Source organism: Cavia porcellus, unplaced genomic scaffold (genome assembly GCF_034190915.1).
Source record: "Cavia porcellus strain 051 isolate PalLab524CR breed Dunkin Hartley unplaced genomic scaffold, mCavPor4.1 scaffold_22, whole genome shotgun sequence".
NCBI classification, from domain to species: Eukaryota; Metazoa; Chordata; class Mammalia; order Rodentia; family Caviidae; genus Cavia; species Cavia porcellus.
The window spans coordinates 50643903-50715991 of record NW_026947505.1 but is presented as its reverse complement, the minus strand read 5'-3'; positions in this window follow the sequence as shown (position 1 = coordinate 50715991).

Sequence of the window (72089 nt, the reverse complement as noted above, 5' to 3'; positions counted from 1 at the left end):
AATTCTGGCCAACAAAGGAAAGGCAGGAGGCATCACAATCCCTGATTTGAAATTATACTACAAAGCTATTGTGATAAAATCAGTATGGTACTGGCAACAAGAAAGACCTGAGGATCAGTAGAATAGATTAGAAGATGCAGACACAGTTCCAAATACATTCAGCTACTTCATCTTTGACAAAGGGGCCAAACATGTTCATTGGAAGAAAGATAGCTTCTTTAATAAATGGTGCTGCAAAAACTGACCTTCTACATGCCAAAAACTAAAACTAGATACATGTATATCATCATATGCTAAACTCAAAATAGATTGAAGATCTAAATATTGAAACAGAAACATTAAATCTATTGGAAGCAAGGTAGGCAGACTCAAAGTGCTGCTTAAACTCTATTTCCTTAAACATTTAAGAATTTTTTGTTTGATAGAATCAGTAAAATCATCTGGTATCAGGTTTTAAATTTTAAAAGAAAATATCAATTCCTTTAATAGATACTATTGCACAGTTACCAAATGGTTAAAATATAAAAGACAGACAAAACCAAATGTGAGTGAGGATATTAAATAGCCAAAGCTCACACATTATGATGATAGAACTATAAAATGGTAACAATGCTTTGGATAACTTTCAGAAAGTTTTCTAGAAAATTAAACTTACATTTATCCCATCACCAGCCAACCTCACTCCTAGGCGTTTATGAGGGAAAAATGAAAGTGCATGTCCATGAAGGTTTTGTACAGAGTATTCATGATAACCATATTCATATTTGCAGAAGGTTGTAACAACTAGGATTTCCACCAGAAAAAAAAAAAAAACAGCAAAACTTATTGTATGATGTGTAATAATAAAAGGAATGAGCTGCTAGTGTTCTGGACCACGTGATGAATCTCAAGAAATTGTATTGAGCTACAAATGCTAGATACAAAAGTGTGTGTATTATTTCACTCTTTTTGATTGAAGCTCAAGAACAAACAAAGCTCTTCTGTGGTGATAGAGTCAGATAGTGATCATCTCAGGATAGGAGAGGGCATTGACTGGAGAAGAGGAGGAGGTGACCTTGTGATGGTTAGAGTGGCTTCGGGATCTAGCCTGGAGATTGTTGGAGCACACCTCTAGGTGTGTCTGGGCATGTAGACTTGGCCTTGGATCGTGGCCCTTCTGCCCTTCTGGCATGCTTTCCTCTGTTGTTTTTCCAGCTGTTATGTACTAAGCAGCTTTGCCTCACCAGGCCCTCCACCATGATGTCTCTGCCTTGATGTCAGCTAACCATGGATTCAAACTGTGAGCAAATTAAATCTGTCCTCCTTTAAGTTACAGTTATTGGGTACTGGTCTCGGTAGAGAAAAAGCTGATTAATCCAGGCCCCCTATGACTATAAAAATGTTCTGCATCTTGTTTGAGGTGGTGATTACATAGATATGTACAAATGTTGAAACTGAGCTAGTGGCACACTATGATTGACACATGGTATTGTATGTCAATTATACATTAATAACTGTAAAGAATTTATTAGTAGCAAAACAAAACAGAATATATGTGCCTGTAAATCTGATCTAAAATAATAACAAAGTTCTATATTTTGGTATCTTCCCATGTGCTTCATGTGTACAAATTAATTCAGTCCTTGTGCTACCATAAGAACATAATTTTACCTCAGTGATTTTACAGATAAAGAAACTGAGGCTGTAAAGTGAGAAACTTGCCCAAACCATCAACGAGCCAGAGCTAGAGTTGGTAATTGGACCAGGTAACATCTACAGTTTGTACACTATTTTACTGTGCTATGTGACCTGTCTATAACTAAGAGAGAGAGAGAGAGAGAGAGAGAGAGAGAGAGAGAGAGAGAGAGAGAGAGAACATAGTAGAAAATAAGGTTGATCAAAAAGTGACATCTAAGTAATAAATCTTCTGAAAGTAGGACTCCTTTTACCTCTCCTAGTCAGACCATTCCTCCAAACGGGAAGCTGCCTATGCTCCTGGGTGGTGGTTGCCTCACCCTGGAATTGAGAGAGTGCCATGAAATCTGAATCCTATGTGTTCTGAAATGCGGCATGATATCTTTGTTGCAGAATGTTACTTTTAACACCAGTCACACCTAAATTCTAGTACTCTATGTATAGTCTTATATTTGTACAACCTTCTGAGCCTCAGTTTTCTCATCTGTAACCTCAAGATGTAAGACAGTTCTTGTTGGTTTGAAATGAAGTGGGTATGTTAGCAATACAATTTTAGTGCCTCTCCAACATTTATTCTCTCTTCCCTTTTCACTAACATAAGCACTGTTTTGTTCAGAGTGGCAATGTGCCTGTCTCAGATGTCTCTATCTCAGATGCCTACAGAATTGGTGTGCTCATTTTATGCAGCTCTAACTTAAAAGAAGAAAACATGAGCAGTAGTCTGTCAGTATGTTTGGGAGAGTTAGATTCTCCTGACACACTGACTCTAATCTTCTTACTGACTGAACCGCAGTGTAGGCAGCAGAAGTGAAGCAGCCGTATTACAAGCATGGGGATGAAAGTTCTGTGCTAACGAACAAGAGAGAAAAAATAAGAATTCAGGGTCCCCACCTCAGCCCAGGGTAGTCTGCCTGCAATCTTTTATAATGTGAGAAAAATACCTCCCTCCATCCCCAGCTGGTGGGCAAGGTATTTTATTTTGGGTATCTTGATACATTTATCTGAATGTTATCCTTAACTTACCTCGCATCCACATAGCTGATTATAATCATTAATAGGTGACAAATATTTGCCCCACAGGCTAAGAACTTGTATCCTTCAGGTATAGAATGTGAATCAAAATACATCACTGGGAATATTCTCTTTGAAACCGAAGCTTGACCTTATATTTCTTTTCATACCTGTCACTCTTTTTCCTGAACACAGGCCTTTTAATGTACACCATTCTCCACTCTGCTTTCAAAGGATTTTTCTGTTAATACTTCATTTTTTGGCAGAGTTAGATATATGCTTGATAATTTTCCAGTCTTATGCACTTACCTTAAAGATACATTAAAAATGAGGCTAACATCACCTTCCTTTTCTTCAAAGAAAATTTGTTTAAATAATAAATTATAAAATGAATAAATAGCACTTATTAACCAATGCTCTGACTCATGTAATTCTACTTAATTTTCAATTACTTGAAGAAAAACTGTTATTAGAAACATTAAAAAAATCAATGCCCTATTACATTTCACAAAAATGAGGCACAGCAATTCAGCAAACTGCAAGTTAGGGAGGCAAGATCTGCAGCTGGCAGTCTGACTCCGAGCATTGTTCATGTGACATATTTCAGCTGATGGCTAAAATGACGTGGAGTAGGAATGAGACTTGGACATTCTTGGTTGCCGCACATGAAAGAGGGAGCAAAGAGAAGAAGAAGAAGGAAAAAGAAGGGAAGAGGAGGAGGGAGAGGAAGAGGAGGAGAAGAGAAATAAAGAACGAGGAAGAATGGTAATAATACTTGTTTTGAAAGAGAAGATGGAAAGTTATAAATGCTAAATGTAATGCATTTTAAATGCCTGAAAATGTAATTCATTTTAAATGTTAAAATGCAAAGTGAAAATGTCATTTTTCATGTCACTTGTTCATGGTCTGAGGCTGGAAATTTAAAATTAATGAACAAACATAGCTGTGTATTCAAAACTGAGACATTTGAATAAAGTTATCATCTTATATAATAAATTTCTAAATGCCTGGAAAATATTGTCCCTCATTCAGGAGGACCCACAAAACTTATACAATTAGACTGAGTTTGTTTAGAGAGAATGGTGCAAGGAAAATTGTGCTTCATTTAAAAATAACTAGTTAAGGGCCAGGAAAATAGCTCAGCAGCACAGCACCTGCCTGAAAAAAGCAAAGTTGTAAGTTTGATTCCCAGTACCAATAATAATAGTAATAATAATAATATATAAAAAATAAAAATAACCAATTAAATGGAGAGAAATTATCACAGATAGGTAACAGCAACTTCAAATTGAAACAATTACAGAGAAATAATTTTTTTTTGTCTTTTTTCCTTTTTATCAGTACCGGGGATCGAACTCACGACTGCCTGCTTGCAAGGCAGGCGCTTATGCTGCTGAGGTAAATCCCCAGCCCCCAGAGAAATACTTTTAAAATCTCTGTTTTGATTTCTCTTTGAGTCATTTTGATCCATTGCATCATATTATTTCTGGCTGAAGATTTTCAAAACCATGGCTACACAGGATTAGTCTTGGAAGACAGCAACACTGTTATGAAATTAAGAGGTAGCATTGGGAAAGGACGCACATGGATGCTTATCAGCTAAGGTCAATATTGGGAAGTCACATGGACATGCTAACGGCTAAAGAAGAAGAGCGTACAGTCACTGTTTGGAGTTTCCTCAGCAATATAAGTAAATTTCAATGGGCTAAAAATAAACATAAGTTTTTTTCACGGTATCAGCAGTAGTATTTTATTTGATATACACTTGCTGAAACACTTAGTTCTTTAAGATTTACCAATATCTCCTACATGGGAAAAGTACTTAATAATATTCTGCATGTGTGCCTAATTACAAAAGTAGAAATGGACTAGAAATAACTACGTAATTAGAAATGTGTCTGCATTAAACCTACAGCCAGTGTCGTAGTCGGTGTTAAAGCCTGGGCAGTATGCCCAAGAAATTTATGTAGTAAAAGAATCTCTTAAATACTTTTATTTCTTTATTATTGGTTTTGAGATTCTGAGTAAGACAGTATTTCCCGAGATCCATGCCATGTTGGAACTCAGGGCACTGGGCAACAAAGGAACACGCTGCCTCCCTGGTAAGCAGCCGCAGCAGGCAACCCAGGGAGAGAAACAGCCAGCCAGCGTCTCCCAAGATCTGCTTGATGTTGAAACTTAAGGCGCTGGGCAACAAAGCAGCCCGCTCACCTCCTTGGTAGGTAGCCATGAGCCTACTGGCATGCGGGCTGAGAATCAAAAATCCCCATCCCCCCATTAGCAAATGAGAGCCAGAAGTCTGAGCACCTCTTAGGAGGATGACATATGCAATACAGCAAATATGGGGGGTTTCCTACCATCTCTTTGAAGGCAAATATTGTTATCACTGTTTAACCTTGTTTTGATCAGCTCTATTAATCAGCTCTATTCATTACTCTGTTTTGATAGGTTTTATGATGTTCTGTATTTGGTTTGATTTTGCTATACCTGATTGAAAAGACAACTATTGTGAAGATAATGAGATACACTATGGTACCTATTACTGTTATACTGGTAACTTGCTGTGAAGTTCTCTACCAGTTTCACTGCATTATCTCAATTGGCTTTATTCTGTTGTATTTTACTACCTTTAAAAGAAATTAAAAAATAAAAATAAAAAAAGACTGGGTAATGAAAGGGGTGGCTAAAGAACACAGAAAATTATCACATGGATGTGCAATTATTTAGTTCTAGAACTAAAGAGACACAACTAAAAATTCTTAAGGAAGACAAGTCAGCAAAATGGTGCAGCACGGGATGAATATCCAAAATAACTTTTCTTTGTGCAAAAATAATTAGAAAATCTCATTCAGAACAGTAATATAAAGTATGAAGTACTTTGGAAAATACAAAAAAGTGTGAGTTTTATTAAACCATAAAACTAATTTCAAAAGTGAGAAAGACATGCCCTACTTCTGAACAAGAAGACAAAATATTTAAAAATCAGTTACTTGTTTGCCAATCAAAATTTAAATCCTTTTTTTTTGTTTAACAGTAAAGATTCTAACATTGAGCAAGAAAATAAAAGATGAGAATGGTTTACAAAATGTTGAACAGAGGGAGTATTGAAGTCAGCCTCACACTATGAGTGGAATGTAATATTGAACTCATAATTAAAATCACATGATACTGGTAAAGACTTAATGGATCAATGCAATAAAATGGATAACTTTGAAACAGACTCTAATATGTAGAAGCACATATTATACAATAAAAGATAATTTTTATAAGCCAATGCAGAAAACTTTTCATCCAACAAATAAGATTGAAAACACTAGTAACCTTCAGAGAAAAGTAAGATTTTGAGGGAAAAAGAAACAGAATGGTGAGTAAATATATGCAAATATGTAGAACCTTGCTAGTAATTCAGGTAACCCATATTAAGGCTACATTGACTAATCCTTTAATGCCCATTAGACGATAAAGCATTAGCAAATACTGAATGCAAGAGAAAATGTAGATTAAGGCAGAGCTGATATCTTGACTGTAAACATGTACATTCTTACAGTCACATTGTAAGCTGCATTATCCTTTAAACCTGAAAGTTCACATTCCCTACAACCTAGCACTTTTGATGTTTTAGATGTACACTGCTCTAAAGTTTTTTTCAAGGTTTTGGTGGATTTGTATGATAATGCCTTTATCAACTTTGTCATATTAGTAAAAGAGTAAACAAGTAAAACATTTATTATTCATATTAGTAAAAGAGTAAACAAAAAATTCTTCAACAATAGAATAATAAACAAAATTGGCTTATTTACATTGTGAAACAGTAGGCTAGGGAAAATAAATTGACAAAATCATGAATGAATAGTAGAAATAAACTATTGAGAAAAATATAAATCACTGTCTGGTTAATGTTCTTACAGGATTCCAAATGTGAAATGTTAAAAACATGATTTTTTAGGCCATAGGATTATGTGCGACAAGAGTAACTTTTTGGCTTAGTCATAAAAAACCCAACACTGAAAACAGAATAGAACAGGGTTTTCCAACCTTGGTACTCTTGATATTTTGAAAGAGAGAATTCCTTTTGACTGTCCTGAATATTGTTAGATATTCAGTGGCATCCCCAGATGTTATCAGCATGAGATCCTCTTCTCTCTGAAAAGCTATGGCCGCCAAATTTGTGTCCACACAATACAAAATATACTAAGGGAATCAAATTGCCCCAAATGAGAACTTCTTTGGATAGAGTTTCTCCCTTGTGGTAGTACAATGGCAAACAGACACACTGAAATGACACCCAGGATTTGGAGGCAGATTCACTTACATCAGTGGACACTGATCAGAGTCATTCCCAAAATATCAAGCCCTGATCTCTGGTTGTCTAGGGTTTATATAGGATAAGCAAGTACAGAGACAAAATAGCTTGTCAATTGGGGGTTGGTTTATACAATATGCATCACAGTGACCAGCTACTTCTAAGAGACCAGAAACAAATGGAACCGGAACAGGAACTATTACCTGGGCATTGTAGAAACAGAAGTATACTGGCTTGGGGGTACATTTTCTGTTATATTTCTTCCGGCTTTTGGTTTCCCCAGCAAATCTTTGCTGGACATAATATATGTGATCTTTTGAGACAAAGGCCAAGTAGAAGCAGTAGCATTAGTGTTGTCAGTGATCTTTAGGATGGGCTCTAGCCAAGCTCCCCAAGATTGTCTAATTATAGAGTTTTTTCCTAAATCCTTTTTAGGAAAAGACATAATTTAGGCCTGTCTGTTCTATAACAATACTCAGGCAAAGGAGTGAGGGAGTTAATCTGATCTAGGAGAGTGCCCAGTGTGTCTTGGACATTCATCAAACCTTGGCCAAGTGTTTGATTGATTATTCTATTCTCTTGGGACAGCTATCTGTAGAGTTTAAGGAAAAAAAATAGTTTGCAGGGGGAAGGGAAGAAAGAACTGGAATAAACAGCCTGAAAAACACAAAAATCAAGGGGACTGGGTATGGAGCAATACTGTGAACTGTGTCCTCAAACTTCAGCTGTGCACTGACTGGTCAATGTCGTAAGTGGTAGGAGCAGGGCACTGAGTGCATTTGTCTTTTCAGAATGAGCTGTCTAGTCCAGGTAAATTTTTCAGCAGATCTCAGGCTGGATTTCTGGAACTTGCATTGGTAGTTAATATGTACCAGGGTTATATTATATGATATCAGGGCCAATAACACAGTGAAGCCTGAGCTGACTAGAGGGGTAATAGGTGCCAGGTCTGTGGCCTGAGTGTCCAAAACAAATGGTGGGGGCAGGTCTGGCACTGAATCATTGGTGGCATGTTTCCAAGTAACAGCAGGAAGCAGTAACAGGAGAGCTTTAGCCAAAACAACTTTGTCCAAGGTGAGCTCAGCATATCTTCCCTGTCCTAATAGAGCTACTTCCATCCATACATAAGGTGTCTTGGTTACTTTTCTCTCATTGCTGAGACAAAATGTCCAATACCAAAATTTAAAAAAAAGAAAGAAAGAAAGACAGAATAAAGGTTTAGTTAGCTCACAGTTTGTGGAGGTTTCAGTCAAAGTTCATCTGGCTTCCAAGATAGGGTGGCATGGCACCAGATCAACAGTTCATGGTGGTAGAAGACAGCAAACGCAACAAGAGCATCAGTGGAGAGGAGAGAGCAAGACTCTTTCTCTCCCTTCTATTGTATGCAGGGTACTTGCCCCAGGGCAGTGTGGCACTCATACCCATACTCCCAGCAAAGGACAATGAATGAATTACAAACTCTATAACCCTCATGACTGCATGAAGATTTTGGAGGACAACTATACACAAGTCATACCACAGAATGTACTCAACATCAATGATTCAGTGCCATTTTTAGAGTGGTTCATCTCAGTATAGCATATGGCACCAGGGCAGTTAGGTCTCTGTCTAAAATGACCTTGTCAGCTTCCTTGATGAGAAGGGCAGTGGCTGTTAGAACATAGAGGCAAAGAGAAGAAGCAGCCATTAGTGACTGGGTCTAAGTTTTTGCACAGGTAGGCCACTGGGCACCCCTAGAGGCTGATAGTCTGAGTAAGCATCATTGTTTTTGTGAATTCAGGGATCCAGATTGTATAGAAATCAGCACCTACAAGAAATCTGTGGAGTTTTTTTCCTTGTAACTAGTTTCTGCCAGATAATGCAGCAGAGCTTTTGTGCCAGCAGGCAGCTTGGAAGTGACATTAATCAGAAGTGCTTTTTAATGATGGAAAAAGCTTTTGAATCTCTGAAAAGTTGAGTCCAAGTCAGTTGTGAAGACAGGTTGGCTGACAGATGCCAATTGAGGACAGAGAGAGGGCACCTTTTAGGTCAAGGTAGGCATACCAGCAGGCTATGGGTGGCAGAAGACTGAGACAACATATATGAAAGGCAATTGTGGTGGCATTGACTGCTTGGAGATCTTGAACTGACAAGAAGATATACTTTAGCAGTTTGACGGTCTACACTATTTTCTTAGGGGACTGTGGTGGAGCTGGAAGGGACAGAGAATCCTTGGAGAAAAGATGTTGGGGGGTCTGGCCAAATCTGTTGTTAGAGTTTTTAACCTCTTGTGGCAATTGAATCCAAGTGAGCTGGCCTTTTGTCTCAGGATCTCCCCAGTTTAAGGGCTTATAGGAAGAACTCACAATCAGAAGAAGGCATCTTTTTAATCTAGAACAGTCCAAAAGGGTGCATGGGCTGGGAACCACAGAGAGAAAGGTGATGGCTGGATTGTCAATGGCACAGAGATGTTGCACAAAGTGATTAACAGTCTCTCAGGTTGATGTATGACTCAATGCCTGTTTATGCTTCCTGTGGCATCTAATACCAAAGAAGGAGTTGCGATGAGGTGGCATGGTTGATGGCCAAGCCCAGAGGTGAGTCTTTAGTTCCTACATCCGAGAGGAGAGTTTTTAGAACTTCACAATTTCAGTTTTATATCTCAGGCTAGTGCAGGCATTATCTTCCTCTTAGGGAACAGTCCAAGTTGAAAGTGCAGGATTAAATAAGAGGGAGGCTGACCTGCTTAAATGTAAAGGAGATGATCACTTTAATTTTTAAAGGAGATCTCTTTCCAGAAGCAGTATGGGGCCTGGCTTATACAGGGATTCATGTCCTCTCAGGCTGCAAATTTGTGCCTAGCAAAAGGGGTGAGAGGCAAGAGCCTCAGTTGCCCCCGTGATGCAATCCTAGAAGCCCAGCTGAAGAAGGGTGCCCAATCTGGCCTAGTCTGAGCCTGTCAGACTGATGAAACAGTTGTCATCTGATCCAGGTTGCAATTTTTGAGAGTTCTTATCTTTTTATTTATTTAATGTACATAGTTCGTATACCTTATTGCCAGAAGATATGGTTATCTATCAGACTGGATTTTCTTACAGACATGAGTATTTTTTAAATACAGATAGTATTTTTAAATCAGTTTTCTGGGTAACAGTAGTTAATGGGCTTACTGACCCTCTTTTTATTGTCTCTGTGAAGTGGTTGACTGATTGTTTCTAAGCAATATTACCTTTGAAAGGCTAAGGCAACTCATCCATTAGGGCTGACAGTCCAGATTTCTCATTCAAAATGTGGAAATCAGAAGGAATTACTGACAGTCATCTTGAGTGTGAATTCAATGATCTCAGGTAGGTGTGTAAGTAGAAGATGCTGGAAGAAGGGCTTCTGTGACTATTACTACAGACAAGAGCTATCTAGAATCATTTTATTTGGCTAGAAGGAGACAATTTGGGATCAGGGAGTGAAGCTATAGGTTTTGGCAGCAAATATGGTGAAGATTTGGCTCTTTTTTCTTTTTTTCTTTTCTTTCTTTGTTTCTTCCTTTTCTTTTTTTTTGAAATTCAAGGAGTGGTTTGATTCTATCTTTGACTCCATAAATGCTCTTTCCTGCAGTCAGGGACTGTGGATATTGACTAATTAGTTCCTATCTCTGATTTTCTAATGAGTGTTGGGTACCCTTAAATGATGGCACAACAGAAAAAGGGTGGGTGTCTCTCAGAGAGAGTCCATTCAGATGCCTGCCTGGTCATGTTCCCAAGGAGACTTAGGTGTGACTGACAAGGCAGGTGTGAGGACTCCATTGTGCCACAGGTTGGTTGCTAGGGAACTGTAGGTGAGAGCCCAATCAGACACCACAACCAGCATTTCCCCAGTCTTGATGCAAAGATGGTGAACCTTGCTGCTTATGCTGGCCCTTCCACTTACTCTCCTTCCCTTGAGGGTGGTCTTAACTAAGAAGAGTTGATCAGATTCCTCTTCTGTTCCAGCTGAGCAGGACTTATAGACTAACTGGGGTGCCTTCAAGAGTCCTACTGGAGTCAGGCAGGCAGGCAACATCCAGACACAGATTGCATCTCTTCCCTCTGGTAAGCCACTCAAGTGGGAAGCCAGGAATCTTCCTCAAGATCCCCAGGGATACTTAAGAAATCTCAAGGGCACACTTTCCCATCATGACCTGGAAAGGTCCTTGCTCCATCCTTGAGGGCCATGACCAGTGACCAAGGTCTGCATATTCAGCCTTCCTGGTTAACACACCAGACACAAAGGCAAGCAGAAACAAACACTGAAAGAACACTCAGAATTTTGAGGCAGATTTATTATATCAACTGGCACTGATTGGGATCATTCTCAAAATATCAGGTCCTAATCTCCAGTGGTCTAGGGCTTATACGGGATAAGCAAATAGGAAGTGCAGAGGCAGAATTACTTGTCAATTGGGACTTGGTTCATACGATGTGCATCATAGTGACCAGGTTTGCATGAAGATGACTAACCATTTCTAACAGACCAGAAGTAACAGGAACTAACATAGGATCTATTACCTGGGCAACTAAGAAATTGAAGTAGACTGGCTGGGAATGGGAGGGCATTTTCTGTTACATTAGATCTGGGGAAAAAAATCAGGTAGATAATAGGGAAAGAATATAAATCATGTCTTGGTGTGATTTGTAGGTTCATGGATATCATTTTTTATTGCACTTTATGGCTTACATGTCTTTGTATCTATCAGATATTTATCATTTTAAAGTAAAATATATGTAATATGATCATCAGGCATGGTTGCACACTCTTGTAATCCCAGCTCTTGGGAGGCTGAGGCAGGTGGATTGTTGCAAGTTCAAGACCAGCCTGGGCTACAAAGTGAGCCCAAGGCCAGCCTGAACTGCATAGTGAGACAATATATGCTAAATTAAAATATTTCCAAATTAACAATATAATTTATTAGAGGTGAAAATTATGGATAGTTTATAATTTCTTTTCTATGTAACCTTTTAAAAAGAACATTAATCTTATTAAATCATTATATTTTAAAAATCTCTACAAATGAGATCATAATTCCAAAACTCATAAAAAGTTTATTCCTTATTTTATTGTTTATATTTATTATATTTATTTTAAGAAATAGTATTTGATCTGTAATATATATTCTTCACTGGATTATCCTATTTCTCAGAGATTACTTATTTATTAATCTAGTATCATTCGGCTTCCTTTTATACAAAATTATTTAGTTTTGCTATATTTGCAACTGCTGGGTTTGGTTAGTCCCAAACTTGCGATAAACCCTGTCATTTGTCTAATCTGTTCTATACTGGCAGTTTATGCACAACATGCTCTGATGTTTGTATTTCTAATTTTTGTGAACCCTTTGATCAAAATCTGATGAAGTCAACAATGACACAATAGAATCCAGGGCAGTGGTAGCTAAATGAGTTCAAGAAGTTATTTGAAGCACTGTTTGTATTCATAGTCAAATAAATTATCCTTTTCCTGCAAACTAGATCCAAATTCTGGATGTTGAAGAGGACAAAATTAACTATTATTTTATGCATTCTTAGAACATGAAGCCTTAGCCAAATATTCAATGTGAGCTCCTTGGAACCATAATAACTGATCATCTCATAATAACTGACGTGTGCTGGAAGCTCTTCCTCCACGACTGAGGAGATACCATTCTCTGCTCAGGGAATATATTACTAGATATATTTAAGGCATAAGCTTATACTATCTACCATTATTCTTTCATTCTTAGGGGAATTGGAAGGGCCACAATGCCAGTAGTGGTGACACACTCCTGTTAAACCTAGCAGTCTGGAAGGCCGAGGCAGAAGGACGACAAGCTCCAATCCAGGTTGGGAATCTGGAAAACTTAGGTAGACTTTGTCTCAAAAAAACAATCCTGGAGATTCGGCCCAATGTGAAGGCCTTGGACTCAGGTGTGTGGAGTGGAGGTGTGAATTTGATACAGACTATTTTTATATAATCCAGAAGAAATCACCTAAACTTTTGCAAACTTGGTTTCCTCACGCATCAAATAAGGGTAAATGGAACTCCTGACCATCTTTCCTTCCACAATGATTAAGGAATTGCTTATTGCTGTGTCTGAGACAGTGCTTTGGTACCACTTATATCTGTCTATGTATATCTGCATGTATCTGCTGATACCTCTAGAAAGATGGAAGTGCATTGTGTTGTAATTAGATTGATGGGTTCAGGTTATCATTAGAGTGCTTCTACTCTAGGCAAACCACATATTGTATTTTCATTGGGTTCCCAAAAAGGAAGCAAAAACAGTTTATATATTGTTGCTTATTTATTTTGTGTGTGGTCCCATCCTGCATAACTCCCAGTCTTTCTTACTAAAGCATCCCAGCACTGCACTCATTGTTAAAGTTTTACTTTAATAACAATGTTATTAAAATAACATTGTTATTAAAGTAAAAGGTCAGCGCATAATCACATCTCTAAAATTCCTCATACATATTTTTTATTTCATTTATTCTCAACCAAAGCCTATTTTGCTACCCATTTTCCAGGGACATATGACAACATCTTGAGATGTTTTTGGTTGTTACATCTTGGATAATGGTACAACATTCATCTAGTGGTTAGGAGGCCAGGGATGTTACCAAATGCCCTACAACTATTTATGCACAAAAAGCATTCTTGAAAACTAAGATAACTCAACATTTTGGTTCTTTAGTCACATGTAATCGTGTAGAATTCTTTTTGATCTAACAAATATCATCAGTACTCTCTATGTCAAGTCGCTGTAAATTGTTTCTCAGTTTTTGTTCTGAGACTGGGAAGATCTCCCACTTAGGAGCTGAATCAGTCTATTCCATGTTAGAACTATTGATGTAGGCAGGTACCCCACTACATTTAAAGGAAATCCCAGTCATTCAGAGGGTAGGAAAACAGACAGAAAGAAAGCGATGTCAGATCATTTTTCAGGTAAATGAGAAGGCAATTGCTAAGTTGGATTAGCCAGAAGAAACAGGAGGCAAGAGACACCTGTGTCAATTTAACATGATAAGCAAGAACGCTTGTAAATTACCACTTGCATTATTAGACAAAAATGATTCCCTATAGTCATCAAAATAATAATATAGAGAAATAGGGCAAGTATGTTAAAATTATAGTGCAAAGAACATAGTGACTGTAGTATTTCTCATTTTGCCATTACATAGTAATATTTTTATAAAACTGCTAGTATAGGAGAAATGCTGGAAATATCATTCTATATTTTAAGATGGCTCTTTGAAATTCCACTGGAATGTGGGAAGCAATATTAAAGAAATACACTGGAAGAAAAATATTACTTATTCTTACATGAAGGTAACATGTCTCTTTAAAATGTTTTCTTCTATATCTCCTTGACATTGACAGCATGACTAATGAACTTGGTCATATGAGAAACCTGCAAGGCAATGACATCACAATATGTAATTTTTCCCTGGTGTACTTGGGGAAGTCAAAGTTCTCTTGTACACTTAAAGAATCAAAAGGCTTAACTTGAAATGGGAATATTATCCAAAGTAAACAAGTTGAAATGTTCTTTCCTCTTCAACCTAGCTTTTACCCTGTAGCTTTACAGTTCAGAGTTGTAGTAATAGTCTGACTTTCATTTATAATTAGTCAGGGATTGGAAAAAAGAAGAAAGAATCTCACTGTGCATTAAAATCATCCATTTGCAGAATTCTCTAGGTTCTAATGCTTGATCAATTTCCTTGCACTGACCTTTTTGTTGCCAGCAACTGAAATACCTACTAATGCTTTCTGGCTCTAAAAGAATTGAACAGCATTGGCTACATATGTTTACCATTATCCACAGAACTGTCAGATCCTTTATTCCAGTGGAGGCATGCATGGAAATAGGCCAGCACGCAAGGGAACACGGTTCCGGTAGTGAAATTAGCAACTGGACAACATTCCCAAGGAAGCGGCTGAGTTCAGTTCTGGCACACTTCCATTGTTGATGGTACAAAAAATTAAATAAATAGAAGTCAAAGGCATAAAAAGGATAAGATGTATCCAGGGAAACCAAAAAGAGATGAATTTATGTACATGATTTCCACAGTCTATCAAAAATAATCCCAATCTTTCTATTTGTGCTAACATTTTTGTTTCTAGAGTGACTTTTGACTTTGAAATGGCAAAGTGCCTTGCTTAACCAAGATTATCTGTGAAGAATTACACTTAAGACTAGCAAGCTTTTGAGTTTTGAAGGGAATTTTGAGAGCTTAGCTCATTATTGTGATCACAAAATTTGAAAGCCATCGTTATAGTTGAATTAAATTAGGCAATTGTTTTAGGTTTCTTTAAAATTCCTTGGCTTTTATTACATGTTTGGAATACATGTTTATAGTACATAATAATTACATTCAGGGTAGGAAATTGGTTCATATACATAGTATATTTCATGCCCCCTCTATCTCCCTTTTGTTTTTCTAGCATCAGCTTCCTTTATTTACCTTTTTTCATTTGTTTATCTTATGAGTGTATAAAATTAATTGTCGTATATACAGATTGAAAACAATACTGACCAAAGAATAAATAAAACATATAAGACTATTATTTTTAGCTTCTCCAAATTCTATCAATTTATCAAACCAAATATTGTAAAATAGGAAAAGAAGCCAACTTTTCTCTGTACTATATAGGATTCTGTTAGGGGTGACTTATAGTACAGAGAAGCACTAGGAGATATATTTTGAATTTATGATTTTTTCATTTCTCCTTTAGCTTTATTCAGTTTACAAATAAAAGTACATATATTATAAATAGTTTATAATAAGTTTTAATATATGTATACATTATAAAATGATTATATCAAGCTGATCAGTATAACCATAACTTCATATAACCGTTTTATGGTAGAGAAAACATTTAAAATCCACGTTCTTAACTCTTGTCAAGTATACATTATTATTAACCATAGGTATCCATTACTCTACATTGTATCTCTTGAACTTATTTCTCCTATATAACTAAAATTTTGTGGGCTTTGACCAACATCTCCCCAATTTTCCCTGTGGTTTCTGGTAACCAACATTGTACTCCCTGCTTTTAGAAGTCCAATTTTTAAGATTTCACATATAAGTAAAATCATGCAATATTTCTTTTTGCCCTGAGTTACTCTGCTTGGCACAATATCCTCTAGGTTTGACCATTCAAATTATTAGATACCCTTACTTTTCAAAGCTAAATAGTATTTCATTGTATATATGCATATGACATTTTAAAAATCCATTTATCAGTTGATGGATACTTACCTTTTTTCTGTATGTTGCTTATTGTGAATAGGGAAATACACATACCCTTCAACATCCTGAATTCATTTCCCTTAGATATAGTCCCATAATTGGGATTTCTAGATCACATAGTAGTTCTATTTTTAATAATTTTGAGAAGCATTTATATTATTTTTCATAATGTCTATATTAATGTATTTCTAATAGTGTATAAGGCTTCGTTTTTCCCTACCAAACTCACTAAAACTTGTTAACTTTCACCCTTTTTAAAATAACCACCGTAATAAGTATGAGATTATATCTCACTGTGATTTTGATTGCATTTTCCTGGTGACTTGTGATGCTGAACACTTTTTCATGTACCTGTTGGCCATTTGTATGTCTACGTTAGTGTCTGTTCAGATCTTTTGTCCATCTTTTAAAACTATGTGACTATATAAGAATTAATTACAAAGCTATAATTTAAAATCATATGTCTGAATATGAACCCACATTATAGGATCATTAGACCAATTTCCTCTTCTTCCTGGAATCAAAATTGAACTTTGTTTCCTATCCTCTTTAATTATGGTTTATATGACTGAGTTCCATGTATTGCAGTGTAAACAGACGTAATATTTTCTATTATCAAGATTAGCCCAAAAAGCCCTCCATGTAGAACCTTTTTGTATGCTACTTCTTCTTCTGCTGATTCACAAATTATGAGTGGACACCTTGAATGTGTTAAGCATAATAGAGGAGTAAGAAAGAAAGAGACCAAGTAGCGTATCAGGAATTGAAAAAAAGGCATCTACCAATCATACACATGTATTCTTGAATTTATATAAGAAATAAATTATATTTGAAGCATCACATACTTGAGGGGGTCATTTGTTATTAGCCACTACCATTTCATGACTTATATGTTATCATATTGAAAAGTCCTAGAGAAGTCCACAGAAAAATGAGAGAGATACTGCAAGTGCTCAAATAATTTTAAATAGGGCTGTAGAAATGTTGCAATAAACAAGAAGATAGTTTATCAATTCTTTTAAAGAAGTTCTTTGAAAAGATATATTTCATTTTTCTGAGTTATAAATACACTGCTGAAGAATTTGGTTTAGAGGCCTAAAGATATATAAAAGCCAACGAGGCAGGTGTTATATGATTGTAATCCCAGCACTGTGGAAGGTGGAGGAAAGAGGATCGCAAGTTCAAGCCCAGCCTGAGTAACTAAATGACTTAGCGAAACACTGACTCAAAATGTTTAAAAATGTAAAAAGAACTGAGGATGTAGCTCAGTGAGGTTCTAGGTTCAGTCTTCCATTACTCACACACACACAATCTACCAATGGGTATTTGAAAAATGTATATACATGTATACATGTCAACATCACTACTGTACATGTACATGGAGAGTAGGATTTATTTTTCTTATTGATAAGTTTTATTTGAAATACTCAGAGAGCAGGGTAGAAAAGAAAGCAAGACTCAGTATTCCTCAGTGGGATAGTTCAATTTATAGCAAACAATAGTTGCAATCATATAATATTTTCAAGCTCTTAGGGATATTAAACTCCACTCATTTTAAAGGCAAGTGATCAACTCAAATGAAATCGGACTCTTTTAAAGAATTGCCATTAATGTCACGGGGTTTCAGGGTAGTTATGTGTGTGTGAAAAAACATTCCCATAAACCTGAATTTTTGTATATCTGTCTTTTCTCATCAAGAGAAACACATTTAAAGAAGCCTTTGGGATGATTCTAAAACCTTGCAAGACTGCTATAGAACCATTGTATCATCTAAAAGTAAGTCTTAATGTCTGCAAAAAGTAGGCGTTCCCTGGGTGGAGGTGGGACAGGGAAGCAGGGACACTTCAGCAGTTATCAGCACCAAGTCCAGCCGGTCTTGGTGCTGATAGCTGAAGTTCCTGTGAGGGACAGAGGCAATGCCCAGGCACCTCTGGAAGAGCAGGTCCTTCAGCACGGGATGTGGTGTGGGAAAGCTCCAGAAAGGAGGAAACCAATGAGGAGAGGGCGACAGAGGCTCTGAAATGAGAAATACCTAGGATTGCTTTATGCTTATAGTTACTCAGATTTGGTTAAAACTTTAAATACCTCTGATACTGAGTTGGGATATATCTGTCCAACAAGACAAGGTTTGATCTTGAATATTTTGTGAGAATTACCAATAATGTAAAAGGAGTACTTGGCAGAAACAGAGCTGATTGCTGTCATTACCAGAGCACAGTCCAACAGAGAGCAAGATTCAGGCTTTAGGGAGGGGAAGGAGGTAAGAGTTGGCTGGGGTGTTTAGTCAGTGGGTCAGAGGAGAGTTCTGCTTCAAGTGGGGAAAAAACTGGTACACAAACATAGAAAACAGATGCTTAGTCATAAGGATAGAGAAATTTCAAGGAGCATATGGAATCACTCCAGGATCACTAGGTACCAGACTTATGACAACAAAACTGCCTCCAGATTCCATTACTGGGAGAAAGGAACTCCTAATACCCTGGCACATAGGGTTAAGATTATCTCAAGAACTGGATGGAGGCTGAGTCTTTAGCTGCAGATATTCCATACTTCTATCTGTGTGCTTTTGAGGCTAAGTAGGACTGAAAATTGCTGTGGAAAGTAAGCTATGTCTTTTTAACTTAAATTCTCTTTGTCTAGCTTCATTGAGGTATAATTGACAAACAATCAGTATACAACATGGTGTTTTGATATACATATTCATTTTAAATTATTACCACAGTCAAGTTAACCAAGATCTGTCACCTCACACAACTACATTGCAGCAAAAGCAACTTTAGGTTTACTCTCTCAACAAATTTCAAGTTCTCAATATACCACAGCTAATCATAATATGTTTTAGATTCCCAGGCTGTATTTATTTTATAGTTGACAGTTTCAATCTTTTAACATCTCCCAACTTCTCCAGTCTGCAGTCCTGGAAACCACCATTGTCCATTCTGCCCCCATGAAGTTGATTTCTTTAGATTCCACATACATTATGAAGTACTTGTCTTTTGGTGCCTGGCTTATTTCACTGAGCATAATGTCCTCTAGGTTTATGCTAATTGTCACAAATGACAAGTTTCCTTCATTTATATAGGAGGGTAATATTCGCTGTATACACATTTTCTTTGTTCAATAAGAAAAAAAAAAACTTTGAATTTAACTGCTGATATTTCCAACTAAATCTCTTCATACAAAGCCCATCTTTTATCTTTTTATTCTTCTTTCCCTTCCCCTCTCTCCTTTTTCCCTTCCTCTCTTCCTCCCTTCCTCCCTCCTTTCCTTACAGAAACTCTGTCTCTTACAGGACAGAAATTTAAAATGATTCTATTGAACATGATGATGGCTGCAAAAGGAGGAACAAAGATCTGTCTGTTCAAAAAGTAAAGAAAACAGAGAAGAAAGGCCCGAGCCTTCCCCAGACATCTAGGGAAGTTGATACGGCACTGACTTTTGGGAGATTCTGATAAGCCTGTTTGACTGAGAAGCATTGGAAGGCTGCTAAAATTGTGGGTCAACCATGGAGAATTCCCTGCTGCTTCCCTGACCCCAGCACTCAATCATGGGCTCTGTCAGGAGGACTTGGGGCGGCTGGGGGACAGTGCCTCCAGTGGTCTTCCTGGCTCAGGTTAGGGAGGGAGGGCAGAGCCGGAGCATCTCCAATGGGAAGAGCACTTACTCCTGAAGTCCGCTTACACTGCAGGCCTCCTAAGGTTGGATATGGACATGATTAGGGTCTGCAATAAGTGACATCTGTTTGCTCTGACCTTTGGGTAATGTGACGTTTCTTTCTCTGGGGCAGATGCTAGAAAGGTGTTTATTGTGAGTTGACAGGGGTCTCAGTGGGTGGTGAGGTGTGAGTCAAAATTCAACTATGCATTTTGGCATTGTGTCTACAGATGTTTCTCAGATGTTTGTGGGCGGGCGTGTCTTTAAGTAAAGAAATAACTAAATGTATGTTTCTTTCATGGGAGAAAAGGAAAAAAACTTTGTATTTAAAAACTTAGCCCTTTTATGCCTTCATTGGCACTCTTGTTTCATAGCCAGATTAGAATTAGTTGTTATGCGCATTTTCTGAAGAGAAAATTAGTTGCTCATTTAAGGAAAATTAATCCATCAATTTGAAATTAACAAGCTAATGGATGTGACTATGGCAAAATGATAATTAACTAATTATAAGGAAAGTTGCAAAAAATAGTTCTTTTTGTTACTCATGTTGGAGATGACCTGATAAAAACAAAAATTGTTTCTTTAATTTAGTTACTATCGATGCCTATTTTCTGGGAATTTGCAAAAGTAAAATAGATAAATAAGCAATGAAAAATCTGCCTAATAGGTGACTTACTGACTCAGCTGTCTTATTCCAAATTAGGATAATGTGATCCAGCAAATCTGGAGAACAGGTACACCTTAAAATATTTACAATAAAGAATTTCTTCAGTTCAGTCCCTTGGCACACTAAGGGCTAAACTTGAGTATGTCATTTTCATGTGTCTTCATTATTAGCTGGGAACCCAGAAAAATTAGTCAAGAACCACTTAGTAATTGTTGCTCAGAGATCTCTGGGCAGTTTTTTTTTTTCCTCTTTTTTTTTCCTTGTCTTCTTAATCTTGACTTATTTCTTATTTCCATACCCTGTTCCAGTCCAATGGGAGAGGAAAATGCCTGTATTTTTCCTTATTAAAAGGTACTCAGTAAAAAGTACTGGGAACAGACATGGCTTTCAAACTACTGTGTGGTAGTTCAATCATAGTCAGTGTTTACAATGCTCAGTAAAATGTGTTCACATTACTTTCAAGGAAAGTTAGATATGCCCAAAGCAGATTAGCAAGAAGTTCAGCCCTAGACTCTGGTGACGAGTGCTACCCATGTATGATACTTCTTCCACATTCAGAGCTTTAAGGTTTGATACAACAGGGCATGAGAATATGGAGAATCCAAGCCATGGCCTTGGAATACACACATTATCTCCCCTTCATTAAGTCATGTTTCAAGATGGCAGGGATGATAATTATCTATATTCCACAGGTACATAGAAATATTAATAGTGATTAGTACCGCAAAAAGACTTGGCTGATTTTTTAAAAACTAACCCTCATTAAGTAAAATGATCAGAAGTGAAAATCAGTATCTTACATGTAATAATCATTTAGTAAATATTTTTGAGCATCAGTTTGTTCATTGTCTACTGCCATATAATAAATTAGCACAAACTCATCAGCTAAAGCAATGCTTATTTATTATATCACAGTCAGAAGTTCAGCATGATGTGGCCAAGTTTTCTACTCACGGTATCACAAGCTTAAAATCATGATGTTGGCCACTTTAAATTCCCATGTGGAAGCTTCTGGGAAGAATATACCTCTAAACTCAATTACATTCTTGATACAACCTCATTTTTTGCACGTGGTTTTAAGACAGGGATTTTTGCTGGCTGTTAGGACAAAATGTTCTCAGGTCCTACAGATTTGCCCATATTCCAGAAGATGAAGACTTCTCCACCTTTGAAGTGAACAATAAATAATCTGCCTCATATCAAGTCCTCCTTGTATCTCCAACCCCTTTGAATTCTTTTATCTCTGATTTCCAAACCCAGATTTTTAAGTTTCATCTGATTAGGTCAGGCTTACTTTAGCCATCTCATCTTCAGATTAACTGATTTGATAATTTAATTGTATCTGCAAAATCCTTTTTTGTCATATAAAGTAACATAATCACAGGCCCAGTATTTCAACATATTCAAAAGCACCATGGACAGTCCAGAAGACACAAGTGAGAGTAATCAGGGGTCATTTTAGAGCTCAAACTGGCACTCCTGACCTGGGCGGTCTGGAAAGGATATTACTGAACTGAGCCAATGACTTGAGTTCAAGACCTGGCTCTGCAGCTCTTAGCTCGGTAATCTGAAACAACTCACGAACCCTCCTCTCAGTTTCAGTTTCCATAACTGTAAAATAAGAATATTATTCCTCATCTTGCTAACTCTACAGAATAATTGGGAGAATCAAATAAGATTATGTGAAAACACTTTGCAAACTTTAAAGATCAACACAGCTGCAAGTTAGTATGAATGAGCTTGAATTTAATTTTACTTCTGCAGACCTGTGGGACCAGACTCTCTAAAGCCATGCTGAAAGAGGAGGAAGGCTCATAGTTAAGGAGGGTCTTGAGAGACAAAGGTTTTTTTGGCTTTCTGTCCCCACAGAGCACAAATTTGCTGAACTAATAGCAAATTAAGTGAAAGCACATGATACACATTTTTCGAATGCATTAAATAGGTGTAAAATTTTAGCAGATGATTTTGGCAAGATGTTTTTGGCTTCTGCTTGATATAATAAAATGCATGCTTTACCATATATTTATGTGGTGCTTTCTGAAAGAAATGAACAGTTGTGTTCTTCTGAATATGCCAGTGAGGTAGTATGACTTATAAAGTTATCCATACTTAGACTAGCCCATCCATAAGACCATCAAAAAACACAAAGTCCAAATGCTGCATGCAAATGTTTTCTTTTCACCTATGATTTATGATAACTCTCACAGTTAAAGAATAGTTCAAGGCTTTATGAACCTCAGGTCTACCCTATTAGAACACAGTTACTCCATATTTCATTTATATTAGAGGCTGAACATGAGAACAATTGCATGTTTTTAGTTAAGCGTTCTTGTTTTGTTGCTGACATGAAATGAATAAAAGTTCACATTGATCGAATAGATTTTGTGGATATATCATCTCATGTACAAAACTGCTGGTTTGTAGGTAAGAAAATGAAGTTGTCAGACGCCCAGTGATGGGTGACCACAAGTTCTTTACTCTAAATCTATAAATGAGGTTACTAGCAAAAATATTTGAAAAAGCACTCATGAAAATATGTTCTCAATATCACTTAAATTTTGTTTCCTCTTCTGTACCTTCTCCTCACCCCAGGGAACAGGGAATTCAGCTGGTTTTATTTACACTGCACACTACCTTAACAGAAAATCACTATTAACATGCACCATGAAAAAGGATTCGATATAAGGAAGAACTTTCTAACATGAATAGAACCATGTTTCAGGGAGCAAGTGAAACAGTTCCTTGTCCAGGGGTTTTGAGATTCCCAGCGTGCTCCTTCACCTTATAGATTTGATTATATCTCAATTCTAGCATCTCCAACCCTGTCATGCCTGGAAATTAGGCTAGCATTAGATTTTGGAGGACTGTCACAAGCAGAAAAACTACTCTAAGAGTGTATACAACATGCCACTCTTGCTTGTTATTTGGATCCACCTTGATTGCAGGTGGCACTGGTAATCACAACAAGTAATCAAAGCATCCATTTTAATGGCACAAATTCTTTCAGATGTAAATAATGTTACTTTCAATATATATGCAGTTAGAATCTTCCAGAGTGTCAGATCATTTGGTTTCTGAAGCTCTGACAAATTTCATAGAATTTGTCTTACATGCCAACAGTCATGTAAAACTTCACAGACCATTTAGATGCTTAAACGTACAACAGAAGAGGGATTTAAAGCTCTCTTTGATAGAAAACTTCTTACATTTCTTATTAAAATGCTTATAATTGACAGTAAAACTTATACAAATTTTAGATGGGTAGAATTTGACTACTAGTGAATCTTAATAATTATGACATAATGGCAGAAGAGACCATTTGTTGGTCTTTTCCCTTTGCTAACGTTAGATACACAGCAAGATTTGGCATGGTTTTGTTTTTTGTTTTGGTACCGAGGGTCAAACTCAGGATCTTGCATTTACCAGGCGAGTACCAGAGGCACTGAGCTAAATCCCCAGCCCCAATAGAGCAAGTTTTTAAAAGTGGAGTTTTGGTCAATTAAGTTTAGAAAAAAATTGCAATAAAAAGCCCACCTAGCTGATGTCACCTCTTAAATAACCTGCTAAAATATTTGTGTGCTAAAGTGAGACCAATTATAGTTCTGATACTTTCTTAAAGACTACTTGTTTACTTCTTAAATTTTAAAAAATCAACAGCAAATAGTTAATTTTTAAAAATGTTCATGTAGCTGTATATTTGATAAGCTGAAGATACCATGTATCATGCATTGATCAAGTTCCTGAGGGTGTCATAGAATGACAAAGCACAATAGTACAGAGAAAATGGAATGATGATGCATTTAATATGTTACAAATTAATGAATACTTACTCCATTCTTATATACAACCTTTTAAAAATACACCACCAGCGTCCCTCCTTACATACACACCTTCCCACAGACTCTCAGTTTCCAACACATGAAGATGTAGGTGCAGAAAGAGAAAGCTGCCATGGCCCAGAAATCCCACAGGACCCAACTCTGAAATTGTTTCATGCCTGCCTGACTGTCATCTGCTAGATTCTTCTCACAAAAAAAAAAAAAAAAAAAAAAAGCGAATAAGTCAGGTTTGACCCTATTGGTGGTTTCTAACTCTGTTGTACATTCTATTTTGTTTCTTGTTACTACCTGTCTGCAGTACATAATGATTATGTTCCTCATAGTGAGTTAGAAAATGTACGTAACACATTTTAATTCATTTAACTTCCCCTCACCTTCCTCCACTACTCCAATCCATCTTCTTTTCTTTTGCAAAAGATCTACCACTCTATTTCCTATTGTCTATCTTTTAATTTATTCTTTATATTTTGCTTTTTTCGCATAAGAGAAAGCATGTGATATTTAAACTTGAGTGTCTGGTTTATTTCATTTAACATTATGGTCTCAAGGAATATCCAGTTTCTTACAGATGATTCAAATTTATCCTTCTTTATAGCAGAGTAGTACTTTGCTGTATTTAAACATCACAGTTCCTTTATCCATTCATCTGTTGATGGATATATAGGCTGATTCCAAGATTTAATTATTATGAATTACACTGCCTTTACCATATGTATGCATGTATCACTAATACATTTTATTTCACTTTCAAATCTCCGTGGTGCCTCTATTAGCCTGCGGTGAATCTAAGAGTCTTCTGGCTCCTGAGTGCTTTCATATTTCATGGACATGCCCAAAACTAAAATGTTTTTTGTTTTTGTTTTGATTTTTTGTCCAATATTGGCTTTTTAAAAAAGGACAGCAGAGAAAATTCTGAAATTATGAATTTCAGGGGAAATGAAATTATGAATTTCAGGTGGCCTAGGGGAGGCCACCAAGGCCAGCACATTGGCAGTTCATATCTGTCATGAGCAGCCTAGCTGATGGAATTTGATTGTAGATATACCACGACCCACTACAAAAGGGGAGACTAACTAGACTCCTGGCATTCTGCAAGGTCTGTGCATATACTTCATTCTATCAACAGGCTTATATGGTGTATTATTATTTGCAGAATTGGAAACTGAAACTTAGAGAACATGAATGAAACCCATAATAAACTGCGATTCAAATTTTAGACTGATTGGCCATACCCTTTCTCTCACCCTTTTCTCCCTACTGCATGAAGAATCAATTACAAAGTGTTCCTTGTGCTAGCCAGGACTATTTGATGGTTCATTATGCAACCAACAGGGCTTCCATATGCTTAGCTAAGAATCTTTATGGCAAGAATTAGAAAACATCAGGATGATAGACACCAACCTAAGGGTTAAGAGAATGAGCTGTAGCAAGTTACACTGTCTTTTATCAAAACCATATCTAACATAGGGAACGATGACTCACAGGACCCAGGGGCTCTCCTGACTCAAAGGCAAGCTGCAGTGCCGGGGAGGTGAGGGCCAGGTCTGCTTAGTGCAAGCTGCTCTAGGAAAGAGCCTGGATCTGACTCACATGAACTAAATGACTGATATGGCCCCTTCTAAAAAATCTGGAAATAATGCTTCTCTCTGGGACTGTGCTTTTCCATGGAGCCAACACGAAATTATGGTTCTAATGTGTTGATAACAACCAGGGAGACATCAGAATGTGACCTCCTCAGGACAAAAACCTCATGGTGTTTTGGCACAGAGGATCCTTTTGAGCCTTGTGTGTTTATGGGAAGTATTAGATAATCCTTCAATTGGTGATTGGGGAATAACAGACTGAGGACCAGAGAAAATAAGAGGGTGGAGTCAGAGAGGTTTTCTTCATGACAGAAGTTAAGAAACTATAGGCTGTTGGAGGTTTTTCTGTCGTAGAACAATCTCTATGCTGAGATTGTAGGCTAATGGTGTGGGTATGAAGCAATTAGGTCTGCTGACTGGATGAATAACAAAACATTTCCAAGAAATGTTAAAGATGTGAAAAATTTGAGAATGCAGATGGAAGAAGAGAGAGGGCAAACCACCCTGACAGTCTTAAGGGTGAATTTAGTGAGATTTCCACAAAAGTAATATACTCCTGTGTTTTTCCTCAACAAAAAACACTGAAATAATGTTTCAAAATTCCAGAGATATGAAAATCACTACTCATTTTATGTGGAAAGCCAGGGGGCCACAGACTAAATAAATAAATAAGTAAATAACAGGAAAAAGATAAAACAACATGTCTTCACAAAACTTCTAGCCTAGATTGGGGTAGGAATAGACATGTTCAGGTTATCTCTGCCCTCTGCCAATCAGAAGTGGTTCAAAGCTTTCGGGCAGCACCAATGAACAATGAGTCTAAATGATACACCTAGATTTAGAGTGAACCTCGTGAGGAAATGAAGAATACTGAGATAAGTTCATAAAGTGCACTCAGACCTACAAGAGAAAAAAAGAGCACAAACTCCTTTTCATTTATTAAACTATCTCATTAAACCCTGAGCCTGGTCCTGGACACTAATGAAGCAACCTTGTCTGTGTGACATTTTTGTTTTGTTTTGTTTTTATCAATAGTGAAACAGTTTTACTCTTAATGTAAAAATATTTGTGAAGATTCCTGAGATACCTTGAGGAGCTTGTTAAAAGGTTGAAAGAAACCACAAGGCCAAGAATAGTAAAATGGAAAGATTGCCAATCCTTAGGGGTCCAGGAAGGAATCACTAAATGACAATTTAAGTCATAAGGAGCAAGATGCCAAGTTATAAGCAGCATGCAACTATGACCTTAGTCTTGAGAAGCCCTGGAACGTAGCACAAGCTACTAGAAAAAGAACTTGCCAGAAAGGGGTAAGGAAGATGCTAGTTTTAGGGAGGGACCGAGATTATGGCTCTGACTATTCAGCCACAGGAACATCTTTCCAGGGGAGGAAAGCCCTAATGTGGGTGGTCCATGACTCAGACATAGAGACAAACACAGCAGCTCACTGTCAGCCTATGGAAGGAGTTTTGGAGTCTCACGTTGGTCCTGGCCTCTGCTTCCTGGAAATACCCCCCCACATAGCTAAGTAGTCCCACATAGCTGTTGGGAGCTGTCCTGGCCAAGGACAGGGGACTAGGATAATTAGATTTTGTCTCAGATAAAATGAACTGAAGAGCATTGATGGCATGAGCACTCGGGCCAGGGCTTCATGGTCCTTATGGTGAAAAATCAGTGAAGTCAGAGCCTTGAATGAAGCCAAAGGATGCATAGAGAAGCAAATAAAGTTCTCTGGCTTATCTTGTCCTTATTAATGATGTCTAGTATAATGAATCATTAACATTAAAGCTGTATTGAGTATACAATGTGTTCTATTTTATTCCTTTAGTTTAAGTCTTATATTTCTTGTCTAAAACCTCCTACTTGCTTTTTTTTTTTTTTTTAATTGTGGCCAACAGACTTTAAAACAGTCTCCATAATTCCTCATCTCCAGACATTCACTCTTGTGTTAAATCTCCTTATTTTGGGCTTAGGTAGGGTTTGGCTGGCTTCTAACTAATGCATCATGGCAAAGGTAATGTGATATCCCTCCCATGATTATGTTATGTAAGATTGATGCTAGCAAATGCATCAGTGTCTCTTTCACTCCATTTTTAGCTTCTTGAAAGACAGTTATCATGAATCCTATGGCTGAAACCATATAAACTGTGTCTACAGAAAGAACTTGACTGCTGACCCTTCCTAGCCAAGTCCACACGCGATCCCAGTCCTGCCTGACATCTGGATCACAGCTTTGAGAGGACTCAGCTAAGTGAAGCATGGATGCCTGACATCCAACTATCTTGGGATAATGAATGAGTATTTTTTAGCTGCTAATTTTGTGGTAATTTGTTATATAGCATACAAAATTAATATACTGGTGTTATCTTATATTCTCAACAATATCTATCCCTAACACAGAAGCTATAGGATTCTGTTTATACTTAAGTCATCGCTCTACTTAGAACCAACAAGGAGTTTCTCCAACTGGCAGCAAAAGCCAAAGTTCACCGCATAGCCACATGCATGAATTGCCTGTTGGGTCTGACCTCTTGCTTTCCCATTACTCACTTTATCCGTATTGATTTACCTTCCAAATTCTCCACCATGCCAAGAGCCCTCGCTGAGTCTCAGTACATGATTCTTTTACCTGCTATTCTCTTCTATCCAATACCTACACGGTTCCCTCCCTTATCCACTGCACGTCTTTGCTCACACGTCATCCTCAGTGAACTTTTCCCTGGTCAGCCCTATAAATAAATTACAACTCTGCCATCCTATCATACCTCACTTCCTTTCCTTGATTTTTTCTCCATAGTACTTTGCATATCTAACGTATTGTATGTTTTATTTGTTTCATGTCTATTTTCCCATAACAGGATGTAAGCATTGAAAGCATGGAAAGTTTTGTCTATTTGGTTCAATGATTTACCTCTAATACCTAGATGACATAAGCTCAATAAACATTTGCTGAAATGAATTTCAAAACTACATATGCTATCTGCCTTTTAACCTTACAGTAAAATATTCTACTTAAGTATGATATAAACAACCCCAATTCTCAAAAGTAACATATAAAGTATCCTTAAGGATAAAGGTATGGATCATTTCAGAGATCACATTTGTGCTTAGAAGAAAACTAGTGACAACGTGATGCAATGTTCTGTATATTCTAATTTCTCGTTGGTTTTACAGATCTGGAAGCACAACTCTGCGGCCATAGAGTTCACTGACCAATAAGGAACCAGAAAAAACTAAAGCACAAAATCCAGGTGTTTTACATGTGTTTGCACTAATGTTTTACATATAGCTTTTTCTATTGCTACAAAAGAAGAAAGTTTGTTGCTTTAACAAACTTTTAAAAATATATTTTGGCAGCACTTATCTATCACCTTGGCAATAAGAGGTATAAGAACCAAATCTCTACTGCCTTGATCTGGAATCATTGATACCTGTTGAGCTGAAGAATATCAGCACACTTTTGGTTCTGAGCAGTATTTGGGCACAGGAAAGTGATAACTAAGTAGCTGCAGACCAGCAATAATTTGGAGAACTATGAGAGACAAAGAGAGAGAGAGGGAGAGACAGAGAGAGAGAGAGAGAGAGAGAGAGAGAGAGAGAGATAGACAGACAGACAGACAGAGACAGAGAGACAGAGAGAGAGACACACAGACAGACAGACAGAGAGAGAGAGAGACAGAGAAAGAGAGAGAGAGAGAGTGATGGTTTAGATAAAAGATAGTGAATCTTAGAGTCAGAAAGACCAATTTTGTTTAAATCCCAACTCTGCTTGACCTCTGTCCTTGGTAAAGTTACAACTTGTCAGCCTCATTTCTCATTTCTGCACATATCTATCTATCTATCTGTCTATCTATCATCTGTCTGTCATCTACCTATCTAGAGAGACTGCCAATAAAACACTTCAGTTTGCAGTCCTAATAAATGTCTGGCAGCTAATGGGCACCATTTTGAGCACCAAAGGTATAGACCAAAAGTAATTTATGTTAATCTCATGATGTCTCAATAAAGCTAGTATTAAAATATTTATTTACACATTTTTTCCTGTTGTATACATTTTTCATGAAATTATCTATTATATCTATCTATCTATCTATCTATCTATCTATCTATCTATATCTATGTATCTGTCATCTATAGTGCACACAGATTGAGCAGAAAATGTAAGCTTTCAGACTCACACTTTCTTACCTAGGAAGCCTACATTGGCTGATGGTAGGCAAGGAATGTAGCAGCGTGAGACTCAGCTTCCTAGAGCTGTACTGCTTTCCATCAGACAGAATATGGGGCCAAACAAGCACCCTAAGAGGCGATCCAGGGGGTGGGGATTTAGCTCAGCAGAATAAGTGCCAGCCTGGCAAGTGTGAGGTCGTGAGTTTGATCCCTGGTACAAAAAGAAAGAAGTAATCCAAAAGATAATCAGATTCTAGCTGAGATGAAGTTTGGTGTGGCTTCTTGAAAACAGCTTCCGGGACTGCGGCCGTATTTCTTCTCACACACTGCCTTGGGAGGTTTGCTTTCTCATGGTGCCAGGGATATTATTGTGATGAGAATGGCAGCACCAGCAAGGTGATAACATTCCACAATGAAGTCTCTCTGTGACACGTTTGTTCCTACAGTCAGTAATTGTGGACTCATCTAGGTCATTTAGACTCTCATCAGAATTCACAGTCCATCGCGGTGCTGACCCTCAGAATACCTGGGCCAATGTTTGCCTACCTGTGAACTTAATTCCCTTCCATGAGATCTATTGCAATACCTTAGCAAACACAGTGAAAGTGGCAAGTAGTGTCTTTTAGACTTTGAGATTTCAACAGCAAAATTTCCCCAATTAAGAACATTAACAAAAAGTAATTGCAAACTAGTATAAGAAAAAAAGAAACCTTTTTCTTTCAAGTGAAATTATCTAAATTTGTATTTCAACTGTTAGTAGTTGTAGGATCTTGAGGAAGATACTTCAGTACTGTGTGCCTAAGCTTTGCTCTCTTAAAAATGAAGATGACATCCGCATTCACCTTCTAGGCTTCTGTGAGAATTACTGACACATTACATGTTAAATGCAGACAAAGTGCTTGGCTTAGTGCAGGGGCCTACATCACTCCTCAAGTCATTGTAGCTTACTATTATCATCTTTACTGTTATAACTCCATAAAAGATATTATTATTGTTGTACTGGGGACTCAATTCAGGAGCTGCCTCTAGGAGCTGATCTGAATTCCTAGTCCTTTTAATTTTTGAAGCTAAAGTCTTTAAATTGCACAGGCCGGCCTCAAATTTACAATTCTCTAGCCTTAACCTCTAAAGTATCTGAGATTAGAGGCTTGTACCACCCTGCTTGACTTAAAAAGATTATTTTAAGCAGAAATTATCTAAAAGAACAGTTTCTTACAACACACAGTTGTCACATTGAATACATTATTTTCACTGTGTATGTATATGTGTATATATGTAAAAAATGATGGCTTAAAATTTCGTTTTATGTTCCTTTTCCCCTGCAGCCTTGCCAACATTTATTATCAGTTGATTTCTTGATGGCAGCTATTCTTTCCGGAGTGAGATGAAATCTCAGTGCTGTTTTAGTTTGCATTTCTTGAATGACCAGTGATGGTGAACATTTCTTCATGTATTTATTTGCCATTTGTATATCTTCATCTGAGAACTGTGTGTTCATCTCAGATGCCCATTTTTGGAGAGGGTCTTTGAATTGAGGGGGCTTAATGTTTTTCAATTCTTTATATGTTCTGGATATAAGTCCTTTGTCTGAGGGGTGCTTGCTATAATTCTTTTCCATTCTGTGGTTTTTCTTTTCACTCAGTTGGTGATTTCTTTTGAAGTGCAAAAACTTTTCAATAATATGAGATCCCAGCTGTTGATTCTTTGAAGTGTTTCCAATGCAGTTTGCGCTTTGTTCATGAATTCTCTGCCTCCCCCTGTGTCTCCAAGACTTCTACCTACCTTGTCTTCTAGTAGATTTAGTGTTTCTGTTTTAATATTTAGGTCTTTGATCCATTTAAACTTTACTTTTGTGCATGGTGATAGGCATGGATCTAGTTTCAATCTTCGGCATGTGGAGAGCCAGTTTTTCCAACAAAGAGGCTATCCTCCTTCCACTGAACATGTTTAGCCCATTTTTCAAATATCAGGTGGCTGAGTGTCTTTGTAGTTGTGCTTGCATCTTCTAATCTGTTACACTGATCCTCAGGTCTATTTCTTTGCCAATACCATGCTGATTTTATCACTATGGCTTTGTAGTATAGTTTTAAGTCAGGAATTGAGATTCCTCCTGCCTTGCCTTTGTTGCCAGGATTGCCTTTGCTACTCTAGGTTTCTTCTGTTTCCAAATGAATTTTAGGAGTGTTTTCTCTAGATCTGTAAAGTATGTTAATGGTATTTTGATTGAGATTGCGCTAAATCTATGTAACAGTTCTGGGAGTATGGCCATTTTCACAATGTTGGTTCTTCCTAGCCAAGAGCAGGAATATCCTTCCATTTTCTAATATCCTATTCAATCTCCTTTTTTAGTGTAGCATAATTTTCAGCATATACGTCTTTTATATTCTTAGCTAGGTTGATTCCAAAGTATTTCATTTTTTAAGATGTTATTGTGAAGGGTGATATTTCCATAATTTCTCTCTCAGTAGAACACTGCTCCACGGTTGGTGGGAGTGTAGATTGGTGAAACCACTATGGAAATCAGTATGGAGATTTCTCATAAGACTAAGATTGCAAGTTTCATTCAACTCCAGGAGCTATTCCCCTCCTGGATATTTTCCCAGAAAAACTAAAAAGGTCCTATCACAGTGATATATGTGCACCCATGCTCATTGCTAGCACAATTTGTAATAGCTAAATCTTGGAAACAACCAAGATGCCAATCAACCACAAAGTGGATGAAAAAGATGTATTTTTATACATCTTTTATATACATCTCTTTTATACAATGGAATATTACTCAGCTATAAAAAAAGGATGATCTTGAGGCCTTCATAGGCAAATGGAGACAACTTGAGGCTATCCTCATTAGTGAAATAAACAAGAATCATATTTATAAATATCACTTTGTGTCACTAGGGTAAACAGTAATAAGAAATGTAAGAGTAATAAAACCCAAAATGTGTAATTGCTATTGTAAAAAAGAGAAGAAAAGAAAGTGCGCTAAAGGATATAACTGCATGTATGTTTAAGTGTGTAGAATAGATAACCATATTACTAAGTTTTTGTTGGATAGCTGAATAGCACTGTTTGCAGTCTCATTGTTTGAATGTCTACTTTGTATGCTTTACTTTTGTAACTTGAACAATTATTTGTAAGAAGACAGTATGTAATCATCAACTAGTGATTTTTCTTACTGGATTTTTTTGGAAATTATATATTATTTCTACCCTTTTTCTGTTTTGTTTTTTTCCTTTAAATAGAAAAAAATGAGAAAAATTTCATTTTATGAATGATAAAATACCATGATTTTCTTGAGACCCACTAGCCCAGATTGCAGATATGTCAAACAATCTAACAGTGTCATTTGAAGTGAAAGTTAAACTCAGACCAGTCATACTTTGTGATGTAAACAGAGATTGTTGAAACTACAGTTATTCTTGAGTTCTGTGACAGATAATCTTGATTTTTAGTTTAATTGGATTGAAAGACACTTGGGAGATGAATAGAACACATTTCTGAATGTTTCTAAGTGCTTCGTGATTTTGACGGCAATACTTGGTTCCTGACTGTTTTATCCTTGACCCTCTTTTGTGTTCTGCTTCTTGGCCACCATGAAATGAGAAGCTTTGTTTGACTCTTTCCTTCTGTGATGTTCTGTCTCAGCATGGTCTGAAACCAGGAGTCAAATAAACCATTCCCTCCTGTAAGTATTGTCTGTCAAACATTTTGTCCCAGCAATGGAAAAGCTGACTAATACAGTCTCATTTTGAAAACTGAAACTAACAAAATGCTAATGCATACAATTCAAAACATTTGGATTTCATTAAGAAAAGTGAAACATTAATAGCAACCATACTATAGTTAAACTGTTTCAGCTTCAGGGAAATAGCAGGGATGGCACAGTTGGAACAATCCTAGCTCAAATCCTATGTGCCAGAAGCTAGTTCATAGGAAGGTTGTCATATCTATCTACCATAGACTTGAGAATACCTCCCTAAACACTGAGTCAGGGGCATTCAGCTTGAGGAATATTATTATAATTCCTTGTTACGTTTGTCCATCCCCCTCCTCATTTCTGAACACATTTGCAAGAATAGTGGTGTGAGAATAGATACATCACTTAATATGCTGAGTAGTTGTCACACTGTTGGAAAACATATTTAGGGCTTGTTATGGTTTGAGATCTGGTGGTCAACTTAACACCAGCTGGATTACATCAGCATGCATTGAGAGAAGATGCTCCACCTGAGGAAAGTTGCCAGGATAAATAGGTGGAGAAGAAGGAGGTGTTGAGGGTTGAGGCATTAAGGAGGCATTGTGGGTTCTCCTACGAGTTGCTGTCTGAGCTGTTGGTTCTCCTGGAGAAGCTTTGGTCTTCATATCGAGCATTGCTTCCTGGCTCCGGGCGGGGAAGACATGTGCTGCCTGGTCTCCAGGATGAACTTGTCACGCTGCTTCCTGGCACGTACCCGACTGTGCTTGTGGTTGGAGGAGCTCGGGGCCTCCGTGTTGCTGGGGACGGCTGTGATGCCTTTCAGGACAGCCCTGCTCTTTGTTGTGAGTGTGACTTCTCGGCTCCAGTGTAGAACCCTCATCCCACTAGCACAGCTCCTTCATCCTGCTGGCATAGACTTTCTGACTTCCACTGCTGACCCTTGGGTCTTCCCGGCATGGATCTGTAAAAGAGACTGGCGTGAGTCTTTCTTGTGGGCTCTGGACCTCCAGTTGGACTCGTGGGAGGCATATCCTGAGCTCTGGGTTTTTATCTGGACTCATGTGGGACACTGCCGTGGGGTTTAGACTCTTGACTAAATAATGTATGGCGTTGGTGTTGCAGATAGATTTCCTGCATTCTCCTGTGTTAACTTCCAGTGACCATTATAAAAATATTATAAACTGATCTGAATTGTTCTCTGTGTACAACCCCTGACTACGACAGGGCTTATCTCACTATATCAAACTGTCCCTAGATGAATGCAACAAAAGGCATAGTGGTATAGATTATTTTTGTCTTTGAAATACATTTCATACCTTGAACCAGGAAAATAAATTGGTGGATTTCTCAAATTTTTTCTAGCCCCAGCAAATACCAAGCATTCTAATATTTATTAACTAGTATTATCTTGGAAAGATATAGAAGCAGAACAACACATAGAACACTGCAAATTAGAAATTCAGAGACCTAGACCTGAAAAACATTTTGAAGTAGTTGATGACTATAAAAATGATAATCACTACCTGTATTTCAATTATACGTCATGTGAAAGCACAGTGTTTTAGTCAGGGTCTCACCCGAGAGGCTCAAAGGAAGACAGTTCAGCAATGATGTTTTTTATTGGGGGCAGAAGGGATCAACAAAGGTTGTGAAAGCATTTCACAAACAGCAAGAGTGTGAAGTCTGAAAGTTGAAGGGAAGGTAATAGCTTTACTGGAGCACATGAAAGGCACTAAAAGCCACAGGCACAAACGACCCGTGAAGAGCAGTAGTTGGGGAGATACCACCTGTAAAGAAAAGCAGTACCGAAATAAAAAATATAATCAGACAAAACATAACTCTGACTTTTTCTTGCTTCCCGCCCTAAAATCTCTGGCCAGTGTTTCCTACTAGGTGAACTCAAGTGCAGGCATTCAACAAAAAAGCCAGGTTATATTTTTTATATGGTCCAGTTCCAGAGTTCAGGATAAAGGAGTGCAAAGAGTGGACCTGGGACAGACAGAATAACCTGCGCAAGCCTTTACTGTGCCAAGAACTTCATTTGGACCTTTGTGTAGATTATTTTCTTTAGTCATCCACATACTTCTATGATAGGAAAAGACCTCAAAACTGAAACTTACAAAGGTTAAGTGATGTGTTCAGAGACTCACACTGTCTGGAAATAGTGAATCCAGAAATTGAACGCAGGTGATCTGACTCCACTAGATAGAAAACTTAAGCTAATAAAGTTTTATATGTTACAGTATATCAGCAAAAATTAAATCCTAGGGCCAAATTCATCTTTCTGTTTTTGTAAATAAAGTTTTACTGAAACACAGTTTTATGTTATTACATTTTTGTCTCTTGCTACTTTCTCTACTTACACGAAGAGCAGGATCAAATGGTTAGACAGTGATCAAATGACCCACCAGCCCTAAAATATTTCTATCCAGGCTTTAATATAAAAAGTGTGATGATCGCCTTCTTTATATAAAAGATTTTAGTTGGAGTCTCTTCCTGACTTACTTCTTACTATACACCTGTCTGACATTCAGAGTAAATACCTTCTAATTCAGACTAAAAACACACTTACCTAGTGCAGTTCAGGCAAAGGTAGACAGAGACATGGTTTCAACTACAGATACAAGCAACTTACTAAAAATAATTTATTAATCTCAATTATGTAATGTATGTTCATTGGACAAGTTTTGGGAAATATCAAAAGAGTAGAAGATAAAAATCATACATCCAAACTATTTTAATTATACACAGCACATCATTTTAAATTTTCACAGAAGTGAGTCTATATCATGTACACTGCTACTGTGAACCTATTTATTAAATTATGTGCTCACCTGGGTGTTGTTTAGCACAGTACGTTTTCCCACAAGGTTGTCTTAGTACTTAATTCAATTAAAATAATTATTTACTTACATGAATTTGGCCATCAAAATTTATTGAACATCTATATATGTCAGACACTCCATTAGATGCAGATGATAAGTCAGGAAAAAAGACAGACATTATATCTGCCTTTAGAGAATTTAACACTCTCAAAGGGGAGATGCAGGCATAAACGAATAAACAGGAAAATGAAACTACAGCAAACTGTGATCGTATTGGAACAGAAAACAAGGAGAAATAGGCAAATATTATGCAGAGGTGCTTTATGTTTCCTAATCAGACAAAGTGTCTCTGAGGAGGTTGGGTTTTTTGTTTGTTTGGTTGGTTGGTTAGTTTTTTGTTTTGTTTTGTTATAGGGGATCGAACTCATGACCTTGCACTTGCCAGGCAGGCACTTATGTCACTGAGCTAAACCCCCAGCTCTTGAAGAGATTGTGTTTTAAAAATCTGAAATTTAAAAATGAAGAGAAGGAACTACACAATAAAAGATTGAGGAAGACTGTTCCATGATGGGAAATAGCAGAGGCAGACCTTAAAGATTCAAAAGAAATTTATTCAAGGAGAAAATCAATGATAATTATGTTATGAATTTAGTGAGTACAGAGTGAATAAAATGTGGTCAAAAGTAGGCATAGTATACACACCTGCAGTGTATCATGAACTACTACTCAGCAATCGAAAACACTCTGAGACAGGAAACAACATAAAAAATAGATAATGATGTAAAGTAAGAGAAGTTGAATATTAAAGAGAAGACACAATATGCTTCCAGTTTTTTGAAATCCTAGAGCTGGGAAACTTCATCTACGATGATGGAAATGACAGTACCAGTTGTTCCACAATTAGGAAGTGACTAGGGGTTAACTGAAAAGATGGTGGCTTTTTAATAGCTCTTACGCTACTGATACCATTGGATTTTTAACCTAAAGTGAATCTCCTTCTCTAAGCCTAGTAATTGACTGTTATGAAATTTTTTCAACCATAACATAAAGGGTGAAATGTGCACTGCAAATGCACCCCCATAGTCAGGTTTTGTTCCCTATGGAAGACTTACTTCAGCAAATTATCCTGAATCAGGTATTTGAACTCGAAAGAAGCGCAGTTTCCTACCTACATGAGCATCCTTCCAGTGATTGTTTTTCTTTTCCTTGTTACCTTGTGATGACACCTACCAGGTCAAATGGTAACCTTCCATGAAATTCCAGATGGCTTTTATCTGTCCTTTGTTTACTATGTCTTAAGAGCAGTTGAGAGGCCCTGATCTTTCCCTGTGAATCAGTGCCAATCACAGACTGTGGGAGAAGAGAACAAGAACTCAGTAAGAAGCAAGTCTTGCCTGTGAACCAGTGTCATGCACCCGGTTGCCACCACCTGGGGGACAGCCAGACACTGCAGTAGTCTTTTCCCTGAGTCAGTGCCATTTGTGGACTGTGAGGGAAGAGCAGGAAGTCAACAAGAAGGAAACCCTCCCTGCAAGCCAGCGCCATGCTTGGACCGACCACAGCCACCGGGGAGACACCAGACCCCTAGCCTCTTCTCATGAGTCAGAACCATCCAGACTGTGGGGGAAGAGAACAAGAAGTCAACGAAAAGCAAGCCCTCCCTGCAAACCAGCACTATGCTCAGGCCACCACCTCTGGGGAGAACAGCCAGATCACAATCCCTTCTGGCTCACCAGCTGGAAAACAAGAAGGGGCACCCCCTTTAGCCCCAGTAAGTGACTGGCTGATCTGGAAAAACACAGGCTGTGAAGACAGCTATTGAGGTGAAATGCAATTTGATGCTTGTGGTGTTTGGTGTTTCACTGACTTTGCAGGTCTAGGCTGGGAATCTGTTTATCTAGTCAGAGGATCATGGTATGCAGTGTGGCATCTAGGGGGAATCTCCTTCTGAAGGTGATGGCCATTGTTAATTCCCTATTATCTTGTTTTGAATTCTTGTCTCATTTTCATTGTTTTGTTGGGTTGGGTTTGATTCTCCTTTGTTTTCTTTGATTATGTTACATCTGATGGCGTGGATAGCCATTTCAAAGATAGCAAGATATATTATGGTAGCCATTTTGGATTTACTATTGTCTTGTTTTAAGTCCTTTACTGCATTCATTGTTTTATTTTTATTGGTTCTATTTTGTTTGATTTTTACTGTTTCTGAAGGTAGCTACAACTATTTTGAAGACAACAAGAGGCATTATGATAACCGTTGTTGATTTTGTATTGTTTTGAAGTGCTGTGTCACTCACACTGGTTTATTTTGTTTGGCTTTGTTCTGTTTTATTTTGCTTGGTTTTATTCTCTTTAAAATAAAAAAAAGAGCAGCTGAAAAAAAGTTGTTATAATGGTTGAAACTTCTGGCACTCTGTAATGGTTGATACACTGTGTCAACCTGAGAAGTTTAGAAGGTTCACTAAGTAACTCAGCAGTTTTATATACTGCGAGGTAGAAGATGTACCCTAGGGTCTGGCTTACTGTCCAAGATGTTGTAATGGTTGATTCATTGTGTAAACTTGAGAAGTTTAGAATTTTAACTAAGTGACTCAGTAGGGGGCCATGGTCCTCACTTTTTAAACATCTGAGTCTGTGCAAGAGGAGAGCAGAGAGACATGTCAGTATTGCACCTGCTCCAAGGTGGGTGGCTTGCTTACTAAGGGAGGAAAAGAGACTTGCTCTCCCACTCCCTCTTTTGGTGCCTTTGTTGGTTTTGCTGTCTTCTGCCACCTTAAACTGTTGCCCCTCATCATGCTACCCTGCCTTGGAGCTAGCTGATTAAGGGCTGAACCCTCTACAAACTGTGAGCTAAATAAACCTTTCCTTCCTTCATCTTGGGAGTTGGGTATTTTGTCTCAACAATGAAAGAAAAGTAACTAAAACACTCCCTTTGAGAAAATATTTTTCAAGATTTGATTCTCCAAAATTGATCGCATTAGAATCAATATTGACTGGGATATGGTTTTGTCTTATGTTTGCCTGTGTTCCTCTTTCCAAATAACCTTTCTTTTCAATATTCGTGTATTATTTGGGGGGATAGTTATCAATGTATTTACAGCTCTATGCTAAAAACACAAAGATTTTTAGTAAAATTAATCATAAAACTACTGTCAGCATTTTCTGCCTGATTTTCATTAAAATAAAAAATTCATAGATATTTAAAGACTATTCCAAGGCAAAGAATTTCTGCTTTTATTGAACATCCCCAGTATATATTAATCTCTGTGCTCCAGCCCTCTCATAAGCCTCTCATCTTATTCCTATTAATATTTAGTAAATATTTTGGGCAGCCATTATTTTTAGGAGAGAGTTTAAATTCCTACAGGTTAATATTTCTCTTTGGAAGTTTTTGGTTATTTCCTTTGAAAGTTCTTTTTCTTTTTCTTTTTCTTTTTTTTTGACATGATGCCAGAATTTTCCTAGTTTTTCCCACAAGAGTTTGACTTTATTACATTGGGGGCTTAAACTTGGAGCACGTGTGGTATAGGTAATGACTGTGCCACCAACTGATAATTGTCAATTTAGTAGGTTATGGCTTTGGAGACAGAGTGTGCTCCTTAAGCATTACTTTTTCTAATTCTTTACGTATCTGCAAGCCATCCTTCTGCCAAGTGTAGTGCTTAATGGACACTCAATGTGTGTCTTTGGATAACAAAATTAAAGAACTGTATCACCAGTATCAAGTCCTGTCTAGCAAAAGTGTCCCTCAGGGATGTCTTCTGTATGTAGGAGGGTTTTGTTTTATGCCTGTCCCAAGATCCTACCTTCCAAGTAAATTAAAAGTGAGACATTGGTGTCTGTTTGGCTCAGTCCTTTTGTGCAGGGCTGTGGTGAGTTTATTATCTCAGAGCTTCCCAGTATTGTTACGGAAGGGAAGACAACTGACATGACAGCCTAACTAAAGTAGTACAATTATCAATAAGACTAGCATCACCCAGTTTAGAAACTGACAAACTGTGGTAACTGTTAATTTTGTATCTTAAACCACGGGAGCAAAATCCACAGTTATATATAACAGAACTGATCATAAACCGGAAGTTTGTATGCAAAGTGCTTCCCCTCAGTGGAGTGATTTTACCCTGTGGTAGGGAAAAATCAAAAACAACTGATAAGAAAGTAGAGGAAAGGCTGGAGGACAAAGGACGGTCACACAAGCTTTGGGAAACTAGAGAAAAAGGCGGAGGAGAAAGAATGAAGGAGCAAGCCAGGGATTGGGTTTGGGGATGGGATTAGTTTTCTGTGGCTGAAGTTCTCCCCAGTGGTTTACATATCACTCCAGTGGTTTAGAAAGGAGGAGAAAAGCACAAAAAGAAAGAAAATGGGTGGTCCCTTCCCCCTACTTTTATTCCATGTGTCTTTGTCCCCAAGCACAGTGTTGGTTCACCCAACTCAGCATCCACCGGCATAGAACGTTGCAAAGAAACGTATTTAGTGATATTTTGTTCTCTTTTCTATATTAGAACAAATTTTTGCAAATATAGTTAATGCCCAGAACCCGGAGATGAAAATGAATGCACTGAAAATTTATTTTCCTAATAAATTATGATTTCATGTTTTGTAAAGTGACCACCCACTGTTCACATAACTTTAAAGAATTTTCTTCTTTTCTATGAGGCTGATCTGTAGGACATGATACAAGCTGAAAGTTTAATATAGTGCATTTTAAGGTATACTCCCACAAATGTGTTAGCAGCAATGCAGACCCATGTTTGAAAGTATCTACAGTTTTAATAGCTCTTTTCTGTTATTAAACTAAATAAAATGAAAAAGAATTAATAAATAATAGAAAACGGTGAGTTAGAGACAAAAATTTGCTCAGTGTCTCTGGAACATTCCCTAGAGAAACAGTGTAAATTTCCTCTCTTTAGCATCACATAATAGTCCCTCTCTCAGAACAGTAAAAAGCTTAAATTCCAGAGTATGTATCAATTATTCCTAAATGTCTTGAAATAAAATGTTTATTTATGTAAAAATTTATGTTAGAAGCCTGATATCCTGAGTTCTATGCTTAATTGATACTGTGCAAGAAATTTAAGCATTCTGAGCACATACCAACCATTGATACAATTCTCTTTATTGAGATTTAAGATCTATGGGGAAATTCTGGGAAATTTTTTAGATTACTTTAAAACTTTTTAATGTATATAATAATATCACAAAATGAACATTACCACAGCATCTTTAAAGTAAGTGAATATTTTTCCTTAAAAACATATACTTTAGTATTAAAAACATGAAGAAAAAGACATGATGTAATTCAGTTCATAAATATGTATAGAAATTAAGCATTTTTAAAATTGAAGACTTAGGTGATGGTATATACACAGCTGTATCAAAGTTTAATAAACATAACTGAATAAGAATTGGAGGGATACCACAAATGACAACTAAGTTTGCTTCTTCTTGCTTCCTAGAAATGACAGGTTCTAGGTGAAAGCACTCTAATTGTGTAAGTGTTGGGTCTTGTTTCTGGCCCCAGATTATACCCGAAGTTGCTCCAGATGTACAGCCTAGATTTTTTTAGAAAAGCCATAACATTTTGTAACTGGTCATGCAATGATTTTTATTCTCTTTGAGAGAGTTTGAGTCTGTATTCTCTTTGAGATGAGAAAATAAAATAAAGAACAAATGCCTATTCCAGCCAGGGAGTATAGCTCAAAGATAAACTGTTTTGCCCAAAAAAGTGTGGGAGACTGGGTTTTATCCCCAGCACTACAAAGGAAATATCTAATCTATTAAAATGGTGTAAGGAGTTTGTTTGGGATCCCCGCGACTTCCGGGTGCACTGGAACAGCTAGGTGGGTCTGGGGTGCCTGCATCTGGCTCCCCTCTCCGGCCTGTGCTTGGTGGACTGTGGAGTGCTAAGCAAGCAGGCAGTTGCCCCCGGTTCCAGAGGCTGGGCTTGAGCCAGCCTGCTCCACCCCCAGAGACCCTCTATCAATCCAGGGAACTGGATGCCAGAGTCCAGGAGCTGAGGCCATAGAAGAGGATTTCCAACCGGATGAAGCCTTAGAATAACACGCGAAACACTTGAAACACAGAAATATAGGAAAATGACAAAACGAAAGACCAAATTACAATCTCAAACCTCCAGGCCATCCAAAGAAACCTTAGGGGCTATGTATATAGAAGGAAATGTATGCCATACAACTCAAATATTGAACATAATAGCAACTCTGGGAAGCTTTAAAGGAATTCAAACTAGAAATAATTTCCCAGGTAAAAGAAGAAATGATAAAAGAAATGAAAGAGATGCTGAATATATCTAAAGAAAACAGTTAAAAAATTGGAGGAACTAAAAAAAAAGATAGAATCCCTGGATGAGCAATATAAGAAACAAACAGAATACATAAAGCAGATACATAGAGATATACAAGAAATCAAAAATTCCACTGAAAGCAGTAAAAACCACCTCAATGGGAGTGAAGATAGAATTTCAGACCTCGAAGACAAGATTGCAGCTAGTGAACAGGAAAACAAAGATCTTTTATAAATAACAAAAATCAGAAAACAACAATTCAACAACTGCAAGATGATGCAAAGAAAAAAAAACCCAACATAAGATTGATAGGGATAAATGAAAAAGAAGGGGACCATATAAAGGAGGTCAAGAGGATATTTAGAGAAGTAATAGCTGAAAATTTCCCAAACATGAGATCAGAAACCGACATCAGGATCAGTGAAGCATATAGAACTCCAAATAGTCATAACCAAAATAAAACTACAACCAGACATATAATAATCACCATCCCAGAAATCCAACATAAGAATAGAATATTAAAAGCTGTCAGAAGGAAAAGACAGAACACTTATAAAGGAAAACCTATCAGAATCACAGCAGACTTCTCAGCACAAACCATAAACTCAAGAAGAGCATGGAGTGAAGTATTCCAGATCCTAAAGGAAAATGTTTTCCAACCTAGACTCAAACTCATGCAATTAGAAATGAAAAAGGTGAAATCACTACAGACTCTATAGAAATACAGAAGATTATCAACACCTATTTCAAAAACCTCTACTCTCATAGGTTTGATAACACAGAAGAAATAGATTTCTAGAAACATATGAAGTACCAAAGCTAGGTCAAGAAGATGTAAAATAATGCTGAATAACCCAATTTCTATTAATAAAATTGAAAATGCAATTAAGTCCTTACTTACAAAGAAGAGCCCAGGCCCAGACAGATTAACTGCAGAATTCTACAAGAAATGCAAAGAAGACCTAAGGCCGACAATCTTCAAACTTTTCAATGAAATTGAAAGGGAGGCAATTCTTCTTAAGTTGTTCCTGGAAGCAAATACTACTCTACTACCAAAACATGAAAAAGACCCAACTAAAAAAGAGAACTAGAGACCAATCTCCCTAATGAACACAGATGCAAAAATCTTCAATAAAATATTGGCAAATAGGATGCAGCAAATCATCCAGAAGTTTATACACCATGACCAAGTGGGATTCATCCCAGGCATGCAGGGATGGTTCAACATAGGTAAATCAATAAATGTAATCCACCATATCAATAAATTCAGAAGTAAGAATCACATGATCATTTCTATAGATGCAGAAAAAGAAATAAGGTCCAACATTCATTCATGATAAGAACTTTACAGAAAATTGGGATACATGGTCCTCACCTCAGTATAATAAAGGCCATCTACAACAAACCAACAGCAAGTATCATAGTAAATGACCAAAAATTGAAGGCCTTTACTTTAAAATCAGGCACAAGACACTCATGTCCTTTATCACCACTCCTATTTAATATAATACTGGAAATACTAGCCAGAGCCAGTAGACAATAGAGAGAAATAAAAGGGGTAAACATAGGAAAAGAGGAAGTTAAGTTATCATTGTTTGCAGATGACATGATACTCTACATAGAAGACCCCCTAAACTCCACTGAAAGACTCTTAGATATAATAAATAGATTCAGTAATATAGCTAGATACAAAATCAATACTCAAAAATCAATAGCATTCCTATACACTAACAAAAAATCACAAAGAGAAATAACAGAAGCCAAACCCTTCACACTAGCAACCAAAAAAAAAATGAAATATTTAGGAATTACTCTTACAAAAGAAGTGAAGGACCTATACAGGGAAAATTATAACACACTGTAAAGAGAAATTGAAAAGGATCTCAGAAAGTGGAAAGACATCCCTTATTCATGGATAGGAAGAATAAATATTGTTGAAATGGCCATTCTCTCAAAACTCTTATACAGAATCAATGCAATCCCAATAGAAATACCATCAACATACCTCATAGATCTTAAGAAATCACTCCTAAAGTTCATCTGGAGCAAGAAGAGACCTAGAATAGCAAAGACAGTTCTAAGCAACAAAGGCAAGGCAGGAGGCATCACAATCCCTGACCTGAAGTTATACTACAAAGCAGTTATAGTAAAATCAACATGGTACTGGAACCAAAACAGAACCAAAGATCAATGGGATAGATTAGAAGATACAACCACAACTAAAACACACTCAATCACCTTATCTTTGATAAAGGAGCCAAACAGGTTCACTGGAAGAACGACAGTCTCTTTAATAAATGGTGTTGGAAAAACTGGCTCTCCATATGCCAAAAACTAAAACTAGACCCATGCCTATCACCATGTACCAAATTAAAATCTAACTAGATCAAAGATCTGAATATTAAAACAGAAACACTATATCTATTGGAAGACAAACTGGGTAGAAACCTTGAAGACATAGGGGTAGGTACAGAATTCATGAATAGTACTAAAACCGCACGAGAAATACTTCCTAGAATCAATAACTGGGACCACTTCTTATTAAAAAGTTTCTGCATGTCAAAATAAATCTCCAGCATAGTGAAAAGAAAACCCACAAACTGGGAAAAATCTTAATAAACAGCCCCTCAGACAAAGGACTTCTGTCTAAAACACATAAAGAATTTAAAAAATCAGACCCCCAAAATTCAAAGGTCCAATCCAAAAATGGGCATCTGAGATGAATACACACTTCTCAGATGAAGAAATACAAATGGCAAATAAATACATGAAAAAATGTTTATCATCATTAGTCACTAGAGAAATTCAAATTAAAACCACACTGAAATTCCATCTCACTCCTGAAATAATGGTTAGGATCAAGAAAACCATCAACAACAAATTCTGGAGAGGCTGTGGGGAAAAAGGAACTCTCCTGCACTGTTGGTGGGAGTGTAGACTGGTACAATCATTGTGGAGGTCAGTCTGGAGTTGTCTCAAAAAAGCTGAGATGGGAAGTCCCATTTGTTCCAGCTATTCCACTTCTAGGCATATTCCCTGAAGAACTGAAAGCATCATACCACAGTGATATATGTGCCCCCTTTTATAGCAGCACAATTTGTAATAGCTAGATCGTGGAAACAACTCAAATGTCCATCAGCTGAGGAATGGATAAAAAATTTGTGGTATTTTTATACAATGGAGTACTACTCAGCTATAAAGAATGATCACATTGAGATATTTATAAATAAATGAATGCAACTTGAGACCATACTCATAAGTGAAATAAATCAAACTCACATGTACGAATAGCAAATAGTTTCCCTATTCGAAGAAATGATTCAAATATATAAAAGTATGTGGTAATCATGATTCCCTATTATGTGGCTTTGAAGTCTTATAAAGTTTTCACTTATTAATTGGAGTGGCTTTATTTTGGGCTGTTTGATATTATTGCCTGTTATCATATGAACAGCTATGTCGAAGAAAACAAGACATCATAACTAGTGCTGATTTAAAATCATCTTGTTTTGAAGTCCCACCAAACTGTTGTTCTTCTGTCTCCATTGGTTTTATCCTGTTGTGTCTTATTACATTTTATTATATGTGATAGTGTAAACAAAAATTTTTATAGGCAAAGAGATAATATAGAAACCATTGTTTGTTTTCCATTAGCTGGTTCTAAATACCCTGTAATAATTTCATCCTCTTGAATGGTTTCACACTACCTTGATATGTTTGAAGCCATAGTATATGAAGTTACACTCAAATATTTCAAGGAAAGAGACACTACAGTAACTACTCTTAAGTCAGGTTATCTTTCAGTGAAGCACTAGGTTGCTGAAATTGTTATGCTTTGACCTGTATTGTTGTGTTGTTATGTCCTCTTTTATCTCAATCTCCCCCTTTTTTAAAAAAAATATGTTTTATTATTATTTTTAAATTAAGGGATAGAATCAAAAGAATTAGCAGGATATAGTATAGTAACTTTTTTGATTTCATATTAACTTGATTTGAAGCCCTGTATTGCTCCCAGCATCTTGTTTTGACTGATTTTACTCTGTTCTCTTCTGTTGTGTTTGATAGTATCAAGTTTGAGGGTATGGGCAACTACTTTGAAGGCAGTAAGATTCACTATGATGCCCATTCTGGTTTGACTATTATCTTCTTTTGAAGTGTTGTAATGTCTCCAATGTTTAGGTTTTATTGGGCTTGTTCTGTACTGTTTTGTTTAATTTTATTATACCTAATGGTATAGGCAATTCTTTTTAAGGTAGCAAGAGGCATCACGGTAACCATTGTTGATCACCTTGTATTCTGTTTTCACCATGTACTATGTCCATCTTTTGGTTTGACTTACTGCTTTGTTTTGTCATATTTGGTTTTATTCTCTTCCAAAAAACTAATAAGAACTATGGGAATAATAAAACCCAAAATGGGTAAATGTTATTGTAAAAAAGAGAGGAAAAAAGGGCTCTAAAGGATACAACTGCAAGTGTGTTTAGGTGTGTTAAGATAGATTACCGTATTACTAAGTTTTTGTTGGATCACTGAACACAACTGTTTGCGGTCTCAGTGTTTGAATGTCCACTTTGTATGCTTTAATCCTGTAACTTGAACAACTATTTCTAAGATGACAATATGTAATCTATTAACTAGGGATTTCTTACATTTTTTTTTTAAAATTCTGTATGTACTTGTACCTTCATACTCTTTTGGTTATTTTCTTTAAATAAAATGGTGTATCAATGTTTATCAAACTGTAGTTGATAACCTGCAATATGTTATAACATTGCATGAGTTAGAATCAACAGTTCTTTCATCAAAATGAAACTGTCTTGGTTACTTTCTTGTCACTGGGACAACCATCACTTAAATAAAAGTGAAAATATCATAGTGAATTGCAGAGAACAATGCTATATTATGCTGTGAATTTTTTGTTTAAACTGTGTATTTGGAAGTAGAGCTGTATCGTTTTCTTGTTTCTTTTTTACTGGGGGTTGTATCCTCACATGTTTGCAAGCTTCCAAATGAGAAATCCACAGCAGATTTGTTTAAGTAGCTAATTTGATAAAAATGGAACTTAACTGGGAAGGTCTTTTCTGAAAATGTGAGTGACAAAACATGGGAGCTGATAATCTAGATACATCAACTAAAAATAGTGGTAGTAGTTGTCCCTAAATCCAAGGAGCCCAGAAAATTTGGCTCTGTCTTCAGGACAATAGCAGCAGGAGTTCCTGTTGGGGACTCTCCCTTTCCATTCCACTTTGGCCAGCCAATCCCCACATTCACGTGACAAGTGACAGGGCATAAAAGCAGTGCATGCTAAAGCTTCAAAATAGCTTGGAGCTCATGGAGCCTACCCCCTTGTTCTACATCCCAGCCAAGAAGGGAGTGTGGAATCCTCCTGGTGTCCAGTGATGGATAAGAGCATCTCTCTCATTTCCCGACCTTGCCTGTATCCCCCACTAGATTATCCTGTATGACGTGTGGGATGTGATGGGATAGAAGTATGCTGGCACCCTAAAAACTGTGACTCCTCCACTTTACATGAAGCTCGTCATCATGAGGTCTTTCCCAAGTTGAAATTTACTGTGATTACCAAATGATGTGCAGTTGTTTGCAATATAGATAATGTTACAACAGGGACTTCACTAACATCCTCTAAAAACTCCTATTATCCAAGAACTCTGGCTGAACTTCAAACCTCTGCCAAAGAAGAAAAAGAGTGGTGCTGAGTATATTAACCACCAACACCCCAGCTCCATTTTGCATTTTGGAATCTTTAGACAAATTATCCTATTTACTTTGTAAAAAAAAATAAAGCATGATCCCTTACGTGATTATACTTAGTTAAAACAACTGAGTTGATTAAATTTAACCTTCAATACTGGGGAGCCTGTAAAAAGGACAGTTTTGAGCACTTACTAAGTACTTAGTAGCTTTTGGCTTTCTTTATAGCAGATGTTTTCCTGTATTGGTCAGTAGTATCCTCCAGGTTATAAAATATTTTTAAACGTCAGAACATTTGATTGGCAAATTTCCCAAACGTAGGTCAGCCTTAAGTATTTGTGAAATGGTGCTACACTGAGGGCAAATACAGAAAGAAAAACCAGTTTAGATTTAGAAAACTAATTCTGGTTTGATTAGATGCTGGCTGAACTCCAACAGCACAAAGAGACAAGCACTTAATGTGCAGTTCAGAGAACAATACTGAACGTGTGTTTGTATGATTGTATTTCATAGTGTCTTTAGATCTGCTATGAAAGTGGTAGCTTTCTACTAACATAAAGTATTTTTTCTGTGTTTATGTACCAGCCCTCTGTCTTCCTCTTTTTTTATCCCTTCCAAGAAAGGTCTATCTTCTATTTTCTATTATCTAGCTTTTATTTTGCTTTTATGGTTGGGGTTTCTCATATAAGAACTTTTGTGTCAGAGTTATTCCCTATAAATGACTCGATTATCTTTCTTTTGACACAGTAGTATTCCCTTGTGTATAAATACCACCTTGTTTTTATCCATTCATCTTTTGATGATATATAGGCCTCTTCCAAGATATACCTGTTAGAAATTGGACTGCTATAAATATGAATGTGTGTGTATCATTATAAAATGATATCTTAAACTCTCTCAAAAAGATAACTATCAGGAGAATAGTGGAATCAGGTGATAGTTCTAGTATTACTTTTTTTAGGAACCTCCTTACTCATTTCCATAGTGGTTGTACTAGTTTACATTCTCACCAATAATATAGAATGTTACTTTTCCCCCCACAGATTTGCCAGAATTTGTTACTATTTAATTTTGGTGATATCCATTCCTTCTAGAGTAAAATGGAATATCAATGTTGCTTTCATTTGCAAATGGCCAGTGGCATTGAATGTTTTTAATGTATTCATTGGCCATTTGTGCTTCTTCCGAGAAGTGTCTATTTCAGTGGTCTTTTTTTTATTCTTTTATTTTGTGGAGTGTGATTCAAATTTATTTGCGTTCTTCATACATTCTGGTTAATAGTCCTCACTTTAAAAATTTTCCAATTTTCTGAATTTTTCCAATTCTATAGATTGACTCTTCACTGTGTTGGTGGTTTCCTTTACTCTGCATAAATTTTTGATTTGACAAGATCCCATTTGTTGATTCCTGGTACTATTTCTTGTACCCTTGAGGTTCTATTCAGGAAGTTCTTGCTTATGCTTAATATCTTGGAAACATGAGCTGTTTCCAAGATGTAGCTATCATAAATTGTGTTACTATAAATATGGGTATCAGTATATCACTGCTACAATACTTTTAACTCTTTTGGAAGATAGCTAAAAAAGGCATAGGTGGATCAAATGGAATCATTAGTTTTGGTCTTTTGAGGAATTTCCATACTGAATTCTATACTGTTTATACTTCCACCAACAATGGAGAACATCCTTTATCCTTGAGAATAAAATGAAGGAGAGATCCTCGGAAATAGGAAAAACTTGCTCAAATAGAAAGAAAATCAAGAACAGTGGAGGAGGGAGGGAAGGAAGGGAAAAGGGATTAAAATATAGAATGGAAAAGAAAAGTGAAAACAAATCATCACAGAGGAGGGGAAGCATAGCTGAAGGGAAGGAAGGGGAATGGGAAAACAGAGTTAAGATATGTTACGCACAGGCACGGATTCCCCATGGTGAATGTAATCATTATGCACAGAAACATTTATTAGTAAAAAAATATAAAGCAGCTGTCTTTTCCTCCAGTGTATATTTTTCCTACCTTATCAAAGATCAAATAAATAGCTGAATGTGTATATGGGCTGTTTCTGCATCCTCTTTTATGCCTCATTGATCCATATGTTTTTGTGCCAGTATGTCATGTTGTTTTTATCACAGTCATTTTGTAATATAACTGCAAACCTGGGATTGTGATACCTCCTGCTTTGCTCTTGTTACTCAGAATCACTTTTATTTTTCTTAGTCTTTTGTGGTTTCAGGTAAATTTTAGTATTGTTTTCTCTAGTATTGATATCTTTGTAGGGATTGCATTAAAACTATGTATCAGTTTTGGAAGTATGGCCATTATGACAATATTTGTTCTGCTCCTCCAAGAAAAAGACGTATTATTTCATTTTGTGACCTCCTTTTTCAGAGTACTGTAGTTTTTATTTTAGATACCTTTCTCTTCTCTGATTAATTACTAAGTGTTTAATTTTTTGATGCTTTTACAAATGATGTTATTTCATAATTTTTTCTTAGTGAGTTTATTATTTGTGTACAGAAATGCTTTTGATTTTTGCATGTTAATTTTTTATTTTGTTACAAAGCTGAACTTGGTTACTAATTCTAAAAGTCTTTCTGTGAAATTTTTTGGGTCTTATATGTTGAGGATCATGCCATCTGCAAATGATAATTTGATCTTTTCCTTTTCTCTACATACTCCTTTTATTTCTTTCTCCTGTCTGATTTCTCTGGCTAATGTTTTGTGTACCATGTTGAACAGGAGTGATTGTAGATGAAATTATTGTCTTATTCCTGATTTTAGAGGGAAAGCTTTCAGTTTTTCCTCATTTAATATAATGTTGGCAGTAAGTTTGTCATAAATGACTCATCTGATTGAGCTAAGGAAATCTGTATTTAGGGCTTCTTTTCTATCATGAATGGATGTTGGATTTTGTTCAAGCATTTTTCTGAATCTAATGAAATGATCAAGTGATTTTTGTCCATGCTTCTGTTTATTTGATGTATTACATTTATTGATTTGCATATATTGAACATCTTTGCATCCATGGGAAGAGGCTTAGTTGGCAACAATGTATGAACTTTTTGGTAATTTGTTGATTTCTATTTGCAAGTATCTTGTTAAGGATTTTTATATCAATGTTTGTTAAATTGTTCTTTGAATTGTCCTACAGTTCTCTTTTAAGTTGGGTTCTTGAATAGCTTTGAAAGTTGGGTAATGCTAACTTCCAGAAATGACTTTGAAAGTACCCCTTCACTTTAGAATTCATTAAAGATTTAGAGAAATATTGGTGTTAGATGTTCCCTGAAGTTGTACAATTCAGGAGTAACCCATCTGGACTTGGGCTTTTCTTAGTTGGTAGGGTTTTTAATTATTGCTATAATTTCATTGCCTATTATTAGACTATCTATGAATTTTAAATCTTAGTTCAGTTTTGGTATTTCACATGTACCAAAAAAAATTGATTTTTTTTCTAATTGCATTGATTTGGGTCATTTTCCTCTCTTATTGGTATGATTGGCTAAGGGTTTGTGTACTTATTTTTTAGATGAGTCAGATCTTCAGTTCGTTGATTTTTTTGTAATGACTTTTTAGCCTTAATTTCATTGATTTCTGCTCTGATTTTTATAACTTCTTTTCTTGTGCAAGCTTTGGATTTAGATTTTTCTTTTTTTTTTAAACTGTTAAAATGTATTACTAAGCTTATCATCGGGAGTTACTCCGTTTTTGCCATGTGGGCATTCACAACTATAAACTTTCTTCTCAGTGTTTATTTTATTGTGTTCCATAGTTGCAGTATGTTTTATTGATATTATCACTTAATTCTAGGCACTGTCTTATTTCTTCCTTAATTTCTCAGATAAAGAAATACAAATGGCAAATAAATACATGTAAAAACATTCAACATCATTTGTCACTCAAGAAATACAAATTAAAACAACACAGAGATATCATCGCACTCCAGTGGCTAACAACAAGAAATTAACCAATAACAAATGCTGATGGGGCTGTGAGGAAAAGGAACCCTTCTCCATTGTCGGTGGAAGTGTAAACTGGTATAACTACTTTGGAGATCAATATGTAGTTTCTTCAAAAAACTAGGATTAGAGGTTCCATTCATCCAGCAATTTTCCTTCTGGGTATTTTCTCAGAAGAACTGAAAGCATCATGTCACACCAATATAGATGCACCCATGTTTACAGCTGCACAATTTGTAATAGCTATATCTTGAAAAGAACCCAAATGTCTCAACTGAGGAATAGATAAAAAAGACATGGTATTTTTATACAATGCAATACTATTCATCCATAAGGAATGATAAACTCTAGACTTTTGTAGGTAAATGGATGAAACTATAAGCCGTACTCATAAGTGAAATAAGTAAGACTTGCATGTGTAAAAATTGCATTATCTCACTAGTGTAAAAACATGAAAGAGTAAATAAGCTCCAAACGTTATAATAGATACAGTAAAATGGAAAGAAACTGATCAAAAGAAAAGTATATTGTTTGATCAGTCTTGCATGCCTGTATCTAGTAACCTTAGCAATTACCTTGAAGATAACAGTATGTAATATAACAACCATTGTTAAATTCCTATCGCCTTGTTTTCAAATCCTATATTATCATTTTTTATTGTTGTTGTTGTCAATTTGTTGTTGTTGTTTTTAAATTTTTTGCTTCTTGATTTTTCTGTTTTTTTTCTCTTTTAAAATAGAAAAATGAAATAAATGTATCACCTTTCTCATTTGTATGTTGCTATGTTTTAACTATAGCTTAAAAATAAGGGCTACTTTTCTGAAAAGTTGCTCCTCTGTGAATTTTGAAATGGATAAATATTCATGTAGACTTCATAGAAAGAGGTTTTCTGGGGAAATGTGACTGAAAAAGCATACTAAGAGGGGCAACAATGCCACCTCTATTGCTTGGGGTTACAAGAAACGTTTTAAACTAAATGGTTCTTGATTCTTCCACAGTGACTGCCAGTGTGTTAAAGGTTGTGAATATTGTGGGACTTCTTAATGGGAAGTCAAGTACCTGATCTAACAAGATCTCAGGCCAGGATGGTAATGTAAAACCTTGGTCCAAGGTTTGCATCGATGCCACCCAAAATGACACAGAAATGTTAAGATGAGGAGGGAGGATTCCTGTTTCTTCTGTTGCCTTTTCTTATTTTAGGAGTTCTACTAGAAATAAGAAAAATCAACCCACTATTATTTTATGTTTTACTATTTTACAATAGGACTTGGTTAAAGAGCATCTATAGTCTGATTATTTTTATATTATTATTATTAATTATTATTATTATTTTAAACAGAACCTCACCATCACACAGTGTCTTTGATTTTAATGCAATGTATATTTTATTTCCTTTTAAAGCTTTATTCTACCCTTGTGGCTCCTATTTTTTAGTGTGCATAACTATTTCTTTTCTGGCAGATTGTATATGGTGCAAACTTTGTTTTATATGTGCAGAAGGCAAAGGTTTCATTATGCCAAAGATCTGTGTTGTGCACCTTTCCCCAGTCATATATTTCAGAAGGAAAATCTGCATTCTTTATGAGACTGGCCCTAAAATTTCATAGATTTGAATTATCCTCAAAGTCTGGTTGTGCATCAAAAGATTTCTTTTTTTTTTTCAAAATATGGTGCCTAATATGAAGAGCTCCTAGGTTGTTCATATACTGTGCTTTGAGGAAAAGCTTTTCACAGATGGAAGGGCATAAAAATGATGAGCTGTTATCTTGTAGTCCAAAACTCTACTCTCTGAACACATGAAATATTGATATTAAATCAAGCTGTACCTGCTTTTCTCCATATGAATACTTCCAAGTTCTTGATCTCTGTTCTGTTGCTGTTTCATTTTAGGCAGAATTCCAGTGGCATGGTGGGGACTGGTGTGTGTTGAGGAAGATATATGGATGTCTGTGAAAGACAAATTGAAATTGGGCTGGTGTGCTTGTGTATTTTAGTGAATTCAGGGGTGACAGTGTAAAAATAATTGTGATGGTAATATGATCAGATAGATAACTATTCACGGTGAATATTTTACTCACTTTTAGGGACCAATGAAGGCTGAGAAAACAATATTTGTAATATTCGTAAGTAATAAAGTGTTTAGAAATGACTTCTTATACAAGATTCAGTTAAGATAGTCTCCCTGCCATACCAAAAAAATTCAAACCTTCTACTGACTCAAACACTTATTTCATACTCACCTTTAGATATAATGAATGTTTCTGGTTAATGGGAGGTCCCCAAAGAGCACTGATTCAGGTCCTGGATTCCCTAAATCTGTGGCTCACCAGCTATAACACATAGTTTCAAATTTGACACACTTAATTCATGTGAAGAAAATGAGCACAGAGAATCCATATTGTAAAGTTTTTATGTACCTGGCCTAGAAATGCTACGTTGTGATTTCTATCCACATTCCATTAGCTAGAACTCAGTCCCCTGGCTACACCTAAGTGTAAGACAATCTGTGTAATGCCTGGCTTTTTACAGCCAGCAAAACAGCTTTTGTTCATCATACAGAGATCTTTGCCATAGCTAGCCCAGAATTTCTAAATTCAGTCTTTATTATACAAAAGCTGTTGCACAGTAAAAGTTTTATTTAATAACATTCTACAATGCAATAATGCCTAAGAGGTCATGTCTAAAAGCAGGAGTCTTCAGCTACTCTTAACTATCATAACTGAGTTTGTTTTTCTTTCCTAGTACTTTCTTCTATAGTTCTTAATCCTGTACTTGGATTACTACTTCTTGACTTACCAGATTTTTTCCTGTTTTTAATGTTCATTTTTATTAGTACATGTTGGCAGTACATAATGATTACAGCCATTACAGGGAGTTGGTACATGTACATACCACCTCTTGATGCTGTCTTTACTCCTTTGACTCTCCACACACCACTCCCTCCATCTTTTGGTCCATTTCTTTTTTGCAATTGATCAACCTCTTCATTTCCTATTATCTATCCATACTTGTCTTGCCGTTATGAAAGTTGAAAATTTGATTCTTTATCTTCATCCTACAATTTCCTAATTTTTATTGGTAAATATTTATGGTACATCATGAATACTCTCATTGTGGGTAATTGACGCATATACATGATACATCTTAATGACTTTTACATCCTCGCATCGTCACTCCTTCTCTTCCCCCTCCAACTCTTGGTCCCTTCCCAACTTGCAAAAGATCTCTCTCCCTGTTTCCTATTATCCTTTAACTTTCCTCTTTAATTGATTTATACTCTGAGTTAATTGTCTAGGAGAAAGTATGTGATATTTAAGGTTCTGTGTGATTTTTTCCATTTAGTATTATGGATTCAAGGTGCATCCATTTTTTTTTTACAAGTGACTCAGATTTATCCTTCTTTATGACAGAATAGCACTCCATTTATATAGATAGCATGTTTTCTTTTTCTGTTCATTTGCTGATGGACATTATGCCATTTCCAAGATTTATCTGATATGAATTGTGCTACTGTAACACTTGTGTTCATGAATCAGTAAAATATGATGTATTTAACTCTTTTGAGAAGAGACATAAGAGGGATAGCTAGGTCAAATGAAATTTCTAGTTTTGGTTTTTCTAAGGAATCTTCATACTGATGTCCATAATAGTTATGCTAGTTAGTATTCCCAAAATAATGTAGAACTATTCTATCCTCACCATAGCTTCATCAGAATGTGTTGTTTTTTATTGTTGTTGATTGCTATGGTTTGTTTGTACCTAGATATTACCCCAAAGTCTCATGTGGTCATGGTTGGCAGGCTTCCAGACGAATCTAGGTTTATAACTGAGTTGAGTTTATAACTGAGTTGTGGTCTAATGCTGGAATTAAGGATGTGAACGCTGTACATGCTCTACAATGGATAGCCTGCATATGATATAAGAGGATCACTCTCCTCTCCTCTCTAGTTGTTTTTGGTATCTTCCACCACCGTGAATGGTGGCCTCTCTGCCATGCCACCCTGACTTACAGCCAGCAATCATGGATTGAAACCTTTAAAATTGTGAGTTAAATAAGCTTCTCTTTAACTTTGGGTGTCGGTATTTGTTCCAGCAAGGAGAGAAAAATAAGTAAAACAATGACAGCCATTCTTTCCAGCGTAAAATGAAATGTTGGTATAGCCCTAAGTTGAATTTCTCTAGTGGCCAGTTAGGTTGGACATTTTTTTCATGTATTTATTGGCCATTTGTACTTCTTAAAGATGTTTATTCATTTCAGTTACTCATTTTTAACTAGGTCTTTTATTTGGGGATGTCTATTTTTTTTGTATATTCTAGGTATTAATCTTCTTTCCAAGGTGTAGCTGCCAAACTTCATTTTTTCATTCTTAGGTTGTCTTTTCAGTGTTAGTTGTTTCCTTTTCTGTTCTAAAGGTTTTTATACCATTTGTAGATTCTTGATGTTACTTCTTTTGCAATTGGGACACTGTTCAGGATGATCTTACCAATAGCTTAAAGAATTTTACCTATTTTATCTTCCAACAGGTTGTTTCTATTTTAATATTTACAGCTTTGAACCATTTCAATTTTAGTTTAGCACATGATGATAGATATGGGTCTAACTTCAATCTTCTGATTGTGGATAATCAGTTCTCCAAAAACTATTTATTAAACAGGCTATCTTTCCTCTGGTGCATGTTTTTGGACTCTTTCATAAATATCAGATGGCTAACTTTGTCCGGAATTGTTTTTTGCATCTTCTGCTTTATTCCATTGGTGCAAATATCTGTTTTCATGCTAGTATCATGTTGTTTTTATTATTGTAACTTTATACTATAATGTGAAGTCCAGGATCGTGATCCCTCTTACTTTACTTTTGTTGTCCAGGATTGTTTTTACTATTTAGTATATTTTGGCTCCATGTGAATCTGAGCATTGTTTTCTCCAGTTCTGTGAGGAATACTATTGATATTTGGATTGGTGTTGCACTGAAACTACCAGATAGATAGATAGATAGATAGATAGATAGATAGATAGATAGAGATAGAGATCCCTTTTCTTTCTTTTGCTTGACTGTTCTGGCTGTTTTGAACAGAAATGATGACAATGGATGTCCTTGTCTTTTCCTGATTTTAGAGGAAATTGTTTCAGTTTCTCCTCATTTACTTATGACACTGACCATTGTTTTGTCATGAATTGTTTTCAATCAGATTAAGATCTTTCTATACCTGTTTTCATCAGGAATTTTTAAATCGTGAGTGGATTCTTGATTTTATCAAAAAACTTCTCTATGTCTATTGATCTGATCATGTGATTTTGCCCTTTTATGTGAGATATTACATTTATTGGCTTTCGTAGGTAGAAACATTCTCACAAACCTAGGATGAAATCTAATGAGTCATGATGTATAGGGCTTTTGATGATTTGTTGCGTTCTATTTGCCAGGATCTTTGCAGCTACATTAATTGAAGATATTGGGCTGCAATTCTCATTATTTGATCCTTAAAATGTTTTTGTAATCAGACTAAATCAGAGCAGAAATCAATGCTAGCTTATATGCATTTGTGAGAGAGTACTTCTTCCTTTTCAAATTCATTAAAGAGTTTATGACATGTGTTAGTGCTATATCCTCTCTGACATTCTTGTAAAATTCAGAAATACATCCATAAGTCCATGGCTTAACTTATAGCCTTAGTTTTCTTAGGCTTTTTAAATTACTTTCTCAGTTTTATTATCTATTATTAGATGGTTCAGAATTTTCATATCTTTTTGGTCCAGTTTTCATAATTCATGTATGTCTATGCATCTATCCATTTCTTCAAATACCTCCAATATTTTGGAGTACAATTATTTTTAGTAGTTAATAATGACCTATATTTTGTTGATAAACTTTATCATTTCTAATTGCATTGGTGTAGATGTTTTCTTTCTTTATTTCTCTTTCTTTCTTTCTTTCTTTCGATTAGTTTGGTTACATATTTGTCCATTTATTCTTTCAAAGAAGCAGTTCTTTGATCCATTACTTCTTTATAATTTTTTAGTTTCAATTTTATTAATTTCCGATCTAACTTTTATGACTTCCCTCCTTGTATTAGATTTGGCTTTGGACTGTTGTTGTTTTTCTAGTTTCCTAAGGTCCGTCATTATTTTGCCTCTTCTGATCAGTGTTAGCTTGAAGTTTACATTGCTTGAAGATAAAATTGCTACCATTAAGAAACAATTCTCAGGGCCAGGGAATATAGCTTAGTAGCACAGTGCCTGCCTAGCAAGTGCAAGATCATGAGTTCAATTCCTAGTACCAAAAGAGAGAGAGAGAGAGAGAGAGAGAGAGAGAGAGAGAGAGAAGAAAAGAAAGAAAGAAAGGAAGGAAGGAAGAAATAAAGAAAAGAAAAAGAAACACTTCTCAATGGTAAAATGTCTTCAACTCCCCAAGTTATATACACACATTGGAAGACTGAATTAAGAAATAGAAGCCACAGTTTATTGCCTTCAAGAAACTCATTTAATACAAAAGAAAATTCATAGACTAAAAAATCAAAAGATTGTAAACATTATTTGATATGTCAGAACCTTGAAAGCAATAGCAGTTTAATGAGATCATCATGATAAATTATTTTTCAGTGATAATTTTATAAGACCATGAAATAGATGAGTAATTGTTAAATCTTACCAAAAAAAAGCAAAAACAAAGGGTTAGCTCTTATTTTTAGCACATTCTGACAACTGTACTCTCCTCTTTCAGTCCCTCTAGTTATATTCCTTTCTGCTTAGAAACAGTATATTACATAAGAAAGCTAAAACAATTATACTACTGATTTCTATCAATTCATTGAAAAGAATGGTTTGTGCTTATATTGTTTGATCAACTCTGCATGCCTATATCTTGTGATCTGAGTAACTACTTTGAAGATAACAATACACAATATATTAACCACTGTTAATTTCCTATGATTTTGTTTTAAAACTGTGTATCGTTGTTTTTATTTTTTTCTTTTCAAAATATAAAAGAAGAGCCTGGGGATTTAGTTCAGTGACATAAGCACCTGCCTGGAAAATGTGAGGTTATGTGTTCCACTCCCACTACCAAAAAATAGTATTAAATAAAATAAAAAGCAATATATTATAGGGGAGTCGATTCACTTAGAAGGACTTTAAGAAAATTTCTAAAATACCTAAACTTTACTTTTCTCATCTATGAAAAGAGACAATTGTGTCTACATTATAAATTATCATGGTGTTTAAATGAGATAGTTTTTGGTAAAGTACTCTATACTAATCTACACCTACTACAAAACCTCAATATATATTAAGTATCAACCTGAGACTTTAGAATATTTTAGCTGTTATTGCTGTGTTATTGCTAGTACCAAAGTGTATTTCTTCATTAGACCTACAATTATCTCACAAATTTTTTAATCTAGCAACTTTTTTACCATTCACCACATTGCTCTGTTTTTAGAGTATGGAGATATGTACTACTAGAACTAAGATTATATGTGAATTCAAGTTATCTTTTTCTCTCTACTTAATGGACTTAGATATTCTTACTAATTTCTGTAAGAGAACAGAGCTCAAGACAAGGATTAGTGCAAACCTAGGAACATTGCTCAGCAAAAGAAATCAAAGTACATTTCTTTTGAAGTTATTGTATATGTGAGCTTTATGCCAGGTGCTTGTTAAGTGTCTTTCACTGAAAGCTTACATCAACTGAGGTTGATGCTATATCCCCTTGTATACCTAGGAAAGATGAACTTCAGGGAAGTTAATTAATTATTCAGTTTCACCTAAATAAGAAAGAAGAGACAGCAATCAAACCATGGTTTACCAGTCTCCAAAGCCCAAAACACTGAATACTAAAAAGTTTACCTCTCCCCACATTGACTACAATAGGTCTAGTTTAGTTTTTAATACCTGGAAGAAAGGGGGATTCAGAAAAAGTCAAGAGAAAAGAATATAGATTTCTAGAGTATTGATTATAAAAACTTTCATGATAAGTAATGAGTAATCATTGTTCTTTTCTGGTGCCTCCTGAAAAGGTAACAGTTATCCCAATTATACAATATTATATTTGCCATGGGGATAAATATTATACTTTTTTCTTTTTTAAAGGTTAGAGCTTTTAAGATATAAGTCACGATCTAGATGAAGCCTAAGAAAAGTGTAACTACTAACTTGCAACTATTTTCTAACATCCTTTTGGCAAACAAATTCTATTCATATAAATTTTTCATCTATCATTAAATTTTTGCATTTTAAAATTAAAATTGGGGGGCTGGAGATTTAGCTCAGCAGCATAAGCACCTGCCTTGCAAGCAGGCAGTCGTGAGTTCGATCCCCAGTACCGATAAAAATGAAAAAGACAAAATAAATAAATAAATAAATAAATAAAATTAAAATTGTATGTATTTTAAAAAATGAAAGGCTAATATTTTTAGGCTAATATCTACTCAAAGTTTCCCATCTATTTCCTCAGATTTGTTCTTATCTAGAACCCTATATTTCTCCCAAGTTCTATTGTGTAAGTTTGTCACTGTTAAAAAAAATCATGTGGAAAATCAGAAAAGTGTTCTAATGTCATTTATGTAAACTAATAATTAATATATTTATTTAAAACTCAAGATTTTCATGACTGAAACTTAGAATTATTTTCTTGAAAATGTTATATAATGAATTAATTCATCTCTTCAGCTCTTTGCCAAATTATGAGCACTTTTTGAACATTCCCACCTGATAAAGGTGTCATAACACATGTAATACTCAAAGTAAAAGCCATAGTCTTCCTCCTCACAGAGGTAAAGGGTGAAGTAATTTAATTGTCAAGTAGGAACGAAGAATATTTAATGAGTAATATTATTAACAAATAATAAATTTCTCATAGGATGACAGCTTCAAGAAATATTGGTAAAATTGATTATGAATTTCTAGAAATGAGCTATTGAACTAAAATTCATATACCTTTGGTATGTGACTAAAAATAATAATGAATAAGAATCTAATAATCTGCTTTAATATTTAAGATTCATAAAAATGAATATGGTTAGAAAATAAAATTTCCATAAATACATATATTAAAAAGAGGAAACAACATTACAGACAATTATCTTCTTACTGAATGTTGATCTTTAAAAGTGTTTTTAAAAATCACTTTGATTTAGCAGATTTGGGTGAAAAATACTGGAGAATCTCTACTTCTATAAATGTATCATCCTTGAGTAAGAAGAGATGATCTAGTCCCTGAGTCCACTGTTCTTTTATGATCTTTCAGAAGAAAAGAGTGCTTTTAAGAAATCCATAGAGGAAGACCAAGAGAAGCATACCAGAGAAAAGCATAACCTTCAGGAAAATATTTTAGCAACAAACTGCATTCATGGTAGATTTCATTAGTCAATATTAAGCATTCTAATTATAGATTTGAAACAAAGCAGAAAGTATAGATTTTTCTTCAGTTAAAAAGACATTTCCCCAAATAGAAGTGAGAAACATCGGCCTGAGTTAAATAGCAGTCAGTATATGCCTAAAAAGTTAAACAGTGACGAAATGAAGACAAAAAGCAGCTCAAAATATGGTAACACCAAACTGGCAGAAAATCAGTGTGCTTTAATTCCACTGGTTTTTGCTTGGCAACTATTAATTTGCATCCTGCACGTGAAGTGATCAGAGACAGTGTGGCAAAGATGATGGCCTGGACCTGGAGTCCACATGTGTCGTGTACTGCTCTGCAGCTGGGTGACACTGGAGACATCCTTCAGGCCTGTATGTCTTGCCTGTAACACCCCGGCTGCTCCGTCTTGCTTGCTGCCTCCTGCCATCAATCATTTTGATCTCAGGCTCTGACAAGCTAGAAACCCAGAACTGCTGATTGACTGTGGTGGATGAATGTGGAAGATGGGTGGTCGGTCATAAGAGAGAGCTTTAGAGGAAAAACTGTGCTAGATGAGGTCTTTGAAAATCTTTAGAATAGGCAACCCACACATTACTGGAGTCATAAATTGTCACACTAAGCTGATGATCTCATGTTAGTGATATTTGTTATTGAAAGAAATATGGATAACAACTTGTCCTAAAATCATTTCACAATGTAGTAAACAATATCAAATCAGCCCAGTACTCTAGCATTTTATCCTGCTTTTAAATATTAACAAGTAAACAAAAATTAGACACTTCAATCATGCTCAAGCAAAAATGAGGTACAAGTGCAAACTAATTATATCTATTTGAAAAACATTATGTCACCATTTTTGTCATGAAGTGTAGTTTGCAAAGGTATTTTTATTTTGTATGTACACTGTAGTGTTCAACATTTTAATTGCCACTTCCTCAATAAAATTATTGGAAACCTTCCATCTTGCCATTAGCAGTTGCAAAATAACTGTTAACAATATGTTATCCAGACACAGAAACTTTATAATTAATGTTGGAGTAGTCTTCAAAGTCTAGTGACTAAAATATATCCTATAAAAATTACTGGACTTCATTCAATGCTGTTCTGCTGTTTTAAAGTTCAGCAAATGTGTTGAGGGGGAGATATTTGGCAAAGTAAGTTGGGCAGTCTGGCAATGAGGTCTGAGATGCTGGAGAATTCGGTTTCTTTTGCGTGGTAAATGTACAAAAGGCCTCCAGAGCTTCAGCATAACCCCTGAAAGACTGAAGGAGATCTGACCAAATGTGACTCCCGGTGGGATTCTGAACAATCATTCAGGGCTATATTCCCACCTTGTCAGTTGATGAGGTGCCGGGGCAGGTTCCATTTAGGCAATAAAACACAACAGGCCATGTATATATCTGGGTGATTATAGCATAACTCAGATTATGTTATAAGTCATGAGGCTGAAGGCCAAGTGTCTTAACTCCACGAGAAGTGCAATATTGGCCCTGAAACACACTGCCTGAAGTGTCTTATTGCTGTCAAGAAATGGAATTTCTACAGTACATTAAGAAAAAGAAAACACTTAGCACAGTGGATTTAAAATAACTATGGCTATGACATCACTGACAGCTAATCAAAACTCTAATTGTAACCAGAGTTTTGAAGCTATTGTGTAGAAGGTTTTAACAGTCACAGGCATGCATATGAGAGAGAACAATGCCTACTCCATGAAAGGAACTTCAGTAGCTGTGGACCCTGAAGCAGAAATTGTGTGTGTGAGTGAGTTGGGGGAGATCACTGGAAAATTTTAGGCAGCCTTTTTTTAAAATCAGGATTCAAACTCAAGACCTTTCTCTTTCCAGGGAAGTGCTATGCCACTGAGCTAAATGCCCAGCTGGGCAGTCTTACTAACAGTGAATGGATATCTTGGTAATTAACTCATCTTGAGCTGTCAGACCAAGGAAAACCAGGGTAGACACTCCTTGACTATTCTTTTTGCTTTAGTTGCCACCTTAATGTCCATGAGGTTAGATATTTTTTTAAATAATTGAGAGATGATAGAGCATACCTAGAAAAAACACTTAATTCAGATGCCCTAGAAGAGATGAAAGATAATAATGAACTGAAAAGAATTTAGGGGGTCATATGCTGCTCATGATCCATGCAAGGAATTTCCAGTGATATTAAGTTGAAGTTGTCCAAAAGAATTGAAATCAGTATGTGATCACAAGGATGCAGTTCAGGTTTTACACCTGAATCTGCCTAACACCACAAAGTGAAACGTGCATTTCAAGGTCCAGTTACTAGGCTCTATAAATTTAGTCATGCCAAGCAGCACACACTGAGGAAGTGTGTTCAGAAGGTGTGATGGGAGGAAAATAACATCATCTTAAATGAAAGCAAAAAGAAGACTGTCTCCAGAGTCAGAGGATTTGGTTCTAATGATTTTCTGGGGCATTGTGGATAAGTTTTTAATTTTTGAGAACTTTAATTTCCTTCAGATAAGCTTCCTCTGGACTCTAGTTTACAGGCATCACTTCTTCAGAGTAAAAATAAATCTACTATGAGACATTTCATGAAAATTTGCTACCAATGCCAAGAAGAGGTAAAAATATAACAGAGAAACGCTATCTTTGACAGAGTACGAGGTATGTATGTGTATTTAGGAATGAAAGTCATTTAAGAAATTGACCACCACTTGTTAGCCTTATAGATAAGCAATTACTACTGCAATCTTGATAATGACATCAAAGCAACAGATTCTTCCAGTTCTTATGGAAAAAAGCAAGTAGAGCTTTCTCCAGAAAAGATTGCATTCAAGTTCTGGAACAATGACTCCACAAAATATGCTTCACATTTCTCAGCTTAGTAAACATTTGCACCAATATCATTATACTCCAGGTAATAATTATATTCTACTTGTGACAGAATTAAATATTTCTAATAATATTTATATATTTCTAATAATATTTGTATTATCAGGGTTAATAATATTAAATGAGTAACTAAATGAATAAAATTGGGTATAAGTAAAATTTCGATTCCTTAAAAACATTATATTCTTATAAAATATGCCAATATTTTATGTGGAAGGATTTTAAAATTTAGTTTTGCTTAAAAATTAGGAAAGAAGTAGAGGGAAAAAACACTTCTATACTATTGATGAGAATGTAAATTAGTACAGCTACAATGGTAATCAGTGTGGCCATTTCTCAAATAATGGTGTTATTTATTTATTTCTGAAGGAATTAAAATCGGCATGGTATAGGGATACTTACCCATTTTTATTGTGGCACAATTCAGAACATCCAAGATATGGAACAAGCTTCTATGCTTGTCAATGGATGAACGAAATGAATGAATGAGGAAAATGTGGCACCTATACACTGTGCAGTGTTATTAAGCCATAAAGAAGAATGAAATTATACCACTAGAAGGAAAATGACTGAAACTGGAAATCACTATATTAAAAGAAGTAAGCGGGGCTCAGAAGACACCTGTTGCGCATTTTCCCTAACGTGTAGAATCTGAAAGAAAAGTAGCATAAAAAAGTAGGAGGCAGACTTTATTAGACAGGAGGAAGAGAATAAGAGGGAGCACCAGAGACGATGATACAGGGGTGGGTATGATCAAAACACATGCATAGATGAAAACACCACATTATAACCAAATATTTTGTAAAATTGTTATACACTGATAAAAATACATTAAATTAGTTTTAAGTTATCTAACTACTAGAAATGGTTATGAATCCTGTTGTTTTCAATGGCATCTGAATTTTAATGTACGTCTGCTAGAACTTGAAATAAGCCACAATTCAAATTGTTTTAACACGTGACCCTTTATTTTTTGACCCTTTATTTTTAATAAATTAGGTTCTTAATGATTGTAATAACCTTTTAAATATATAATTATAAGACAAAAACAGATTTCAATATCTACTCAGCTAGTGATTTAGGATGAAAATACTCTCATCACCGTTATGTCAGTCACTATTATGGATTGAGAACTGGTGGTCAATTTAACGCCAGCTGGATTACTTCAGCATGCATTGAGCAAAGATGCTCCACCTGAGGAGGGTTGCCAGGATAAATAGGTGAAGAAGAAGGGAAGTGTTGACAGGTTGAGGCTTAAGGAGGCATTGTGGGATCTCCTACGAGTTGTTGTCTGCACTGTTGGTTCTCCTGGAGAAGCTTTGGTCCTCACATTGAGCATTGCTTCCTGTCTCCGGAGGGGAAGACATGTGCTGCTTGGTCTCCAGGAGGAACTCTCACCCTGCTTCCTGGCGTGTACCTGACTGTGCTTGTCGTCGGAGGAGATCGGGGCCTTCGTGTCGCTGAGGATGGCTGTGGTGCCTTTCAGGATAGCCCTGGTCTTTGTTGTGAGTGTGATTCTTGGCTCCAGTGTAGAACTCTCATTCCACTAGCACAGCTCCTTCATCCTGCTGGCACAGACTTTCTGGCTTCCACCGCTAACTCTTGGGTCTTCCCGGCACAGATCCATAAAAGAGACTGGCATGAGTCCTTCTTGTGGGCTCTGGACCTCCAGTTGGACTCATGGCGTTGTCCTGAGCTCTGGGTTTTCATCTGGACTCATGTGAGACATTTCCGTGGGGTTTAGGCTCGACTAAGTAATCTATGTCTTTGGTGTTGCGGATAGATTTCCTGCATTTTCCTGTATTAACTTCCGGTGACCATTTTAAAATATTGTAAGCTCCATGTCCTAATCCTAGTTGTTCTCTGTGTACAATCCCTGACTACAACAGTCACTGAATGAATTTAATGAAATATATTCCATTAACACTGATAATAAGAGTGTTGTGTTTTGTTTGTTTTCTCTTTTCTTTTTTTCTATCGGAAGATGTTTATGATACAAAATATGTACACTTAATGTAGGAAATTGGTACATATATGTAAAAAGTAAAGTATTATGTGGAGATACACATGATAGGATCTAATCATCTGTTAACATATTATTCAGAGTCACAAAGAAATTATACATTTTTGCTGTTCTTGCATGTCAATATAATTAATATAATATGCATTTGCAAAATACATCCTCCTGATGCCCCCAGTAATGATGTAACATATTATTACCTTTCAAATGATCTGCCTAGGAACAGATACGGGCTGCCACTACATGACCAATTGCCAATATTTAAACTAATGAAAAGCCTAGATAAACTAAGTCAACAAATAAACCCATCTCTATAACTTAGACATCCTTCATATTGTCCCCATGAGAAGTGTCACTAGAGCGTTAATGATACTAGGTTGAAGACCCAAAATACTCTTCTGACAATCACTCCCCTCAGAAACTTTTGCTGCTCCCTTTTCACACAGATATACAAGCAAAAAGGAAACAAAGTGCCAAGTTCTGGCGTATGGAGTTCTTTAAAATTGGCTTAGTCCTGCTCAATCACTTCCAATGCAAAGTGAAGCTAAAATCTGGTCTGTGAATGCAGCATACTCTAAACAGCTAACTGGAGCCTCTTCTTGCTTCAGCTCCTATCTCAGATGAAGCTCTTATCACTTTGGGGCCAGTCACGTGGTGCAGAAATCAAGGCAATTATCAATAAATGCAGGCAGCATCTGACCTCACTGCACTAGGAGCAAGCTGAGCATTACAGCAAAATGTGTGGGTAAAGGGCCTTATCCCAGAGAGGCTGAAATTTGAGCAATTAGCTTAGCGAGACATCCTTGTCTAGGGAAGAGCAAGGAAGAGGCTGAGCAGAGACGTAAAGAAGCAGCCACTTCCTCTTGCTTCAGTGTTTCCTCTTTGGTCAAAAATTCATCAACTTTATGTTTTAATTGCATTTTCTAGGAAATGAGAAAGGACTGTGATATATTTTTAAGTAATATATAAAATGTATATTTTATAATAACCTTTACACATATTGTCTTATTTTCTGCCTTCAATGCTGGACAAAAATCTGGTACCTACAAATTTAGAGAAGAGAGATTATTTATTTTCTAGAGGTTTCATTTGATGGCCTTCAGGCTTCATTGCAGGGCCGGATGGCAGAGGCATGTGGTGGAGGAGAGCTGCTTCCAGCATGAGAGAAAGGAAGCAGATCGACCAAGGAAAGACGAGCATGGAGATAAACCCTTCAAGGTCATGACCATAGTGACTTGCCTCTTCCCACCAGGCTCTATCTTCTAAAAAACAAATTAATACACAGTAATGCCCCCATAGTTCAATCACCTTCCAAGCCCCCTCCATGAATATGTGAGTCATGGGGAACATCTAGATATAAAGCATAACACATGTAATGATAAAGCAAAAAACTAAATTCCAGTATCAACTTACTTAATGGCCTGGGATGTAAAATGTTACCTTACCTCTAATGTAGACACTGAACCCATTTAGCACAGAAATATTCTACCAGTCCTACTATTCAGCGGTATTGTGCTAGGGGCTCGGGATTTAGCTCAGCGGCATTAAGTACCTGCCTTGCAAGTGTGTGGTCCTGAGTTCAATCCCTGGTATTGATAAAAAAGAAAAAGACAAAAAAAAAAAAAAAAAAGAGGTGTTGTGCTATATCTTTATAACACAAGTGCAGTCAAAAGCAATACTTCTTGTATATGGATTGCAACTTCAAGAAAACACTAACAAAAAGACATAAGTTATGGAGCAGGCATTGGGAAGTACCTGGGAGGGCATCTCACTGCATTGGTGAACTGTGATACAACATACAGAAAAACCTACTGCTGATTCAAAATTCACAGAAGCCCTTTCCTCATATCTTCCAAGTAGGGAAGGAATAGTGAGAATATAAGCTCACACTTGTATCTCATGCCTCTGGATGAGCAAAGCACAATTTTTAAGAAAGGAAAAAAAGAAAGACTGAAAAACATTGAATCAAGTATTGAAAAACAAAAGAAGAGCCTCAAAGAGTGTGCAAAGAGATCGCATGTCCTTGAATTAGTTAGACATTGTAATATGCTGAATACTGTTCACCAATCACCCCCCAAAGATTGTATCCACCAAGAACCTATAAAAATGAGAATTTTTAGAAACAAAGTCTTTGCAGATATAAACAACTTAAGATTAGGCTATATTTGTATTTTTATTTACTGTTTAATTTATTTATGTTTCAGTCTCATACAAGAAATATCATAAGATACTTAAGCCCCTGCATCTGATAAATAAAAGATAGATAACAGGAAATAGGCAGGTAAATCTTTTGCAAAAGTGAAGGGGACCAAGAGATGGAGGGAACTGGAGGGAGGAGATGGAAAAATAATTCAAGATGTGTTGTGTACATGTGCCAGCTCCTCATGACGAGTGTAGTCATTATGTATGGCAAACATGTACTAACAAGAATAAAAAGTAAAACTATGAAATCTTGAAATATTAGTCCACATTGAAGTAGAGAGGGCCTTTAGGCAGGGTGACTAGTGTTACAGGAATAAGAAAAGGTGAGCATGGAGGGAGAAGTTTATGTGAAAATGGAGTCATACTGGAGTCCTACTGACACAAGGCAGGGAAAGCTAAATTCTAGGATACAACAGGTATCTAGGACCAGGCCACAGAAGGCCTGCCCTTTAGGAAACTTCAGGGAAAACATAACTGAATATTAATGCTTTACTTTTAAACTTGAAAACTATTACAGAATAAATTTCTATAATTTTATTTTAATGCAATACAAGTAGATAATTAAGTTTTGATCATGATACACAGTATATCAATCATTATTATCCTCTAATTATTTTGTTATGACATTTCTATTATTTTAAGCCCACCAATTTGTTGTCATTTATTGTGGGGCAAAGACAGTAATATGATAGCAATGGTGTATTACTAGAACTTCTCTTTCTTGCATTGTTTTCTCACTATACGATAATTCATTTCATTTACACACACCCACACACACACACAATTAACCCTTTTCATATGAAAATGATATTATTTATCCACTACTAGAAAAAGTGCTCTTGGTATTTTCTTCCACTGGATTTGAACTTTCCTTGGGAATTGATACCGTACTCTTTCTCCACTTTTCCTGCATTTCTCTTACGATCATCATCGTGCATTTGTAAAGTAGAATATCAGACTATAAGTTGATGATGGCACATAATATTTCTCCATTCTAGGAGGCTTACATGGAGATAAAATCTGCAATTCAGCCTCATTAAAGCCATTATCTCCTGAATGAGCACACGTACGAACATATCCAAGTCACAGTGAGGTCATGAGCGTGATTACACAGATAATGTAGACAAATTGCTGCATTATTTATCTCGAGGCATTGCTTTACTTTCACTGCAGTATATTACATATTCAGAAATTACAAAACATTTAGGATAAAATAGGCTTGCTTCTCTAAATTGTAGTAGTGACGTTTTTATGTGCTTAAAGAATTTCTTCCTCTATGTTACTGATTAAGAATATCTTCTTTAAATCAGATTTATATGAAGGGATACATAAACACAAAAACACTAATACTTAGCTTATATATGCTTGGTAATTATGGCAATCAGGACTATCCTTGGGGAGCTGTATCAATCACAGGAATATTGGCAAATGTGGACATACCATGTCATAAGCCTAATAGGACTAAGTCTTTTCATTGCACTTAGATATTACCACGTGTCCAACTCCAATAGAAGTTTTGGTCAAAGCCCAGTTCTTGGCATTCTTTACTTAGTCCTAAATACAAAAGATAAACAAAGCAGAGTAAGTATGACAATGAACATTTGCTAGACACTTAATATGCTTTAGGCATTGTGCTAAGAATTTAACCTATTATCTCACTTAACCGTCATAAAAATTCCGTGATGTAGGTGCTATTATGCCCTTGTTTTAGAAATAAAAGAGATGAAGGAAGGTGGAGGGAAGGGAGGAAAAGGAAACAGGAATTAAGATGCATTAGGTATAGGTACCAACTCCCCACAAGTAATGTAAACATTATATACTACAAACATGCACTAAAAAATAAAAAAAGAAATGAAATAACAGATTTAGAAATGAAAGGCCATTTTGCCAGCTGGGGTCCATCCCAGGAAGAAAGGCAATTTCAAAAAGAGAACATAGGGCTTGGGATTCAGTGCAGCAACTCAAGAGCTTGCCTGGTAAGCATGAGGTTATGAGTTTGATTCCTGGTACCCAAAAACCCCCAAAAACAAAACAGAAGCAAAATGATACGATAGATTTTATGGATAAGGATAAGGGACCCACCAGGCAACAAGCAATGGTGAGGGGTTAACACCTCAGGAAGTTGTTATTGTAGGCCAGAACATGATAACACCAGCAAACAGCAACTGAAACCTCTGATAAAGGACACAGACATTGCCAAACTAGATCTAGCCTTGCCGTCAGTCAGCTGGGAGAATAAATAACCCAAACCCTCTCTTTCTCTGTCAGATCTCCTGAAACATCTCGCCTTGGCCAGACCTATTTGGAAATCAGATAAGAAGAGAATTTGATGATGTGGGCCCTAGAGGCCAGCCTCCAGGACACAGAGCAGGGTGGAGAATAGATTTGAAGAGACAATTAAGACTAAGCAATATAGGAACTTTTCCAAGATACTTGACTGCTTTTTGGTAAGTACAAATAAATGTGAATCTGAACAAGTTCTCCATGTCTGCTAAAATGCTTACTGAGAAGAAAGAGAATTTTCACAAAGAAATGGAAGAGAATCGGCAGGAAGGTTTTCCCTTTCCTAGTCTTCTTGAAAACTACTCCAGCCTTCATGCTCCAGATAAATTGAAGTTTCAGGAAAGCTCCACTGGTGCTGGGAGGGTTTCTCTAGAATGTAAGTATCATTAACAAAGACATTTTAGCCAGTCTGCTCACTGTGATATCTCTGTGAATTCAGTTCCGAGGTCACAAGAATTATCTTTTGAACCAAGAGATGCTGGGTTACCAATCTTCAAAAAGAACTGTACTAGCAGCCAGGTGTGATGGAGCACGCCTGCAATCCCAGGACTCTGAAGGCCGAGGGGGTGAATTGTCACAAGTTTGAAGCCAGCCTTAGCTATTAGTGAGTTCGAGGCCAGTCTGCACTACAAAGCAAGATCTTGTCTCAAAATAAGGAGGAAAATGAGAAAAGAAAAGAAGAAAAAGAGGCTGGGATTTAGCTCAGCAGCAGCATGGCATTAGCACCTGTC